The sequence below is a fragment of the Pan troglodytes genome, chromosome 4 (genome assembly GCF_028858775.2).
Source record: "Pan troglodytes isolate AG18354 chromosome 4, NHGRI_mPanTro3-v2.0_pri, whole genome shotgun sequence".
Lineage (NCBI taxonomy): Eukaryota > Metazoa > Chordata > Mammalia > Primates > Hominidae > Pan > Pan troglodytes.
In genome coordinates, this window is record NC_072402.2 from 96,664,938 (window position 1) to 96,737,026 (window position 72,089).

At 39.6% G+C, this 72,089-nt stretch overlaps 1 long non-coding RNA gene across 1 annotated transcript; it reads left to right on the top strand.

The window, feature by feature from the left end:
* The first annotated feature begins 10,180 nt into the window (after nucleotides 1-10,180).
* LOC134810090 (uncharacterized) lies at nucleotides 10,181-60,399 on the top strand. Its single transcript, XR_010157281.1, has 4 exons — nucleotides 10,181-10,292; nucleotides 11,219-11,314; nucleotides 15,422-15,543; nucleotides 58,215-60,399. It is a non-coding gene; the product is annotated as an uncharacterized LOC134810090 (long non-coding RNA).
* The last annotated feature ends 11,690 nt before the right edge of the window (nucleotides 60,400-72,089 follow it).

Below are 72,089 nucleotides of genomic sequence, written 5' to 3' on the forward strand. Positions count from 1 at the left end.
GATTGAACCATCAGAATGCAATGCAAGTCTGATTCTGAGTGAAGAAGAGAGGAGGGAAGAAAAGGAGGAAGGCAGGCAGGCAGGAAGAATGAAAGACAGGTGGAAGCATCTTTGACTGAAGTAAAGTCTAAGGAAAAGAAGGAATTTGTAATTTGGAGTAATTTTTAATTTTTCTTTCTTCATAACCACATCCAATCTATTACTAATTCTTTTAGACTCACCTTCAATAAATATCCCAAATCCAGAAACTTTTCACCATTTTGAAACCATCTTAATCTCCTATCTGGGTTAATAGTCTCTCTCTCTCTCTCTCTCTCTCTTTCTCTCTCTCTCTCTCTCTCTCTCTCTTTTAAGACAGGGTCTCACTCTGTCGCCCAGGCTGGGGTACAGTGGAGCAGTCTTGGCTTACGGCACCCTCCATCTCCTGGACTCAAGAGATCATCCCTTTATTTCACTGTATACAAAAATTAACTCAAGATAGATTAGAGACTTTTAAACGTAAGACCTGAAACAATAAAAGTTCTAGAAGAAAACCTAGGAAAAACTCTTCTGGACATTGGCCTAGGCAAAGAATTCATGACTAAAACCTCAAAGGCTAATGCAACAACAACAAAATAGGCAAATGGGACTTAAATTCAAAAGCTTCTGTACAGCAAAAGAGTCAACATAGTGAACAGAAAACCTGCAGAATAGGAGAAAATATTTTCAAACTTTGCATCCAGCAAAGGACTAATGTCCAGAAACTACAAGAAACTCAAACGATTCAACAAGAAAAAAACTACTCCAGCAGGGTGCGGTGGCTCAAGCCTGTAATCCCAGCACTTTGGGAGGCCGAGGTGGGTGGATCAGGAGGTGAAGAGATCGAGACCATCCTGGCCAACATGGTAAAATCCCACCTCTACTAAAAATACAAAGATTAGCTGGATGTGGTGGCACTCATCTGTAGTCCCAGCTACTCGGGAGGCTGAAGCAGGAGAATCGCTTGAACCTGGGAGGCGGAGGTTGCAGCCAGCTGAGATCGCGCCACTGCACTCCAGCCTGGCGATAGAGCGAGACTTGGTCTAAAAAAAACAAAAAGGAAAAAGAAAAAGAAAAAACTACACCATTAAAAAGTGGGCTGTTTTTCAAAAGAAGACATACAAATGGCCAAGAAGCATATTAAAAAATGCTCCACATCACTAATTATCAGAGAAGTGTAAATTAAAACCACAATGAGATATCATCTAACACCAGTCAGAATGGCTGGGATTGGTTTTATTTTGTTTTTTGTGTGTTCATTTTGTTTATTTGTTTGTTTTTGTTTTTAGGGACAAGGACTTTGTATTAATCTGTTTTCATACTGCTATAAAGAACTGCCTGAGACTGGGTAATTTATAAAGGAAACAGGTTTAACTGACTCACAGTTCAGCATGGCTGGGGAGGACTCAGGAAATTTACAATCATGACAGAAGGCAAAGGGGAAGCAGGAAGCTTCTTCACAAGGTGGCAAGAAGGAGAAGTGCCAAGGGAAGAGGGAAGAGCCCCATATAAAACCACGAGATCTCTTGAGAACTCACTGCCTATCATGAGAACAGCATGGGGGAAACCAGCCCCATGATTCAGTTACTTCCACCTGGTCTCACCCTTGACACATGGGGATTATGGGGATTATAATTCAGGATGAGATTTGGGTGGTAACAGAAGGCCTAATCATATCAATCTTGCTCTGTCACCCAGGATAGAGTGCAGTGACATGATCACAACTCACTACAGCCTCAACCTCCCACACTCAACTGATGTACCCACCTCAGCCTTGCAAGTAGCTGAGACTACAGGCACATGCCACCATGCTGGGCTAACTTACTATTTTTTGTAGAGGCAGAGTTTCACTATGTTACCCAGGCTGGTCTTGAACTCCTGGGCTCAAGCCCAAGAGTCTGTCTGGGGCCCAGGAGTTCAAGACCAGCCTATGCAACATAGTAAGACCCTGTCTATGTTGAGACTGTCTAAATCCTCCTGCCTCAGCCTCCAAAAGTGCTGAGATTACAGGAGTGAAAAATGGCTATTATTAAAAATGAAAAAAAAAAAGATGTTGGTGAGGATGCAGAGAAAAGAGGATGCTTATACACTGTTGGTGGGGATGTAAATTAGTACAACTTCTGTGAAAAACAGTATGGAGATGTCTCCAAGAACTAAAAATAGAACTACCATTCAACCCAGCATCCCACTACTGGGTATCTACCCACAAGAAAAGAAATGATTATGTCAAAATCTACCTACACTCATGTTAATAGCAGCACTATTCACAATAACAAATATGTGGAACCAACCTAAGTGTCCATCAATGGATGGTTGAATAAAGAAGATGGTACATATATACCATGGAATACTACTCATCCATAAAAATACATGCAATCATGTTTTTTGCAACAACATGGATGGAACTGGAGGCTATTATCCTAAATGAAGTAACTCAGAAACAGAAAGCCAAATATCTCATATTCTCACTAGTAAGTGGGAGCTAAATAATATGTACACATGGACATAGAGGAATAACAGATATTGGAGACTTGGAAAGGTAGGAGGGTGGAAGTGGAGGGTGAAGGATGAGAAATTGCCTAATGAGTATGATGTACACTATTAGGATAATGGGACCATTAAAAGCCCAGACTTCATCACTCTGCAGTATATCCCTGTAACAAATCGGCACTTGTGCTGGCCCGGTGGCTCACACCTGTAGTCCCAGCACTTTGGGAGGCCAAGGTGTGAGGATCCCTTGAGCCCAGAGGTTCAAGACCTGCTGGGCAACATAGGGAGACCCAGTCTCTACAATTTTTTTTTTTTTAACAGTTATCTGTGTGTGGTGATGTGCACTTGTGGTCTCACCTACTCAAGAGGCCAAGGTGAGAGGATTGCTTGAGCCTGGGAGCTCGAAGTTACTGTAAGCCGTGCACTCCAGCACTGCACTCCAGCCTGGCAACAGGGCAAGATCCTGTCTCAAAAAAACCAACCAACCAACCAAAGAAACAAGCAAAAATTCACTTGTACTCTCTAAGTCCTATAAAAATTTAAAATAATAATAAGAGGGAAGTTGATCTATGAAAAACCAAGCTTATAAGTATTAAATTAATAAAAGTCATTTGATAGCATTAATGTAAACCTTAATTTTGAATACCAAATTTAATATTGCTCCTCATCTTTTGATTTCTAAGCTGTGTTGAGATATAAGAGACAAATGAATAACTACTATCTTAGCTCCACAAGTTTCCTAGTAGAATTGGAGTCTGCTGAAGTCATCTGCATTGCACATTCATTAGGTATTTTATATATTTGATTTTTTTAAAAATTATTTTTATTTGGAGGCAGGGTCTCTCTATGTTGCCCAGGTTGGACTTGAATTTCTGGGCTCAAACAATTCTACCACCTCAGCATCCCAAGTAGCTGGGACTACTGGTGCACGCCACCTGAGTAGCTGGGATTACAGGCATGCGCCACCATGCCCAGCTAATTTTTGTATTTTCAGTAGAGACAGGATTTCGCCATATTGGCCAGGCTGGTCTCAGACTCCTGGCCTCAAGTGATCTGCCTGGGTGTGGTGATATATTAGTATATTTAATATTAAATAAAAACTGTACAGTTCTTAGCAGAAGAAGCTTTGTACACTTTCCTAATTTCCACTTATCATTCTTTTTTTGTTGTTTTTTTGAGACAGAGTCTTGCTCTGTCACCCAGGCTGAAGTACAGTGGCACGATCTTGGCTCACTGCAACCTCTGCCTCCCGGGTTCAAGAGATTCTCCTGCCTCAGCCTCCCCAGTAGCTGGGATTACAGGCACGCACCACCACGCCTGGCTAATTTTTGTATTCTTAGTAGAGACGGGATTTCACCATGTTGGCCAGGCTGGTCTCAAACTCTTGACCTCGTGATCCACCCACCTCGGCCTCCCAAAGTGCTGGGATTACAGGTGTGAACCACCATGCCCAGCGCTCCACCTGTCATTCTTGACCATTTTTTCATAAACTCAGACACTGGTTTGGGCTCTTGATGACTTATAGATGGTAAAAGGTTGACATTGTGGAAGACAGTGTGGTGTTTCCTCGAAGACAGAAATACCATTCGACCTAGCAATCCCATTATTGGGTGTATACACAAAGGAATATAAATCATTCTGTTATAAAGACACATGCATGTGAATGTTCATTGCAGCACTGTTCACAATAGCAAAGAACTGGACTCAACCTAAGTGCCCATCAATGATAGACTGGATAAAGAAAGTGTGGTACATATATGCCATGGAATACTAGGCAGCCATGCAAAAGAATGAGGTCATGTCCTTTGCAGGGACATAGTTGGAGCTGGAAGCCATTATCCTTAGCAAACTAACTCAGGAACAGAAAATCCATACTGCATGTTCTCACTTATAAGTGGGAGCTAAATGATGAGAACATGTGTACACATAGAGGGGACCAACACACACTGGGGCCTATGAGAGGGTGGAGGGTGGGAGGAGGCACAGGATCAGGAAAAGTAACTAATGGGTACTAGGCTTAATTCCTGAGTGATAAAATAATCTGTTCAACAATTCTCCATGACATGAGTTTAGCTATGTAACAAACCTGCACATGTACCCCCAAACTTAAAAGTTTTAAGAAAAAGAGAACTGGGGGGCAAGGGGAGGGAGAGCATTAGGACAAATACCTAATGCATGTGGGGCTTAAAACCAGATGACGGGTTGATAGGTGCAGTAAACCACCATGGCACATGTATACCTATGTAACAAACCGGCACATGTATACCTATGTAACAAACCTGCACATTCTGCCCATGTATCCCAGAACTTAAATTAAAAAAAAAAAAAACAGAGAGAACTGTCACAAGCAAAAGTATATCACAAGCAAAAATATGTTTTTCTTGAAGACCAACAAGCTCAAATAGATCTCTTTGAATTCTTTCTGTAAGTGAACTTTTAAAAAGGGAAGGTTTAGGAATGGAAGAGAAAAAAGAAAAGAAGACACCACTTTCTCAATTAGGAGGAACCCTAAGGCCATCTACTACTTACCCGTAAAGAAAGTAAGGTTTATAGAAAAAAACCCAGTGAGGAAAAGCCAGGTGCAATACCACATGCATTCAAGGAACTTTAAAGAGTGCTTCTCAAAGAAAAGGGTCAGAGTGTGCCTTTGGGGCAGGTAGGAGGATGAAAGAATTTTATCGCAGTCACTGCAGGCTGTGGCATAAACTGGAAAAGGTTGAGAAAGTACTGCTTTAACCTTTTCACTAGTGACATGAAAAACTCCAGCCCCCAGCATTGTTACCTACTTTTGTTATCAGTAGGTATCCTCTTTTGGAGGCGAAGTGAGGCAAGAAACGCCTTGAGTTCCCTCAAGTGTAAAGCCAATAGCTTTTATTTTGTCCTCCTGTTAACCCACATGAATTTAACACTCCAACCATGGGATGTTGCTGCTCCATTCAAATGAGATCACAGAGTATTAGAAATACCCTAACTGGGCCAGGCACTGTGGCTCATGCCTGTAATCCCCAGCACTTTGAGGGGCCAAGGCAGGCGGATTGCCTGAACTCAGGGGTTCAAGACCAAACTGGGCAAAGTGGGGAAACTCTATCTCTACAAAAAATACAAAAATTAGCCAGATATGGTGGTGTGCCCCTATAATCACAGCTACTTAGGGGGCTGAGGTGTGAGGATCACTTGAGCCCAGGAGGTGGAGGTTGCAGTGATCCATGTTCACACCATTGCAGTCCAGCCTGGGTGACAAAGTGAGACCCTGTCTCAAAGAGAAAAAAAAAAGAAATGCTCTAACTGATTATAATCCTTACCACAGCTGCTTTGCATCATCCTGAGATGGGCCATGTAGCCCGCTCAAGGCGTGGTGTTTCCTCTAGACACATCAGAAATAGGATAGGACAATATTCTAACTGAAATGACATATGACAACTCAAAACTATGTGTGGCCAACTGGGAGCTAGCCTCTTAGAATGATCCAAAAACTGTTTAATTTGGTTAGCACTTTTGATAAATAAATACTGAATTTGAATGCCCTTAGACCATAGACATGCTTACTCTGATTTGCAAAAGCCAACTACCTCTTCTAGATTCTATTATTCGCTACTTTATTTCCCTGTCTCTGAACTCCCCAATACACCTTGTAATGTTTACTTTTAGATGTCAACTTGACTGGATTACTGAATACACAGAAACCTGGTAAAGCATTATTTTGGGGTGTGTCTGTGAGGGTGTTTACAGAAGCGATTAGCATGTGAGTGTGAGTGGACTAGGTGAGGAAGACCCTCCCTCAACGTGGGTGGGCACCATCCAATTTGCCAGGGCTGGAGAACAAAAACAGAGGACAGACAAATATGTCCATCTATTTCCTAGAGCTGGGATGCATTCTTCCTCTCCTATCCTTGGACATCAGAACTCCAGGCTCCGGCCTTTGGACTCCAGGACTTAACACCAGCAGCTCCCAGATTCTCAGGCATTCAGCCTCCAACTGAGAGTTACACCATTGGCTTTCCTGATTTTGAGGCCTTCAGACTTGGTTTAAGCCATGCTACCAGCATCCCAGAGCATCCAGTTTGCAGATGGCCTATTGGGAGACTTCCCACCCTCCATAATTATGTGAGCCAATTCCCCTAATAAATCCCCTGTCATATGTCTATGCACATATCCTATTATATCTGTCTTTCTGATAACTCTAATACACATCGTCTACATATATTTGTGCAACTTACCTGTCCCCTACAAGTATTTGGGCTTGCTACTTCCTTTGTAGCCTGCATTAGGCAAATGCTCCATTTCTATCCTTATTTTATTTTGCTTTTCTTTTTTTAAATTTTTTACTCTTTCTGGCATGTGCCTCTAGATGTGATTCTTTCCTTATTTTAAAGTATGCTCAGGCCAGGCACGGTGGCTCACACCTGTAATCCCAGCACTTTGGGAGGCCGAGGTGGGTGGATCACCTGAGGTCAGGAGTTCGAAACCAGCCTGACCAACATAATGAAACGTCATCTCTACTAAAAATACACAACTAGCTGGGCGTGGTGGCACACGCCTGTAGCCCCAGCTACTTGGGAGGCTGAGGCAGGAGAATCACTTGAACCCAGGAGGCGGAGGTTGCAATGAGCCAAGATCATGCCATTGCAGTCCAGCCTGGGTGACAAGAGTGAAACTCCATCTCAAAAATAAATAAATAAAAATAAAGTATGCTCAGCTATGCATTGCCCAGCAAACTTACCACACTATAATACAGTAATTATAGCTAACATTTATACAGCTATTATGTGCTAAACACAATTCTGTGTTTTCTATATATCAGTTCATGTAATCCTCACAACTAATTTATGGATAGGTATAATTATTTTTTCTACTTTTAAGAGAAGAAAAGAGGTTAAGAGACTTGCCCATAGAGGAAGTAGTATTAAAACCCAGATGGTCTGACTCCAAAATCCACCTCTCAGCCACTATAGAATATAATGAGCCCTTGATGTCTGCACCACATAATGTCAGTTATTTTCTGTATACACCTTATACATTTTAACAATACAAATCTTTTCCCAATATCAAGCCAATTCTCTGTTCCCACAGAGAAATCAAAGCTCTAATATCAGATTCAGTGTCTCAGGCTCTCTTGCATGTCTCCCTCCTGTTTACCTGCAACCATGCACATTTTCTTTTAAATCCATGCATTCCCACTGTTGGGACTAACTCAGGGCCATGTTTCAGCCCAAGTCTTTTCCTCTAAGGTATATTCTAGGTCATCTTCCACTAAATATGAGTTCAATAATATATGAACAGAGGCCACTATGAGCTACTTTAATCCCAGCAGAACCCTAGCTTTCTTTGCTCCAAGTTCTTCCAGCACTGTGCATACAGGGGCTCATTGAGAAGGACATTATCTCTGCAGAGTCTCATTCCCCAAATCTCACCTTTCTTCAGCGTCGAAATCACAAAACCTTGGTTAAAGTTGTTCTTCTCAGGGTGATGCAGGCATTCTTTTCTGCCACCTATTTTCCTGTTCCAGGAGGAATTTGCCTATTTTCTCTAGCATTGAATATTACTCCTTCAGCCCTGGCTGAGGAATAGGATGAAGAAGAAAATTGATCTTGGAGTGGAGAACACAGAGCAATCCAGCAGTACTTGGTATTTTTAAGTCAGAAGTTTACATACTGAGGCTCTGTCTTGAGCCAGACACCCTAGAACTGAATCCCCGTCTTCACCAAGACAATGGTCTACTTACTGGATCCCATACTTGTGCATTAGCCTTGCTCTTCCTGTGGGGATTTATCCATAAATAGGACAACAGCCCTTAAAGTTTAAGATTCTTTAGTGATCTTACCTCCTAAACCTTAGCCGTGTATATATGCTTTGATCAGTTTAACTACACCAGATGTTGGTGATCAGAATTCCAAATTCTGCTTTTTAAAATTTTTTTAAATTTTTTGAGACAGGGTTTTGCTCCGTTGCCCAGGCTGGAGTGCAGTGGCACAATCATGGCTCACCACAGCCTTGACCTCCTGGGCTCAAGTGATCCTCCCATCTCTGCCTCCCAAGTAGCTGGGGCTATAGGCACATATCAGCACACTGGACTAAATTTTTATTTTTTGTAGAGACAGGGTCTCACTATAATGCTTAGGCTGGTCTTGAACTCCTGGGCTTAAGCAGCCCTCTGACTTCAGCCTCCCAGTGTGCTGGGATTCCAGGCATGGGCCACCGCAGCTGGCTAGAATTCCAACTTCTGAGTCATATGCTGCTAGGTTGGGCTTTGGACTCCAATTCTAATGTAGTCTACTCGTGATTCAATCAGGACTTTGTGGGTCCCCAAGGATTTCTCTTGTTTAGGTCACAGGCAGACTGAAAGACTGTTCACCAAGAACTACACCCTAAATTCAGATCCGGAAATCCTATGACTTGAATGGAGTGAGGGGAACGTAAAGATGAATACAAGGAAAAATGAATCATAGGCATGAAAGGCATTTCTCAAAGAGGCCTAAATCTGAACTCATGTAAAACATAATCTCCTAAACTTTCCTAGGGCTGTAGTTGTGTTTTTGGAGTTAGTTTGGGGCATGAAAGCTGTATCAGAAGGATACACAGCATCCAAGCACTATGTTCATCTTACAACATCAGCCATATTGGAGATTGGCACTCCAAAAATGGAGACTTGGCCAGGCGCGGTGGCTCACACCTGTAATCCCAGAACTTTGGGAGGCTGGGGCAGGCGGATCACCGAGGTCAGGAGCTCGAGACCATCCTGACCAACATGGTGAAACCCTGTCTCTATTAAAAATACAAAAATTAGTTGGGCATGGTGTTGTGCGCCTATAGTCTCAGCTAATTGGGAGGCTGAGGCAGAAGAATTGCCTGAACCCGGGAGGCAGAGGTTTCAGTGAGCTGAGATTGCGCCACTGCACTCCAGCCTGGGTGACAGAGCAAGACTCCATCTCAAAAAAAAAAAAAAAAAAAAATGCAGACTTAAGGGATGCTAGGCCACTGCTGGAGCTTTAAAGTTGGTCAGCCGCCCCAAAAGTGTCTCAGTGTCTCCTAGCAAAGAAAAAATTAGGGAGAAGTCCAGGATAACTTCTGAATGCCTTGTAAGATGGGGGTACCAAAACCCCAGACAAACAATGTAAGAGAGAATGTGATGATTTCAGTTTTGGTTTGTAGCTGTCTGTAATATTCAGGAATAGATGTCTAGCAGGTGGTTGGATATACTGGTCTGAAATCAAATTACAGAGAGTTCTGGGATAGGGATAAAGATTTGTGAGGCAGAAGCCTAAAAGGTAGTAACTGAAAGCTTGAGATGATCTTTAGATCTTCTGCAACCCTATTATTCTATAATTATTGCTTTTCATGTTGATGACAAATTTAATTTTTGCCTACCAGTTGAGTGCATAATGTTTTAAATGGGCAGAAATAAGTGCCACTCTTCTTTTGTATCTTCTGTGACATAATGCATCGATTCTGTATTTAACTGCTCTATGTGAGGATACTCTTTTAAAGAATGTTAATTGGTGCAGAAAAGGAAAAGGAGTGGAGTACTGTTATGAAGATTCTGATGTGAAGCTCCTCAGCAGCACCTCTCATTTTCAGGCAGATGTTTTACTTTGACTTTTAATGTCTCTGGTTAGGAATATTTCTCATAATGGAATGGAGAATATATTCATCATAATATTTGAAATTCCTGTTGAAAAATTAAAATTTCTTATTCCCTTTCAGAGCTACTATGTTATGATATCTCAAACTAATATTTGAGACTCCCTGGCTTGATAACTATGATTCCATTGAAGATGACTATTGAGGTAATCAACTCTTTAACAATTCTCAAACTTTAGTATACATGTCAGTCAGCTGGGTACTTACTAAAAATATGGATTCACACCTATTCTCCAACCCTAGTTTTGTTTAGTAAGTCTAGGAAAAGGCCAACATATTTGCATTTTAATAAACACTTGTATCTGTGATTACCTGATTACACATTGAGAAATAATATTTATTTCTTAGTATTACCCTAGAAATTCCAGGAGAAGTGTAGAATAGGATTTCTTAAAACCTGAGATCCAAACATCCCAAAGGAGCCTGTGAATAAAATTTAAAGTGTTCACGAACTTGGGTGGGGTAAAATACATCTTTATTTTCAGTAACTCCTAATTAAACCTAACATTAAAAAAATTGTAAATGTAGACAACAAAGCACAGTATTAACTTTGTCATCAGCAGAAAACACTGAAATTTTTATATTGCATTGGAGTTGCTGCAGATATCTCGAAGTGTTGTTTATAACCATCACTACTTAAAAATTATGGTAGTTACCAGACTGCCATTAGATTTCATTTAATTTAATAAAGAAGCATACGTATTACTCTAAAATTAAATTTGAAAACATTTTGAAAACTGTGTCTTGATAAAATTGGTTTCTTTCATAATCCTACATATTTCTAAAAGCATTTACAAATTATTACAAGAATAGTCCATAGGCTTTGCTAAAATATTTAAAAGCTCAATGGCACTAGAAGGTTAAGAATCTTAGTGTAGGAAAGAATAGTTCCTTATTGAGACGTTAGGGAGGTATATTACTTAATTCCATGGGAAAAATCACAAATACTTATAGATCAGATGAGATTTTTGACTCAGTCTCCATTTCCCCTTTCCTGATGAATTTTTCACTCTTCAATATCTCTTCTCATGGACTACATATCTTCCCCGATTTGTTTACTCCTCCTCAACAGTTGAATGGCTCTGTTTTCCATCAACGGTGACAGCTTTTAATCACAGATCTCAAGCCCATTATGAACATTAATTAATGTCTGACATCGCTTAATGAGGTAGGTAAAAACTATTACTGTTTCATAGATGGGAAAATCAGGTTTAGGCAAGTTTGGTGGCTTGTTCTTAGGCCACCCAAGAAATTGTGGCTCATTTCCAAAATCCAATGCTTATTCTCCTCACAGGCAAATGATGTTTTTTTTTTTTCTTTCACAGTATACCAATCTGTTGCAAAACCTATTTTGCAAAAAATAGATTATTGATATAGGCATGGAAATAATCTTTCTTAAGGCAGAAACATTTGATGGTATCAATATTCATACTGCTTCAACCCAACAATGTATTGGTTGGGTTTTCTCTGAAAAATAATAGATGTCTTGGTTGGAGGGAAAAAGCCCCTGCTCAAATAAACCATTAAAACCACTATCCGTTGTTTTGAATACAATAAAAGTCGATTTTTAAAAAAGAGAAAAAACCCACTACCCATTTTGAAATAAAGCAGTTAGTTTCTTCTTGTATTTAGAAACTCTACCCAGTAAGAGTCGGAGAGGAACAAAGTGAACATTAGTTATCAAAATGCATTGACTTACCTTTTGCTCTTAAGACACCACACACAGTCGGTAAGTACTTTTGTCTTTTTGTGGTAACTTTGTTTTCTATGGACTCATGTTGCTTTGATCAATGGTATTTGTGTGCCTCGTCTTAATCTAACTTTTTTGTTGTTTGACCAGTCCATCTGGCTTGACAGGCTAATGTGAAAAATTTGAAAATTGTTTGTGATTTGTCTTTTTAAATAGCATTTGCTCTTCTCTTGTTGTTTTGCTAAATCCTCACTTGCCTGGCAAATAAGGCAAACAGAAGGAATATGATTTGGAATAGTTGAATAAATAAATATTTGAGAGAGAAAGGAAAGCTTATTTTTTATAGAAAAATCCAATTAATATATGAGAAAAGAATGAGGAAACTTTAAAATTTCCAATAGACAAACACAATTGTTGCAGGTAAAATATGTGGAAGGATTCTAAAATCAGTGGGAAAAAGTTTGAGGAAAAATAAGATATTTGCATAGTCTCAAATTATTACCCCTAACATACTTATTAATAATGGTAAAAGAGGGATAATTACATGGAGAAATTTGGCAGATACCACCATGTCTCCTGGTATTCTCTAAAATTAGTAGGCCTTAAATAAATATATTAACTTTTCTCTCAAGCCATCTCTTCCTGCTCTATATTCGATTTTCATTTAAATTATTAACAATTAGCCAATTTCTTGAGCTAGAATTATCAGAATAACCTTTGACCTCTCTTTCAAGACCTACTGTCCCTTCCTTCCTTCCCATAACTATTTGCTAGATTCTCTATTAGTCACTGAGAGCACTATTGTGAAAGAGCAGACACGGCCAGTTAATACTCATGGAGTTTACAACATAGTGGGGAATATACATAAGAAACATAATACATAAATAAAATAATTACAACATGTAAGAGATGCCATAAAGAAAATATAGAGGGTAATATGGTAGAAATTTACTGAGATAAAAATATTGAAGAAGGCTAATTCAGCTAAGCCTTCTGAAGCTGAGACCTGAAAGATGAGAAAGTTATGTCAAATGCTGCTAAGAAGTCCAACAATTAACAACATTAAAATCTTTTGCTCTGAAAAAGACACTGGTAGAAAATGAAGACAAACCTACAGACTGGAAGAAAACATTTAAAGTCACATTTCTGACCAAAAAAACCACCACCACCACCACCACCAAGAACCTGTGTTCAGAATATACAAAGAATGCTCAAAATTCAACAATTAAAAAAACAAAAATATAAACAAATCAACTCAAAAAGATATGTTGATGGTAAATAAGCATATGAAAAGATATGGTACTCATTATGGAAATGCAAAGTATGATCACAATGAAATGCCCAAAATACCTATGAGAATAGAGAAAAATTCCTGATATTACCAAATGTTGGTGAGGATGTGGATCAACTGGAATCCTCATATTTTGCTGTCATAGCCACTTTGAAAAACAATTTGACAACCTTGTTGATTTAAGCAGATTTAAACAATACTTACCATCATATATTCTATCATGTAAGAACATACTTTTCATAATGCAGGAGTCTGACTCTCAGATTTATGAAAGGTTATGTTCACACTGAAATCTGTACATGAATGTTTATTGCAGTTTTATTTGTAATTGTCAAAACCTGGAAACAATTCAAACTTGAATAAATGAATTAGCAATTTGTGGTATATCTATACATTGGAACTCTTCTTAGCAATAAAATATGGGAAATATGATGGATTCATGTAGCAACATGAATGAATCTCAAATATATTTTGTGAAAGTGAAAGAAGATAGAAGCAAAAAAATTTATATTGTATGATTTTACATATTTAACATTCTAAACAAGGCAAAAATATTAAGATGGGAGACAAATCAGTGGTTGCCACGAGTAGGGTAGAGATGGAGGCTCACCATAAAGAGGAAGCAGGAAGGAATTTGGGGAGTGATTAAACTTTTTTTTTTTTTTTTGAGATGGAGTCTTGCTCTGTTGCCCAGGCTGGAGTGCAGCAGCATGATCTCAGCTCACTGCAACCTCCGCCCTCCTGGATTCAAGCGATTCTCCTGTCTCAGCCTCCTGAGCAGCTGGGATTACAAGTGCAGGCCACCACTCCCAGCTAATTTTTGTAGACATGGGGTTTCACCATGTTGGCTAGGCTGGTCTCGAACTCCGGACCTTAAGTGATCTGCCCATCTCGGCCTCCAAAAGTGCTGGGATTACAGGTCAGAGCCACTGTGCCCAGCCTGATGAAACTGTTTGGTATATGACCGTGATGATGCTCTATGAATTTGTCAAAATTCATAGAAATATGAATTATAATAAGTGAGTTTATATAAATTTTAAATCTGTAAAATTTTTTAAAAGTTAAGCAAAATAAGAATTGAGAAAAGACTTTTCGAGTTTTTCATTATGCATTTCATTGGTGACTGAGCAGTTTTGATGAAGTGGGGCTAATGGAATCCAAATTGCATTATGTTTAAGAGGAAGTGAAGTGAGTAAATGGAAACATGTATGTGGACTTTTCTAGAAGTTTGGCTATAAAGGGGAGAAGGGAGGTAGATGGATGAGAATGTGAGCTTCTAATAAATTTTAATTTTTTGGGATGAGACCAATTAGAAATAAAACTAATAAAAATGTGCAAGACCTCTACTGAGAACATTACAAAATTTAATAGAAGATATAAAATTTCCAAATAAGTAGATGCATCATGTTCACTGATGAGATGACTTAATGCTACAAAAATCTAAGTGTTCCCTTAATTAATTTATAAATCCAAACAATCTCAATGAAAATGCTAATGTTTGTGTGTGTATATGCATGTGTGTACTTTGCCAAATGGATTCCAAAATTCATTAGGACAAGCAAATGTATAAGAATGGCCAAAATAATCTTTGACAATATTAGGAATTACTTCATCAGTTTTGAAGACACATTATAAAGCTATATTAATAGAAACACTGTGGAACTGGTTCAGGAATAGACATCCGATTTTGAGATAGGAGCAAGGTCGTCTCCTTGAGGAACAATTCTACAATTCTACCAATAGAGTATACTGTAAATTTTCCACTTTGCCTTCCTGAAAGTCACTAGAGGCTGTTTGATAGGTTATCTGTGTACTGGAAAGAGGGTAACATCCAGATTTTTCTGGGATTACTGGGACAGACTTGGAGTTGATGCTAATTTGTGGAGAATTCAAATGGTCTTTGGCCAAATAGTCAGAGTGGGGATTTATAGATGTTAGATGTTATATGGAGCTTTGGTCTAATTTCTTCTCACAGTGGGCCCTACGGTAATTCTCTTTATTTCTGAATTTGTAGTTCCCAAGAAAACGCTTGAAAACCAACAGACTCTTCAAACTGGGTCTATTGCCTGTAGAATGTTGGATAATAGGAAAAGGGCCAAGTAGAAACCACTAGAATTACTCTGATCAACCGAAATGTTAAATCAAAAGCAATAGTGCATCAATGAGATCTGTGGAGATTAATGTCACCATGAAAGTCTTGAGGGATGCAAGAGTGTTGATTTAGCTTGTCATGATGGTAGTGGGCTTTTGGAGAGTGATAGAGGATTTTCATAAATTTTTTTTTTTTTTTTTAGATGGAGTCTTGCCCTGTTGCCCAGGCTGGAGTGCCGTGGCTTGATATTGGCTGTCTGCAACCTCCGCCTCCCGGGTTCAAGTGATTCTCCTGCCTCAGCCTCCCAAGTAGCTGGGATTACAGGTGAGCGCCACCACACCTGGCTAATTTTTGTATTTTTAGTAGAGATGGGGTTTCACCATGTTGGCCAGGCTGGTCTTGAACTCCTGACCTCAAGTGACCAGCCTGCCTTGGCCTCCCAAAGTGCTGGGATTACAGGCATGAGCCACCGTGCCTGGCCAACTTTCATAAACTTAATCAGGTGGTGACAGGAAATACTACTGCTTTTATGTATGTAGTCTCTTTACTGGATCAAAACAACAAAATCTCTGATACCTAGTATGCAGCTATTGCTCTGGCAAATGCTTTATTCACTCTATTCCAACCAAGAAGCAATTTGCTGTCACATGATTAAGACAAAAAAAAATTCACTGTTACTTTCAGCTCTGTGGCTCTCTGTCATAATCCAGGCTACATAATCTATGAAATCATACTTATAGATCTACTGGGAAACTTTAGTAAGACACATTTGTGCTGGGGGAGGAGATAAATCCCATGAAAACTTATTGGGTTCCCAAGGTCCCTGGGGTTCGAGATATACTGAGATCTCTCCTCCAAAGTAAAAGTTAACTTGATGTATCTCCCACCCACTAGCATTAAACAAGTGGGTACTTTGTGGATCTGGATCCAACATATGTCTAATTTGTGTGATTTGCTTTGCCCATTTACTGAGTTTCGAATGGAGCTCAGAGCAAAAGAAGACTCTGAAGCTGGTCCAGGTTACAGTACAAGTTATTTTACCATTTAGGCCATATGAATCAGCAGGTCTGTGACTTTTAGGGCTGTTCCATGGAGCTTCTGGCGAATCCCCATAAAGAATGACAATCTATGCTTATAAGATTTTAAGACAAAGTTATGTAGATATATTCATTCACCTTTTTAGAAATGGCATCTTTCTTGCCACTCATTTCTGGTAGAGATTGAATATCTGACCATGGGACATCAAATGACCAGGCAATCTGAGATGAGTATCATGAACTGGATATATCTGATCCCCAAAGCTCTAAAGTTGGACATCAACAGCAAAACCCCATTATAAAGTGATAGTGGTGTGAGATTGAGCTCAAAGAGGTACTGAATATGTGATTTGCATGAATTGAGGTTTAGACTCTCATGACACCTACTGTTATTGCATTGCTGCCTGTCCTTCAACTCACTCTTCTGACCTCATGGGGAGTTCCCCCTGACTGAGGAAGAAAAAAATTCAGGCCTGGTTTACATATGATTCTGAGTGATATGCTGACACAGATAGAAGTGAATTGATGCATAATTATGGCCCAACTCAGAGGTGGTCTGGAATGATAGTAAGGAAATGAAATACTTCTACTGAGCAGGACTTCAAGCAGTATATCCGTCTGCTTGCCCACTCCGCCTGGAAGGAGAGATGGCCAAAAATATGGATCATATTGACAGTGGCTAGTGATTGTCACTGGAAATTCAATGACTTGAAAGATACACAACTGGAGGAATGAAGATAAGGAGATCTGGGCAAAAGGTATTTGTATGTGCCCCCAGAATAAGGACAGAATATGAGTATTTGTCTCATGTGAATTCCTACCAAAGGTCACTGACTGAAGAGTCTTGCAGTTACCAGGTAGACAAGAAGACCCATTGTATGCATAACATTCAGCTTCCAGCTTCATCTACAAGTGCTTCCTCAAGGGCTTATGAACAAAGTGGCCTTGACAGCAGGAATGGAGATTACACATGGGTTCAACAACATGAACTTACTCTCATCAAGGCTGATCTGATTAATGCCACTGCTGAGTGCTTGCCTGGCCAGTAGCCTAGCTGAGCCTCTGAAAGAGCAGGATTCCCCGGGGAGACCAGTTACCAATCTGTTGGCAGGTTGATTTTCTTGAATATACTGTCACTTTGGATAAATTTGGCTTTAAAATTTGTGTTATTTGTCTGAAATGTCTGTCAGCATCACCATCAATTAACCTATGAATATTTCATTCACTATCATGGTATTACACATGATAGTGTTTCTCCAAGTATGATCCATGAAACCATAGGGATCTCCAAGACCCTTTCAGGGGATCTATAAGGCCAGAACAATTTTTAAAACAGAACTAAGACATTACTTGCCATTTTCTTTGTGTTTACATTTATACTGATAATGCAAAAGCAATGCTGGGTCAAACCTCTGTCTCCTTAGCACAAATCAAGGCAGGGGCACCAAACTGTACTGAGTTATAAGATTCTTGGCCACTGGGGACTCAGAAAAAAATGTAGTTTCACATCAAGAATATAGTGATGAGGTAGTAAAAACGATTACTTAGTAATTTTTTTTTTTGAGATGGAATCTTGCTGTGTTGCCCAGGCTGGACCCTAATTCCTGGGCTCAAGGGATCCTCCTGTCTCAGCTTCCCAAGTAGCTGGGACTACAAGTAAATGCTACCATGCCCAACTAATTTGATTAAATATTAACCCTTTAGTACATGGCTTCTAAATATTCTGTGTGGCAAATAAGTCATTCATATAGCACTTTTGCTGCGTACAAAAATACAATATTTGTCTTGTGGAAAAGCATTTGTGTGATGAAGTTGTGGGCCAAACTAGCTGATTTTTTTCATAGGGCACTATTTTTACTTGAAAGAACAATTGACAGACAAATTAGGATTATTCAGACTTGGATATTTGGCAGACATTTTCTCAAAAATGAATGCAGTAAGACTGTCATCTCAAGGAAAACAACTGACAGTATTTTGTTATCAATTAAAAAAAAATGTAAGCTTTCAACTAAGAGTTAGTGTTTTAGAAAACCATCCAGTACTCTGAGCATGAAAACTTCACAATTAAGATGTTAAAAATAATGTTAATGTGATATTAGTGATTGTCATTTTATTTTATTGTACAATGAAATGTGTCACTACTTGGAAGGTCTGAATAACTCAGTAATGCAATATTTTCCAAATGTTCAAAGCATGATGTTACAAAATCATGAAAGTTTCATTTAAAGTGCAAGTTAGGCCAATAGTTTTAATGTAACACAGTATATTGAATAACAAATTTAAATAAAAGGCAAAAGACAAATTGAGAAAACTATTTCAACACATATTAACACTGTCAGAAATAGCACTTTATATTATTTTAATAAGTATAATAGATCATTGAGTTATTTGTACTTGTTCGGGTATAGAAATGAAATAGTTTTTTTTTTTTAGTTATTGTTTGAAAATGTGCTGTGTCGAAATTTCTTTTTCATCCCTTAGCACACTCTTGGGCAGATTCCAAAATCTTCTGGTTATTTTTTATTTTATTTTATTTTTCGAGTTGGAGTTTTGCTCTTGTTGCCCAGGCTGGAGTACAGTGGCATGATCTGGGCTCACTGCAACCTCCACCTTCCGGTTTCCAGCAATTCTCCTGCCTCAGCCTCCTGAGTAGCTAGGATTACAGGTGCCTGCCACCATGCCCAGCTAATTTTTGTATTTTTAGTAGAGACGGGTTTCACCATGTTGGCCAGGCTGGTCTTGAACTCCTGGCCTTGTAATCCGCTCGCCTTGGCCTCCCAAAGTGCTGGGATTACAGGCGTGAGCCACCGCGCCCGGGCTGGTTTTTTTTTTAATTAAATGTGTCCTGCATAGTTTCAAACAACCAGGTCATGTCTTCATTCCTAGTACCACCAAAAGCTGTGTTTCTGGCTACTGGGAGTGACTTCAAGAAATGGGTAGAGGGATTAGAAAAATGCTACAAAAATAGTTCTTGAATAGCCAAAATAACTACTCTCTGAATTGTATTCTTCCTACTTCTTAGCAGTGTGCTTTGTATGGAGTGGAAGATGGGGGTGGGAAGATGCTGTAGGGCTATTTAGTAAACCTTGAGGGTAGGGAAAACTCTCTGTTCACAAATTTGATGGCATTTTTATGCCTTTCTTTAGCATGTAGGATACTTGGCCCTCTGGACTTCAGCTTAAGTCTAAGCCTAGATTGAAGAGAGTAGAAAAGTCTACCTAACACCCTATTCTATAAGAAAAATACTAATACTACAATAGAAAAATGACAAAAGATCCTAAGCAGAAAATCCACAAAAATACAAATCACTAATAAACATTTGCAATCTTAGGAAATCCAAAATATTGTTGGACCAGTTGATATGGTTTGGCTGTGTCCCCACCCATATCTCATCTTGAATTCCCACATGTTGTGGGAAGGAAACAGTGGGAGGTAATTGAATCAAGAGGGCAGGTCTTTCCTGTGCCATTCTTGTGATAGTAAGTCTCATGAGATCTGATGGTTATTATAAGGGGGTGTTTTCCTGCACAAGCTCTCTTTGCCTGCTTCCATCCATGTAAGACGTGACTTGCTCCCCCTTCCACCATGATTTTGAGGCCTCCCCAGCCATGTGGAACTGTGAGTCCAATAAAGTTCTTTCTTTTGTAAATCGCCCAGTATCTGGTATGCCTTTATCAGCAGCACGAAAACAGACAAATACATCAGTATGACAATTTTATATATCATACTGCCATTAAAATTTATAATATCAAGACTGGGTGCGGTGGCTCACGCCTGTAATCCCAGCACTTTGGGAGGCCGAGGCGGCAGATCAGCTGAGGTCAGGAGTTCAAGACCAGACTGGCCAACATGGTGAAACCCCATCTCTACTAAAAATACAAAAATTAGCTGGGTGTGGTGGCATGCCCCTGTAGTCCCAGCTACCTGGGAGGCTGAGGTGGGAGAATTGCTTGAACCCAGGAGGTGGAGGTTGCGGTGAGCTGAGATCATGCCATTGCACTCCAGCCTGGGTGACAGAGCAAGACCTTATCTCAAAAAAAAAAAAAAAAATACATAATGCTAAAATGTTTTAAGCTTATGGGTGATAGGCACTTTTCATACACTGCTGATGGATTTCAAATAAGAATAACCAGTTATGAGGAACAATTTGGGGACCCATGTCAAGAACCTGTGTCAATACAAATATATTCATACTCTTTGACCTACTAATTCCTTTTCCAAAAATTTACTCAAGAAAATAATCTTAGATACTGTATTAGTCAGTTTTGCATTGCTATAAAAAAAAACCTGAGATTGGGTAATTTATAAAGAGAAGGGGTTTAATTGGTTCACAGTTCTTCAGACCATACAAGAAGCATGATACAAGCATCTGCTTTTGGTGAGCCTCAGGTAGCTTACAATCATGACTGAAGTTGAAGGGGTAACCACCATCTCACATGGTGACAGTGGGAGCAAGAAAGTAGGGGAGGTACCACATGCTTTTAAACAACCAAATATAAAATTAACTGAACATGGTGGCACACACCTGTAGTCCCAGCTACTTGGGAGGCTGAAGCACGAGAATTGCTTGAATCGGGGAGGTGGAGGCTGCAATGAGCCAAGATTGTGTCACTGCACTCCAGCCTGTGTGACTCCATCTCAAAAACAAACAAACAAACAAAAAAACAACAATAGCCAAATCTCACGAGAACTCATTCACTATTGTGAGGACAGCACAAAGCTATAAGATTAACAACCATGACCCAAACACCTCCAACCAGGCCTGATCTCCAACACTGGGGATTAAATTTTAACATGAGACTTGGAAGGGAAAACTATGCAAACCATATTATTCCACCCTGGCACCCCAAATCTCATGTACTTCTCACATTTCAAAACACAATTATCCCTTCTCCCAAAATGACATTGGTCCTCCGAAGTCTCAACTCACTTCAGCCCCAACTCAAAAGTCCCAAAGCCCGAAGTCTTATCTGGAGATGAGTTATGTCCACCTATGAGCCTGTGAAATCAAAGACAAATAATTTACTTGCAAGATACAATGGGGGTAGAGGCATTGGATAAACATTGCCTTCCAAAAGGGAGAAACTGGTCAAAAGAAAGGGGCATCAGAGCCCATGCAGATCTGAAACTCAGCAGAATAGTCATTAAATCTTAAAGCTCCAAAATAATCTCCTTTCACTCCATGAACTGCATCCAGAGCACACTGGTGCAAGGAGTGGTCTCCCAAGCCTTTTGGCAGCTCCACCCCTGTGCCTCTGCAGGCTGCAGTCCCCACAACTGCTCTCAAAGGCTGGAGTTGAGAGATTGTGTCTTTTCCAGGTGCCAGGGCACAAGCTACACAAGTGGCTCTACCATTCTAAGGTCTAGAGGATAGTGGCCCCCTTCCCACGGCTCTACTAGGCAGTCCCCAGTGGGGACTCTGTGTGGGCTCTGACCCCACATTTCTCCTTTGCACTGCCCTAGTAAATTTCTCTGTGTGGGGCCCCACATTGTGGCAGGCTTCTGCCAGGCACTCTGGCTTTCCAGTACATTGCTTTCCAATATATCGCTGAAATCGAGGGGGAAGTTGCTAAGCATCTTTCACTTTTACGCTGTTTACCTGCAGGCTTAAAACCACATGGAGGCTGGCAAAACTTATGGCTTGCACCCTCTGGAGTGGTGGACTGAGCTGTATTTGGGGCCCTTTGAGCAGAGATTGGAGCTGAAGTTGCCTAGATGCAGGGAGCTGTGTCCCCAGGCTGCACAGTGTCCTTGTGGCCTGTGATGGGAGGAGCTGCCTTAAAGGTCTCTGAAATGCCTTCAAGGCCTTTTTTCCATTGTCTTGCAGATTAGCACTTGGCTCACTTTCAGTCATGCTAATTTCTTTAGCAAGTGGTTGCTCCACAGCCACTTGGATTCTTCCCCTGAAAATGGGCTTTTTTTTTTCCTACTACATGGTTAGGCTACAAATTTTCCAAACTTTTATGCTCTGCTTCCCATTCATATTAATATAATTTCCAACTTTAAGCCATTTCTTTGCTCCTGTATCTGAACATAGGTTGGTAGAAGCAGTCAGGCCACACTGTGAATGCTTTGTTACTTAGAAATTTTGTCTCATGCGTCCGTGTGAAGAGACCACCAAACAGGCTTTGTGTGAGCAACAAGGCTGTTTATTTCACCTGGGTGCAGGTTGGCTGAGTCTGAAAAGAGAGTCAGCAAAGGGTGGTGGATTATCATTAGTTCTTATAGATTTTGGGATAGGCAGTGGAATTGGGAGCAATGTTTTGAGGGCAGGGGATGGATCTCACAAAGTACATTCTCAAGGGTGGGGAGAATTACAAAGAACCTTCTTAAGGGTGGGGGAGATGACAAAGTACATTGATCAGTTAGGGTGGGGCAGAAACAAATCACAATGGTGGATTGTCATCAGTTAAGGCTATTTTCACTTCTTTTGTGGATCTTCAGTTGCTTTAGGCCATTTGGATGTATTTGTGCAGGTCACAGGGGATATGACAGCTTAGCTGGGCTCAGAGGCCTGACATTCCTGTCTTCTTATATTCATAAGAAAAATAAAATGAAATAGTGGTAAAGTGTTGAGGTGGCGAAAATTTTTGGGGGTGGTATGAAGAGATAATAGGCAATGTTTCTCAGGGCTGCTGCAAGCGGAACTAGGGGTGACGTGGGAACCTAGAGTGGGAAAGATTAAGCTGAAGGAAGATTTTGTGGTAAGGGGTGATATTGTGGGGTTGTTAGAAGAAGCATTTGTCATATAGAATTATTGGTGATGGCCTAGATGTGGTTTTGTATGAATTGAGAAACTAAACAAAAGACACAAGGTCTGAATAAAAGTAGCAGAAAAATAGGTATTAAAGGACTAAGAATTGGGAGTACCCAGGACATCCAATTAGAGAGTGTCCAGGGGAGTTCAACATTATTGTTTGCTTGGTTGGTGAGTTTTTGGGCTCTATCCTTGAGTTTTTTTATGTTGTCATATACCAGGCCAGATTGATTTAGGTAAAAACAACACTCTTCATTTAAAAATATACAGAGTCCTCTTTTTTTTAGCAGTGAGTAAGTCAAGGCCTTGGAGATTTTGGAGGAAAGAGAAATGCAAAGCCAGCAACTGTTTGTTAAAGAAGGATTAGAAATGGGTAGGAGAGAGTGAGATTGATAGTGTGGTGGAGATAGCTGGGGAGAGGTAGAGGATGGCATAAGAAAGGGAACCAGAATAAGAGTGAGTATAAAAGTAAAGAATAGGACTTCATCAGGGTGAAAGTACTGGAGGGTACCTTGCCACTGAAGATCTTCTATCCACTTCAAGAGAGACTTAAGAGTGGCGATTTGAGGTAAAACCAGGAGCCACTAAATACCAAGAGCCTAAGAAACTGCTTGGGTGATTTGACTAATAAAGGCCGGTCCGTTATCAGACTGTATAGAGGTGGGAAGGCCAAACCGAGGAATTATGTCTGACAGAAGGGAAGAAATGACCGTGGTGGCCTTCTCAGACCCTGCGGGAAAGGCCTCTACCCACCCAGTGAAAGTGTCTACCCAGACCGAGAGTATTTTAGTTTCCTGACTTGACGCATGTGAGTAAAGTCAATTAGCCAGTCCTGGGTGGGGGCAAATCCCCGAGCTTGATGTGTAGGGAAGGGAAGCAGCTCGAACAATTCCTGAGGAGTAGTAGAATAGCAGATGGAACAACTGAGAAGTGATTTCCTTGAGGATAGATTTCCATGATGGAAAGGAAATGAGAGGTTCTAAGAGGCAGGCTAGCGGCTTGTAACCTACATGGAAGAGGTTATGAAATGATGACAGAATAGAATAGGCCTGTGAGGCTGGAAGGAGATATTTTCCTTGGTCCAAGAACCATTTGCCTTGTGTGGGAAGAGATTGATAGGTGGAAATTTCAGCGGGGTAGTAGGTGGGAGTGGCCAGATGAGAAGGAGAAAAACTGCCGCGAGGGATAGAAGTTGGAATGCTAGCTGCTTTTTAGCTACCTTATAGCATTGCCCTGAGCAATGGGATCTGATGCCTTTTGATGGGCCTTGCAGTGAATGACTCCAGCTTCCTTTGGAAGTAAAGCGGCCTTGAGAAGAGTTTTTATTAAAGAGGCATTAATGATGGAGGACCCTTGCATAGTGAGGAAATTTCTTTCTGCCCATATAACAGCATGGTGGTGCAGGATATGGAAGGCACATTTAGAGTCAGTATAAATATTGGCACGTAATTCCTTTGCAAGAGTGAGGGCTCGAGTTGAGGCAATGAGTTTGGCTTGCTGAGAGGTATTGGAGGGGGGCAGAGCAGTAGCCTGAATGATAGATGTGGAAGATACTATAGCATAGCCTGCCTTTTCTGGTATGTGGAGATTAGGCCTGGTGGAACTGCCATCAATAAGCCAAGTGTGATCTGGGTGAGGAACATGAAAGAAGGAAATACAGGGAAATGGAGTGAATGTCAGGTGGATCAGAGAGATACAGTCAGGTGGGGGCCAGCCTAAAACAGTAAGGTCAAGTTGTTTGGACAGAAAGACTACAGGGCACGGTCCCGGCTCTTGTGTAAGAATTTTGACTGCGCAGCCCTGTACTTTGGCTGTGTGTAATGAAAAGGGTTGGGATGAGTTAGGGAGAGCCAGCATGGGGGCCGCTTCTAGGGCTGTTTTTAAGTAACGGAAAGAGGAGTGGCAAAAGGATTTAGGATCTGTGGGGTCAGCTAGGTTTGCTTTTGTGAGTTTACATAATGGTTTAGTCAGGACGGTAAAACTAGGTACCCAAAGGTGGAAGTACCTAACCATGCCTAGGAAGGAAAGGAGTTGTTGTTTTGTAAAAGGGATTGGGGTTTGGGAGATTAGCTGGACATGATCAGCAGGGAGAGCACGTGTGTTTTCATGAGAATTATGCCGAGATAGATAACAGATGAGGAAGAAATTTGGGCTTGACTGAAGTAATGGGGGCTGTCTGTGAAGCCTTGGGCAGTATGGCCCAGGTAATTTGCTGAGCCTGATGGGTGTCAGGGTCAGTCCAAGTGAAAGTGGAGAGAGGCTGCGATGAAAGGTGCAAAGGAATAGTAAAGAAAGCATGTTTGAGATCCAGAACAGAATAATGGGTTGTGGAGGGAGGTATTGAGGATAGGAGAGTATATGGGTTTGGCACCATGGGGTGGATAGGCAAAACAATTTAGTTGATAAGGCACAGATCCTGAACTAACCTGTAAGACTTGTCCGGTTTTTCGACAGGTACAATGGGGGAATTGTAAGGAGAGTTTATAGGCTTTAAAAGGCCACGCTGTAACATACAAGTGATAACAGGCTTTAATCCTTTTAAAGTGTGCTGTGGGATGGGATGTTGGCACTGAGCGGGGTAAGGGTTATTAGGTTTTAATGGGATGGTAAGGGGTGCATGATTTGTCACCAAGGAAGGAGTAGAGGTATCCCATACTTGTGGGGGTTAAGGTGGAGAGATATGAGAGGAGGATGCGAAGGAGGCTTTGAACTGGGGCAAAAGGTGGCAATGAGGTGTGGCTGTAGCCTGGGAATATTTAGTTAAAATGTCTTGACCTAATAAGGGAGCTAAGCAGGTGGGGATAACTAAAAAAGAGTGCATAAAAGAATGTTGTCCAAGTTGGCACCAGAGTGAGGGAGTTTTTAAGGGGTTTAGAAGCCTGGCTGTCAATACCCACAAGAGTTATGGGGGCAAGGGAAACAGGCCCTTGAAAAGAAAGTAATGTGGAGTGGGTAGCCTCTGTATTGATTAAGAAGGGGACAGACTTACCCTCCACTGTAAGAGTTACCCAAAGCTTGGTGTCCGTGATGGTCTGGGGGCTTCTGAGGGGATCAGTCAGCATCAGTCTTCAGCAGCTAAGCCAAGTAGATCTGGGAAGGAGTCAGTCAGAGAGCCTTGGGCCAAAGTTCCAGGGGCTCTGGAAGTGACTGCCAGGTGAGTTGAACAGTCCGATTTTCAGTGGGGTCCCACACAGATGGGACACAGCTTGGGAGGAATCCTGGGCTGCGGGCATTCCTTGGCCCAGTGGCCAGATTTCTGGCACTTGAAAGGAACTCCTTGGGGAGGAGCTTCTGGAGGAATCCCTGGCAGCTGCGGTTCAGGCATTTGGAGTTCTTGTGTGCTGGAGATGTGCTTGGGGTTTTTCTCACAGTGGAGGCAAGGAATTGCAACTCAGAAATACATTGCTACTTGGCTGCCTCTACTCTATTACTGTACACCTTGAAGGCGAGGTTGATTAAGTCCTGTTGTGGGGTTTGAGGGCCGGAATCTAATTTTTTGGAGCTTTTTCTAATGTCGGGAGTGGATTGGGTAATAAAGTGCATACTGAGAATAAGACGGCCTTCCTCTGGGGTCTAGGACCATAAAGCATCTAAGGGTTGTTGCCAAACAGGCCATGAACTGGGCTGGGTTTTTATATTTGATGAAAAAGAGCCTAAATGCTAACTGATTTGGGAGACGTCAGATAAAGAAAAAAGGAGCATTAACCTTGACTATGCCTTTAGCTCCAGCCACCTCTTTAAGGGGAAATTGTTGGGCAGGTGGGGGAGGGCTAGTCGAGGAAAGAAACTGTAAGCCAGACCAGGTGTGGGGAGGGGAGGTAATAGAAGGATTATAGGGTAGGGGAGCAGAGGCTGAAGAAGAGCTGGAGCCTGATTCAGCCTGGCGGGGAGAAACCTGAGGTGGAGCAGTCTGGGGAGGAGGTAAGAGGTCAGATAGGTCAGTAGAAAAGGAAGATTCACAGGATTCAGAGCTTGGGGTGGAGACTGAAGGAACAGACAGGAGAGAAAGAAGAAAGATTTGGGACAAGTCGCATTGGGAGCAGAGACTAGGGAGGGACCAATGTGTAAAAGAATGCCTGGACGTCAGGCACCTCAGACAATTTGCCCATTTTTTTGACAAAAATTATCTAGATCTTGTAGGATGGAGAAATCAAAAGTGCTATTTTCTGGCCATTTAGAACCATTATTCAGTTTGTATTGGGGCCAAGTGGTATTGCAGAAGAAAATAAGGCATGTAAGTTTTAGGTCAGGTGAGAATTGAAGAGGTTTTAAGCTCTTGAGAACACAGGCTTAGGGAGAAGAAAGGGGAGTGGAGGGCAGAAGTTTGCCCATAGTAAAGGAGGTAAGTTTAAAAAGAAAGGTACAGACATGGAGAGAATGGGTGGAGACATGGGGAGAAGGGGTGGGGGGTGCTTGCCTCCCAGGAAAGGGGAGAAGGGGTGGGGACACGGAGAGAAGGGGTGGGGGGTGCTTGCCCCCCAGGAAAGTGGAGAAGGGGTAGAGACACGGACAGAAGGGGTCGGGTGGTGCTTGCCCCCCAGAAAAGTGGTGCTTGCTGCTAAAGGTGAAAGACCAAGGCAGGCATCCCCACATGGTCAGACACCTCTGAAACATGGGTGAATAATCAGGCAGGCATCCCTGCAATGATTAAATAGCAAGGGAAGGCTGCCTTCCCGGGTCGCACTGGAGTTTTGGGTCCACAGATAAAATGTGTCTCCTTTGTCTCTACCAGAAAATGAAAGGAATTGAAATTAAGAGAAGGGAGAGACTGAAGGGTGGTGCCAAGACTGAAAGGAGAAAGAGGTTGAGGGATAGTGAGAGAGGTTGCAGAAGAGAGTAAAAAGAGGCCGCTTACCTGATTTAAAATCGATGAGATGTTCCTTGGGCTGGTTGGTCTGAGGACCCAAGGTCATAGGTGGATTTCCTCACGGAGTGAGGGTGAGGACAGGGGACTGGTCTCCCGAAGGAGTCTCACTGACCTGGGTCTTCGGCACCAAGTGTCTCACGTGTCCATGTGAAGAGACCACCAAACAGGCTTTGTGTGAGCAACAAGGCTGTTTATTTCACCTGGGTGCAGGTGGGCTAAGTCTGAAAAGAGAGTCAGCAAAGGGTGGTGGATTATCATTAGTTCCTATAGGTTTTGGGATAGGCAGCGGAGTTAGGAGCAATGTTTTGCTGGCAGGGGGTGGATCTCACAAAGTACATTCTCAAGGGTGGGGAGAATTACAAAGAACCTTCTTAAGGGTGGGGGAGATGACAAAATACATTGATCAGTTAGGGTGGGGCAGAAACAAATCACAATGGTGGAATGTCATCAGTTAAGGCTATTTTCACTTCTTTTGTGGATCTTCAGTTGCTTCAGGCCATCTGGATGTATACGTGCAGGTCACAAGGGATATGATGACTTAGCTTGGGTTCAGAGGCCTGACAAATTTCTTCTGCCAGATACCCTAAGTCATCACTCTTAAGTTCAAACTTCCACAGATCCCTAGGGCATGAACACAATGCAGCAAAGTTCTTTGTTAAGGAGTAACATGGGTTACCTTTATTCCAGTTCCAAATAAATTCCTTATTTTCATCTGAGATCTTGTTAGCTTGGCCTTCACTGTTTATATTTCTATCAGCATTTTGGTTATAACTACTCTATAAGTCTCTAAGAAGTTCCAAACTTTCCCTTGTCTTCTTGTCTTCTGAGATCTTCAACCTCTCCTGTTACCCAGTTTCAAAGCCACTTTCACATTTTCAGGTATCTTTAAAGCAACACCATATTTTTTATTTTTATTTTTATTTTTAGACAGAGTCTCACTCTGTCACCCAGGCTGGAGTGCAGTGGCATGATCTCAGCTCACTGCAACCTCTGCCTCCCGGTCTCAAGCAATCATCCTGCCTTAACTCCCCTGTAATAGCTGGGATTACAGGCACCTACCACCACACCTGGCTAATTTTTGTATTTTTGGTAGAGATGGGGTTTCACCATGTTGGCCAGGCTGGTCTTGAACCCCTGACCTCAAGTGATCCACTCATCTTGGCCTCCCAAAATGTTGGGATTACAGGTGTGAGCCACTGCACCCAGCCAACACTCTAGTTTTGGTACCAATTTTCTTTATTAGTTTTGTATTGCTATAAAAATTTACCTGAGACTGAGTAATTTATAAAGAAAAGAAGTTTAATTGATTCACTGTACACTACAGACCATACAAGAAGCATGGTGCTAGTATCTGCTTCTGGTGAGGTCCTCAGGAAGCTTACAATCATTGTGAAAGGCAAAGGGGTACTGGCATCTCATGGTGAGAGTGGGAGCAAGAAAGAGGTTGGGGAGGTGCCACATACTTTTAAACAACCATATTTTCATTATAACTCACTTACTATCATGAGTACAGTACATGGCATGACGGGTCCACCCCCATGACCCAAACACATCTCACCAGGCCCCACCTCTAACATTGGGCATTGTATTTCAACATGACATTTGGAGGGACAAATATCCAAACCATATCAGATACTATCAAGGATATATGAGCAAAGATAATCTTCATGAAATTATAAGAGTAAAGATTACAACCGTTTAAATAACCATAGAGAACCGTTAAATAAATTATGGTGTACCTATATGAATAAAATGTTATATAACCAATAAAATGCTTTTGAATAATTGGTTAATATATAACTTTCTCAGAGTACAATATATTTTAAATGAATAAAGTGGAACAAAATATTGAATGCATACTATGATTTCAATATTATTTATTAAACAAAGCATAAACATACAAAAGTAGAGAAAATGTTTCTATGATGATATATTAAATCGATAAAGTGGAATATAAGAATGAATGAATAGATTGTTTGCTTTTTAAACCTCATAACATATAATGATGATTGGGAGAAAAATGCTGCACCATCATATATATTATTTATATAATTAAGATTCATTAAAATTAGATCATCTTTCTAATAATGAAAGTCATTGGTGTTTTTTATGTTTTACTAAATTATTCAAGTGTATTTACCAATTAGGAGATAATAGCATAATGTCACTAAAAATATTTATTGAGTACTTACACTTATGTCATTGCTAACCTATTAAATATCAACAGATAAGACATATTCTCTGTTTAAAGCCTAGACTGAGGAAGAGAATATATACATACAAGGGTATGTATTGCTTTTTAAACCTCATAACCCACAGAATATAACAAATCATTAGTACTAAGAATACAAGAAATGATATAGGAGTTCAAATTTCAAGGAATAATTATTTTTACTTTTTATTCTTTTTTAAGATGTAGTCTCACTCTGTTGCCTAGGCTGGAGTGTAGTGGCTAGATCTCTGCTCACTGCTGCAACCTCTGCCTCCTGGGTTCAAGCGATTCTCCTGCCTCAGCCTCCTGAGTAGCTGGAATTACAGGCACCCACGACCACTCCCAGCTAATTTTTTTTTTTTTTTTTTTTTGTATTTTTTAGTAGAGACAAGGTTTCACCATGTTGGCCAGGCTGTTCTAGAATTCCTGACCTCAAGTGATCTGCCCATCTCGGCCTCCCAAAGTGCTGGGATTACAGGTGTGAGCCACTGTGCCTGGCCCAGTTTTTAAAAGAGACAGTGGCAACAGAGGAAAGTAAGATGTGACTGGGCTTCTAAAAATGAATAGAACTTTTTTAAAGAGCAAAAAGGGGAGAAATAGAAGCAGAAGAAGTAATATCAACAGAAGCTTAAAATGTGGCAGTTGTATTAGTTTCCTAAGTTTGCTGTAACAACAAAAAATACTGGAGAGCTAGGTGGCTTAAAACAGTAGAAAAGTATTATCTCACAGTTTAGAAATCAGAAATCAAGGTGTTGGCCGGGCCATGCTTCCTCCGAAAGCTTCAGAAGAATCCTTCCTTGCCTCTTCCTAGCTTCTGGGTTTGCTGGCAATCTGTGGCATTCCTTTGCTTGCAGATGTGTCACTTCAATCCTCCTTCTTCACATGATGTTCTCCCTGCCTTTACATCATCTTCCTTCTGTTCGTGTCTGTCTCTGTGTCCAAATTTCCACCTTAATGACCTCATTTTAACTTGGTTACCTCTGTGAAAACTCTATTTCCAAACATGGGAAGATTCTGAGGTATTAGGGGTTAGGACTTCAACGTATGTTTATTGCAGGATACAATTGAACCCATAATATTTTATTTTTACTTTTTTTTTTTTTTTAGAGATGGGATTTTATTATCTTGGCCAGGCTGGTCTCAAAACTCCTGGCCTGAAGTGAACAGCGTGCCTTGGCTTCCCAAAGTGCTGGGATTATAGGCATGAACCACTGCACCTGGCCAGAAACTTCTTATATAGCAATGATTTGAGAGTAATAGGAGTAAGTTTAGAGTGAGCTACTAGGGTGGGGCATAAAGAACTTTGAATACTAGGCTGAGGAAATTAATTTTAAAAAATACAGGTAGGTGATGAAGAGCCACTGAAAATGTTCAAGAGGTAGGACTGAACTCGTGCAACTCCCTTACTCTCTTGGCAAGCTCTCACTGAAGTAACTGGAAAGCTTTATCTTTTGGTTTTGTTTGTTTTTGGTAATGAAAACGTTAACTTCACTTTTAAACAGGTAAGATATGAGGAATACATGGGAGGTAGAAAGCAAATGGTGTCAAAAAGACAGAGAAAGAACAGAGGAAGCAGCAGCATGGAATGGTGGAGGGAAGCCCTGCTCTCTCTAGAAGTTCTGGGCTGAATCCATACAAAACAAAACAACACAACAACAAAAAACTGGGTCATGGAGAAATCTGCAACGTTTTATGTATAAAAGGTGCCAAAAATTTCCATGAACTGGAAAGTCTATTCAAAATTTTCACTGAAGACATTGTCCAGTGACTGTAACTGTGGTGACTCATCACATAAAACCTATAATGAGCTTCCTTTTCACAGACCACATGTTGGGCACTTGTCCTTGATATATGGCTTTAGTATGACATCATTCTCATTTAAGAACAACTTTATTTCTGGAAAACTGTACTCTGTACAAATTATCTGTTGCCATTTTGCATGAAATCAGTGCAAAAGCCTCTCGTCATAATACTAAATGCCTTCTTAAAGTTTCTGTCAGGGGCCAGGCATGGTGGCACCTGCCTGTAGTCACAGCTACTCGGGAGGCTGAGGTGAGAGGATCACTTGAGCCCAGGAGTTCCAGGCAGCAGTGAGCTATGATCATGCCACTCCACTCCAGTCTGCATGACAGAACGAGACCCTGTTTCTATAAAGAAAAACAAAGACAAAACAAAAACTCTTATCAGTGCAAATCCAACCTAATTACTTAATTATATTTCCAAAGTTTGAATTCTGGAGGCAAGCACACACTTGACAGGGCAAGGTACAGAGCTTTTATAGAGGCTTGACCCTTCTCCCACATGAAATAATCAAGATTCCTGCTCTCTGCATTCATCTCTGATGCAGTCACAGTAAGGGGACTTTGGAAAGTCAGCTAGTTTTATAACTAAATCTCATTTAGATGTAGTACTTTATATATTTTTAGTGACTGGAAATACCTTATTTTTGTCTAAAAAATTTCAGAGTATTATTATTAAGTGTTTAGAAACAGGGTCTTGCTATGTTGTCAAAACTGTATTCGAACTCCTGGTCTCAAGCAATCCTTCCTCCTCAGCCCCCCAGATAGGTGGGATTACAGGTGCATGGCACGACACTCTGCTAAACATTTCAGATTTATTAGACAAGTTACAAAATATTGAGAGAAAAATACAATAAGCAAATTTTCTGATTGTGATTAATTGCTGAGATCTTATATAAGCAGGAAAACTGCTTCATATATCTCTATTCTTTGCAATGGTAATTATTTCCCTGTAGCTAAGTTTATTACAAGAAAGGAAGACGTATTCAGATACATATTTATTTGGCTGTCTGTCAGTAGGGGAAGAAGGTAAATCTGTATGAATGATGATTTAGTCTAACTTTCATATCTGCTTTCAAATTTTAATTGAACCTGAATCTAACTGTCCTCCCTCACCTCCTCCATCCTTCCCTTCAACTGAAAGCTTGAGGATAATAAATATAACTCTCTTTGTACTCCAAAGAGATCATTTCAAATTCATGGAGAAAATGGGTTAAATGGCAGGTCAGCATGGAAGAGATTAGTACATGGCTAATACCCTATGATGGTGGGACTCAGATCCAGACCAGATGTATTTCTATAAGTAATTGTGTAGAAAAAGGTCTCAGAGACGTTTTAATAGTTGGGTTCATTTATGGCAATTTAATTATTCTCTAGGTTGGCCTGGTTAATCTAGGAGCAAATCTCTTATATGGTTCAATCTAGAGTAGATCTAATCACCCTTTATTTAAAAACTGTTTGTTTTATTTTTTAGTAGAGATGAGTGAGGTCTTGCTATGTTGCCCAGGCTGCTCACTCCTAGCCCAAATGATCCTCCCTCCTCAGCCTCCCAAAGTGCTGGGATTACAGGCATGAGGCACCATACCTGGCTTTCTAATCTACTCTTAAATAGCAGGATTTGCAGAACTTTCCCTCTTAAGTAGCAGACTAAATGTTTTTAAGAAAATAAAATCTAAAGTGGTGTTTTTTTCCCCACTGTGAATTGAAAAGGGAAGAGTAAAGCATCTCCTTTCCCCAAACAAGAGAGGAGAGGCCAGCAATTTGTTTTTAAAGGCCTGAGTTAGAACTTCTCTTTCCGCGTCTGGTTAGACAGGAGAAAAGTAAACTGGATTATCTCAGAGGAAGAAAGCACCAAAACTGGATTTTGGAGTTGAACAGATAAATGTGGCTTATCTCCACCAGGTAGCTTCCCAGTGGTGTGGTGACAGGGTGCACATTACCCCTTGTGGAGCCAAGGGTGTAGGAGGAAGGACTCTTCCAGAAAGTGCATGGATGCTGTAGCTTTGAGAATCATGGTGAAAGCTTCCAGTGCTCATAATTGCCATGAAGGAAATGGGCTGCTGGTCATCTATGAACATCCCAGGTTTAGAAGATGATAGAGCACAGACTAGAGTCCTTCTCCAAGTTATCAGGGCAGCATTCACCCACCCCAGGGAGACCCTTCTCTCTTGCCTCCCCATGATAACTAATATCTGCTGTTTTTAATTCCATAGCGAGTGTGGGCATAACTCCAAATTTAATTTGATATAAGGAAATAAAGGAATGTGATGCTTTCTGTACCTGAATATATAGAAGGTATTTGCCTTCTAGAAGGTCAGGGCCAAGGTTATTGCTAAAATTAGATTCACAACCAGAGTCATCCTCAAGATTCTCAAAATGTTACTCTGGCATGTTTGTGCCAGAGACATAAAGTTATTCAATGTTGTATTAAGTTTGTGGATATAACCTGATAAATTCCAGGAGGATGGGAGACCAGAAGAGCCTTAAATTTGTTACTCATGAACTATGTTAACATATCTTTCTTTCATATTCACTCAATATTCTGTCTATCTATTCTACTTCTTGTTTCATTTGTTTTCTCTTTTATTATTAATTTATCTTCAGCCTGGCTGAAAATTCAAATATCTGAAGCCAGTAAGGTAATATAGATTAGTAAATGGGGCTGCATTGGAAAATGATGAATAGCAACTGGCTCTTGGCTTCAGTGTCAGGGATGAATATGAGATTGTGTGTGTGTGGAGGAAGGACAATATTGACTGCATATACCTTGCCTAAGGAAAGTAGTCACTATTCAGCTGTGGAAAGTGGATCCAGAGTTGATACATTTCAGATTTTTCAAGAGAAGTTGGAAATCCTTTTCTTTAAAAAATGAAATACTCTGTATTTAAAATATTGTCAATTCAAATAAAAACTGTAGAAACACTGTATTCCACCTACAGACTGGATAAATTCAAATGGTGTTGTGTGGGGAAATAGAAACTCTCATATACTGCTGGTGGGAATGTGAGTTGGGAATACCTCTATGGAGAGCATTTTGGCAACGCATGTCAAAATTAAATGTATGCATATTACATATTCTTCAACTCAGCAATTCTATGTCTCTACATTTACCCTATAAATAGGCTTGGACTTGCAAAATCATATGTGCATAAGGATAGTCATTGCAACACGTATCTAATGCTAAAATATTGTAAACGACCTAAATATCCATGAAAAAGGAACTGGTTAAATAACCTATGGTACTGATACATGTTGGTACATACTGATGTATGGTAATGATGATGGAATGTTATGTAGCCATTGGGATGAATGGAGATAGCGCTATATTTACTAACATAACAAATATTAATAAGAAAAGCAAGATGTAGAATAAATAGTTTGTATTGTACACTACCATTTCTCTTTTTTTTTTTTTATATATTTAGAGATGGGTTCTTGCTATGTTGCCCAGGCTGGAGTATGATAGCTATTCACAGGCATGATCACAGTATGCAACAACCTCAGCCTCAAACTTCTGGCCTCAAATGATCCTTTTTCCTCAGCCTCCCTAATAGCAGGGTCTACAGGCTAATGCCACTGTGTTCAGCTTGTTGTCTATATTTTTTAAAGAGCATCTATGTATTTTACCTTAAATAACAAATATATATTAATATATATTTTTATATACACACAAAGATGTGTGCATTTATATATGTATATACACAAAGATGTGTATATTAATATATAAATGCACACATATTTGTGCCAGGATTTAGCACAGTGTCTTCTTTTAAGTAGTTGCTCAATAAATGTTCTTAACTGAGTAGATGTACTTTTCCTCATGTTTTGCTACTCTCATTCCATTTTAATTAATTAATTGATTAATTTATTTTAGAGACAGGATCTCACTCTGTCACCCATGTTGGAGTACAGTGATCCCGATCATAGCTCACTGAAGCCTTGAACTCCTGGGCTCAAGCAATCCTCCTATCTCAGCCTCCTGTGTGGCTGGGATTACAGGTATGCTACCATGCCCAACTAAGTTTTTAAATTTTTTGTAGAGACAGAGCCTCACTATGTTGCCCAGGCTGGCCTCACACTTTTGGCTTCAAGTGATCCTCCCATCTGGGCCTCGCTGAGCACTGGGATCATAGGCATGGCCACTGTGCCTGGCCACAATTTTCTTTTATTCTTGTGTTTCCTATACCACAGCCCCAGTCTTCTCCTGGGTCTCTGGTTCTCACCCATCTACTCTCTTCCTGCTACCATCTAAAATAAGAACCTGCATATGTCATTTTGAGTCTAGGCAAAATTGTGACCCCTGCTTTGGCATCTGATAGACACAAATGAGTTCAGTTTCTGGCTGTCACTTACAGGTGGTGTAAACCTTTCCCAACTTCTGAACCTCAGTTTTCCCTTTCGTAAGATAGAGAGAATGCCTACTTGGGTCGGGCGCGGTGGCTTACACTGTAATCCCAGCACTTAGGGAAGCCGAGGCGGGCAGATCACCTGAGGTCAGGAGTTCAAGACCAGCCTGGCCAACATGGTGAAACCCTCTCTATGAAAAATACAAAAATTAGCTAGGTGTGGTGGCACGCACCTGTAATCCCAGCTACTCGGGAGGCTGAGGTAGGAGAATCACTTGAACCTGGGAGAAGGAGGTTGCAGTGAGCAGAGATGGTGACACTGCACTCCAGCCTGGGAGACAGAGCCAGACTCCATTTCAGAAAAAGAATGCCTACTTGGTAGAATTATTGTGAGACTTAAAAATACATACATACATATATGTGTATATATTTATATATGTATATATAAAGTCTCACAATAATTAAGTGCCTTAAAATATTAAGTGTCTTAAAAAACGTATCCAGTCCAGAGCTTATACATGCAAATGAGCAATGAGCAATAATAGTTAATTTATTCTCAAAGAGATCAATATAGTTAATTCACTCTCAGAGGCTTAAGCAGTCACCTATCAAAATTGTTTGGATTCTTCCATCACAGTAGAGCATAAATAATTAATAATAGTACAAAGAGCATTTTTATTTTAGCAGAAGTTAAAGCATTAGGGTCAAAGGAATAAAGCTCAAATGAACAGAGTTTAAATATTAACTAAAAGAATTTGTTTGTTTTGGGGGGTGGAGCAGTTCAAGAGCGGCTTGGCCAGGGACTTGGAAACAGGAAGTAGCTCAGGAATTCCCTTGGTTGTAGCACTATGTGTCTGTTTAAGTTAAATATTGTTAATTAAGGCCTTGCACCCCAAGGGAGAAAAGACAATATGGATTACAAGTGGATGTGTGTTAGCAAAACTACCTCTTGAGAATTTCCAAATTCTCTGAGGATTTCAGAATCTATCCTGAGGATAGAATCTTGAGAATTTCGTTATTTTGGGAAATCTCCCTTGCCGCCTCTGCTGACTACCAGCTGCTATCATTTTATATTTATTTATTACTGACTGATTGACTGAGACAGGATCTCACTCTGTTGCCCAGGCTAGAGTGAGTGGTGCAAACACAGCAGCCTCTACCCCATGGGCTCAGGTGATCCTTCCACCTCAGCCTCCCGAGTAGCTGGGACCACAGGCTTATGCCACCACTCTTGGCTAATTTTTAAAATTGTTACAGAGATGGGGTCTTATCATGTTGTCCAGGCTGGTCTTAAACTCCTGAACTCAGGTAATCCTCTCCCCTTGGCCTCCCAAGGTGCTGGAATTATAAGTGTGAGCCACTGCACCCATCCTGCTATCTTATTTATTTATTTATTTATTTTGAGACAGAGTCTTCCTTTGTTACCCAGGCTGCAGGGCAGTGGCGCAATCTCAGCTCTCTGAAACCTCCTCCTCCCAGGTTCAAGCGATTCTTGTGCCACAGCCTCCCAAGTAGCTGTGATTACAAGTGCCTGCCACCACACTTGACTAATTTTTGTATTTTTATGAGAGATGGGATTTCACCATGTTGGCCAGGTTGTTTTCATACTCCTGACCTCAAGCGATCTGCCTGCTGTGGCCACCCAAAGTGTTGGGATTACAGGTGTGAGCCACAGTGCCCAGCCCCATCCTATCTTTTAAATTATAGGCAAAATACATTTAAAGTGCATATCAAATGCAGCCCTGAGAGGGACAGAATATTCCAGAAGAGCCAGAGATGGCCTAAACTAACTGAAGGAGATACTACTCAGTATACATTGCATTGGTGAAAAGAGCTGAAGAGATGGAAGAATTTGTCACTGTGTATAATAAAAGACTTATTTTAGCGTAAACTGGTAGCCATAGGCTACAGAGCTAAAACTGTTCTAACAAGTTGCATTTTGTTGACCTTTCAAAATAAAATGCCCAGAGTACCCATCTTAATTCACTGTATCATACAAATGATTCTTGATTCATATATTGCAGTGTTGGAACAGGTTACTTTTAACAATGCCTCCCAAGTCTGTGATTTGTAGAGTGCATAATTTTCTTCTAAGGTGATTAGAGCACTTTTTAGACATTGCCTAAGATAAGTCTTTGTACCAGTTTAAAAAGTCAGCAGTACTATAATTATAGTTTTCCAGGTGTGAAATATGAAGATTAAGCTATTGGGCCTGGGTCAGTGGCTCACACCTGTAATCCCAGCACGTTGGGAGGCTGACGGGGGCAGATCACTTGAGTGCAGGAGTTTGAGACCAGCCTGGCCAACATGGTGAAAACCCGTCTCCACTAAAAATACAAAAATTAGCTGGGCATGGTGGCACATGCCTGTAGTCCCAGCTACTTGGGACTTGAGAGGCTGAGACAGGAAAATTGCTTCACCCAGGAGGTGGAGGTTGAAGTGAGCCAAGATCCTGCCACTGCACTCCAGCCTGGGTGACACAGCGAGACTCTGTCTCAAAAACAAAAAAACAAAAAAACAAAATGAAACAAAAAACAAAAACAAAAAAACAGTTTAGGCTATTAAAGCCTGAGTATGGATTATTTTAGCTTCCAGATTCCAATAAGCATCGTGTAAAGATGAAGATCTCCAAATACAGAGAATGCAAGCAGTGTGCCTGACTTTGCTTAGAAAGTGCTGACAGGAGCGAGGAGTTTCACTAGCATTTCCTGTCTCAGAAACAAGTTCTCCATTTGATATTCAATGACAGTAAAACAGGGATCAGAAACTGTTACTGTTTGTTCAAAAGCAGAAGCTAGAATCATTTCAAAGAAAGACAGTGCAAAATTAAAACTGAAACTCCACTTCTACCTCTCTGTAGAAGCAGTGGAGTGTATCTCCTAGGGGCTTCTACTCCCTTGCTGCAAGTGAAATTTATTAACCACAGAAGTGTCTTTCACTTATGTCCTAAATGAAGGTAGATCTTACTGTTTTTGATACTAACCAAGTCATCTTCTGGGTACCAAAAATAGTTTTTGTGGCTTTATGAAAAGTCTGGCCTTTCCACAGCATGTGTATCCATTGACCTCACTTCTGAGAGCTTTAGACTAATTTGGTAATTAGACTAATTTACACCATTAATTAAAATGCTCTATGAAATAACCCAAATCCCAATGCAAAGAAGAGAACAGCATGGTATACAGATGTTTGTTTTTTTTAATTTAAAAACATTTTATAATCTTCTTGGGTTCCAGAATCAGATTTTAAAAAATTAACCATCCCTAAAAAAACTCACAAAAACCACTTTTATCAGGAGGTTCTATTCATTCTTCATGACTGTGGTGGACCATCCATTATTTTAGTACACTATCAAATTTCAAAGTTGGTGACAAAACAAGAAATAAAAATGGAGGGAATTCTTATGGCTTCATGGGTATTTAGTTAGGGAGTGTAATGTGGGGAAGCTGTCACACAGGAGGCAAAAAATTGCAAAGAGACTAAATATGTAAGGTATTTTTATAGCTTCCTCAGCCATTCTCTTTACCTAAAATGCCCTTTTCTTATTTCTTTTTTTAGACAGAGTCTCACTCTGTCACCCAGGCTAGAGTGCAGTGGCACGATCTTGGCTCATTGCAACCTCTGCCACCGGGGTTCAAGATTCTTGTGCCTCAGTCTTCCGAGTAGCTGGGACCACAGGTGCACGCCACCATGCATGGCTAATGTTTTTGTATTGTTAGTAGCGATAGGATTTTGCCATGTTGACCAGGCTAGTCTCGAACTCCTGACCTCAGGTGATCTGCCTGCTTCAACCTCCCAAAGTGCTGGGATTACAGGCATGAGCCACTGCACCTGGTCCTCCTTTTCTTATTTCTAAGTGATATTCTCATTCATCAAGGCTCAATTCAAATATTACTTCCTGTCAGAAATTCTTCTGTCTCTATCCTCAAACCTCACATTTGCTGCTTTCTTACTTTTGTTTCTGTAGTCATTTCTTAACAGATCATATGATTGATTTTTAGTTTTGTAGTTTTATCCTCTAATAGACTCTAAATTCCTTGAGAATATGAATCATTCATCCTTGCAATTCTTACAATATACATATTGTCTAGTATACAGTAGATAATTAAAGTTTGTTACAGGGTACCAATTTGGAATAAGGAGTTAGTAGCTGAAAATGACCTAAAATGCTCTCTACTTTCAAGTTATAAACCCACACATTCCTCTGTTTCTCTGTATATGTCTGTCACTGCTTAGCTGATACATGATCTAACACCCTATCTATTAAGCCGTCTTCAAATGTCAGACTCCCATTTCTAACAATACTACACAATTGTATGTTATTTTAAACCTTTCAAACGTCTTTTACATAAATCACTTTATTTAGTTCTTACAGTAATTCTATAAAGTTTCTGGATGAGAAAACAGAAACAACAAGCATCAATGACTTTGGACTAAAGCTCAGGTCTTTTGAACCCTTGCTATAATTCCCTTTGGTCCAGAGCTTACAGTTTTTAAACATTTTACTTTCAAATATTTTCAAACTTATAGAAAAGATGCAAGAAGAGTGCAAAGATCACCCATATACTTCACACAGATTCACTAATGTTAACATTTTACCACATTTGATTTCTCTCTCCCACCCTGCCCCCATATATACAGGACCATTTGAAAGTGACTTGCAGATGTCATGCTCCTTTACTCCTAAATACGTCAGTGTGTATTTCTTAAGAACAAGCATATTCATCTATGTACTGTAGTAAAATGATCAAACCTAGGAAATTTGACATTGATATAATATTTGAATCAATACACCTAATACAAGTTTGCAAATTTTTCTAATCATGTCTTTTATGAATTATGACTTTTTTCTGGTTCAGAATTGAACAGGATCACACATAGCATTTACTTCTTAGATCTTTTTAGTCTTCTTTAATGTGGAAGTGTCCATTATTCAACCTACACTTGCGTTTTCTCTTCTTTTCTTTTCTTTTTTCTTTTTTTTTTTTTTTTTTTTTGAGGTGGAGTCTTGCTGTGCCGCCCATGCTAGAGTGCACTCAGCCTCATGGGTTCAAGTGATTCTCCCCCCTTAGCCTCCCAAGTAGCTGGGATTATAGGTGCCTGCCACCATGCCCAGCTAATTTTTTATTTGTAGTAGAGACGGGGGTTTCACCATGTTGGCCAGGCTGGTGTCAAGCTCCTGACCTCAAGTGATCAGCCTGCTTCGGCCTCCCAAAGTGCTGGGATTATAGGTGTGAGCCACTGTGCCAGGCCACACTTGGCTTTTCTTAATTTCTACCCCATTGCTAACTCTACAGGGCAACTGGGGTGTCTGTGGTAGGTAACAGATCTGCCTCACACATTGTATACGAGAGGTTAATGTCATTAAGGCAAATCGTGACCTATCAGGGACAGACCCAGTGGATAAATGCCACCTTCTTCTGTCCCTTGTTTGCAGAATTCTGAGGCTCATTCTGTATGGCTCTTTAGAGGATTCTCAATGAATCATGATCTGTGGTCATGTTCAACTTGAGACCTTCTTCCCCTGATACTGCTTTCCTTTCTTCCCTATTTTACTCTCTCCAGTCCCTTCACTTCTTAAAACTTGGGATCATTTCCCAAAATAATCCCTTGCACATAAGCCCTTGTTTCATCTTTTTAAAAAGAGATCTATACTAATACAATTATACCTACTGTTAATAGAGTTAGTGGGTCCACAGTTAGTGGGTCAGGTAGGTGACAGATTAGAAGTGAGCATTACAAATAGAGGAATGCATCTTTCTTAGGTACTGACCTAAGTAGACCTTCTTTCTTAACTCCCAAACAAAGACACAGTACTGGTCACATTAATGCCAGTGTAGGCTCTGATAATGACATTGACACTTCTCTCCAGTCCATGTTTCTTCCCTTCCCCTTCCTTCTCCTCTTCTCTTTTTCTCTTCTCTTCTCTCTTTTCTTTCTTTTTTTGAGACAGGTCTCACTCTGTTGTCCAGGCTGAAGTGTAGTGGTGCAATCATGGCTCAGTGCAGCCTCATCTTCCTGGGCTCAAGTGATCTTGCCACTTCAGCCTTCTGAGAAGCTGGGACTACGGGCATGTGCCACCGCGCCTGGCTAACTTTTAAATTTTTTGTAGAGCTAGGGTCTTGCTATGTTGCCAGGGTCAGTCTCGGACTCCTGGGTTCCAGTGATCCTCCCACCCTGGCCTCCCAAAGTGCTGGGATTATAGGAATGAGCCACTGTGTCCAACCCATGTTTCTTCTCAGGCTACTTCCACACCAGTGCAGTGCCTTCCAATCTGTAATTCCTGAGAGTATTGCAAGAGAATGAAAAGGGCTTAGTGAAAGTGATTGCTCTGCTTAAACTGCATACATCTCTTCTTCCTGTTTCTCATCATACTGCCCTTTAATGCTACTTTTTCTTTCCACTAATGATTTTCCCTTTGTTCTTGCCCATTTCTCTCTGTCAGACAACTCATTTCCCTTTTGTCCTCTCTGATAGTAGAAAATTTGACTCTGTGTATGTATGTTTCCTAGAAGAAAGCAGAACCATGATTAAACACCCAGTGAATAATTTGGGATGCTGATGAAATCAAGGAAGACTGGAAAAGCAACTTGTTGGGTGTGCTGTGGAGAGATTTCCTATAGTGGGCAGAAGGTTAGATAAAAGATTCTCTGAGGTGTCTTCTATCTCTGGGAATTTATGCTAGAAATGTCAACTTAATTAAATTGCAGTGCCTGTCAACAATCCAAGGGCAAAAGTTTGCTCCAGATCTATAATCTAGCCTCATCATCTTAGGGGGAATGTGACCGAATATAGTATAACACTATCAGTATGAAAAGAATGAAATCCACACAGCCTGCATAATTATAGGTGCAGAGAAGAAGAAATTGATGACACAATATTAAGGTTTATTTTTGCCACCTAAAAACATGTCAACATCGTATTATCTTATTATCTCAGATTTTTATTCAATTCTATGACAGCTAAAAGTAACCATTATATCTGTCCATTAAAAGAATAGAAACTGCTTATTGAAATTTTATAATTTGATCTATGACATGGAGTTGAACTGGAAGCACCTGCCAGTCTTCCTGATGTTCCAGATAGTATTTTGCTGCAAATTAATTAATCTAACTACATCTTCTTGATTTTCTCACACTGCATTAGAAAGTATGTGCTCTTGGTCATAAACCGTGATGAAACTATAAGAACCATGTAATGAAACCTTATGGTTTGAGTTGTCTGGCTTGTCATAGAGATGAATATAGTGTAATTAAGCCACACTCTCTCCTTGCAGTAATGAAGGCACTGTTTGGGGGACTATGCCAGGGATAGGAGAATAAGTTGTCTATGGCACTCGAACAGTCTACACTATCCAAGTAAGGTAACCAGCTAAGGCACTTTCAAAGTAAAACCAAACAGAAAGTCACGGCAGATAATGCCACTTTCATCACTGGTAATTACTGTCCTTAGAGTTGTAATGAATGGCTGCTACAGAATAAAAGGTAGGTGGCAATTTATGCAACAGATCATTGTTCATCATCAGCAGTATGGGTGGCACTAAGCAACAGGCAGAATTTTTTTTAAACCCGCGAGGTAAAGTAGATTAAAGGTATTATTAATAGGCTAGGCCTAAAGGAACAGTGTCTTAATTATGGACTCTTTTTCCTATCCTTTCTTAAAGATATTATATTTCTACAACTGATGAAGGACTAGATTAGGCTTAGGCTAGCAGTAGAGGGAACACTCATTGCTGCATTAAGATCAAAGAACCTTCCGAAATTTTGGTTGCTCCAAGTACCAGAATCAGCTGTCATTCTGTTGGAAGCAATAGGGAAAGGGTAGCTCACAAAAATTTTTTTAAAAAGTATTTCTCAATCAGTCCACCATTTACTGGACTAGGCTAAAGTGAACTGCATAATTTTATGGAATCTCGTTTTTCAGGGTATCTTGTTAACCAATGGGCTGACATTCTCTTTGCAGGAGCTCCACCAAGTGGTCATCCAGCTTGTGGGCGAAAGTCAGAAAAACAAATTAGGAATCCTAAGAAAGACTGACTGATAGCCGAGTAGAGCAGTCTGAAGGTAGATAAACATGAACCCTCCATCCATAGGGAGATTTAGATACAGGCTTCATGTTTAGACAAGACATCTGCTTTTCCTCACCATTTGTTTTTGGTAACTTTCTGGTCCTTATATGAACTATGCCTGCCCTTTGACCTCATGACCCCATATGCTTTGAGCCCTCCATTTTCTCCTAATCAATTAGTCTCCTTCTGTCTTCCCATTTTCCCTGTTCAGCTCCACACACTGGTGTCCACTACTTAAATTATGCTTTCAATATTACTTTCAACTCTTAATCCAGCCATCCTGTTTCTCTGACTCTGGAACTGAGCAGCTGAGAGTTCTTGGAGAAAAATCACACAGCCATACCAATTGATGTCACTGTATGTTGTTGCTTTCTGACCAAGGCTGAGTCCTCAGTTATGGTGAAGGTGCTTCTGATCAACTGACAGTGGGTATTCCAAACATTTATTTCCCTTACTGTCAAAACCACCAACTCTTCTTACACTCAGCAAATGATGATTCTGTCCATTTCATTGTGAAAAGGCAAGGGCAGAAAGTGAAAACGGCACCTTCCTCTCCCTCTTACTTATACACTTATTTATTGGCATTTGTACTTCTCCTTCCTGTTGGAAAAGGTGCCCATCTAACTCGAGGCTCATTTCTCAACCTGTAGATTGGATTCCATCCTCTTCTGTGTACTCAATGACTTTATTATATCAATCATCGCCCTCTTTCCTGTTTTACTTCAGAAAATAAACAGAACAGTGGTTTGTCTTATTGAAAATGAAAGCAAAAGTAAAATTACCTTGGCAGTTTTGGGTCTCTAATTATAAGCCAAAGAAACAAATTGAGAACAACTTATGGAAAAAAATGATATTCATTGGAAATATGCTGGTATAATGCAGAACAGAAGAAAATGCTAAACAGTCAAGCTTCCTGAGGGCAGAAAGTACAGGACCACTGAAATGAAACTGTGGACATTCATAATCATGTATGTTTACTAAGGTTCAACTACCTTTCCTCCTTGTGTCACCACTTAAGATTCAGCTTCTAGGAAGGAAACATTTGATTGGCCAAGCCCACCAGAAACATGCGCAGAGGAGATGCTCCTGATACCTGCACCATTGAATTCCATAAGGCACAGTTCAGGGAACTTTGCTTTGTCCTTATTTTGTTTGATTTATCGGTAGCAGTTCTCCTTCTGGAGTCCTTCTCCTTTGTTTTCTGTGGCATTATTCTTTCCTTAAAAAGAAAAAAGATAATTCTTTTTAGTCTCCATTGTAGGTTCCCTTTTTTTCTGCTTAAACATTAAGTGTTATCTTCCTCATGGGTTCAACTTTGATCACTGTTATATTACAAACTTCCTCCTGCCAAATCTTCGTTTTGAGTTTGCGATGGAACCTACGATTGAATTTCCAATAAAATTCAGTATATCTAAAAGTGAACTTATGTATTTCAAACCTGCGCTTTACTTGAATGCCACATTTTCATAAATGGCATATCTCTTATCCAGTCACCCGAATGCCACATTTTCATAAATGGCATATCTCTTATCCAGTCACCCAATCCACTTCCCTGGGAGTCTTCCTAGGTCACTCTCACTTATACTCAATCAATCCCTAATCCCTGTGGCTTTTAATTCCTTGGTATCTCTTGTTCTCCTCTTTCCTAAACTCATAACCACTTTTTAAATTAAGGTCTTAATGACTTCTCACCTAAATTGCTACATTAGCCTCCTCAAAAGGTTTCCTTACACATCATACTCCGTTTCTTACAGAGTGATCCTTCTAAAATGCTAATCTGCTCTGCAAACTCAGATTCAGTCCTTTATCTTTCAGGATAAACTTCAAGGCTTAACCCACACATTCTGTCTTTGGCCACTTTCCAAGCTTCAGGGATGGCTACTTCCTTACTGCTATATTGTAAAACAAGCAGGTTTCCAGTTGGAAGGACTAGAATTGTTTTTTAACCTTGACTGAATGTAAGAATTTCTGGGGACATATTAAACCTGCAGATTCTTGGCCTGACCCTAAACATATTAAATTGGAATCTCCAGGAGTGGGGCTTATGTCTCTACTGATTTTTTTTTTTTTTTTTGAGACAGAGTTTTGCTCTTGTTGCCCAGGCTGGAGCGCAGTGGCGTGATCTCAGCTCACTGCAACCTCCACCTCCTGGGTTCAAGTGATTCTCCTGTCTCAGCCTCCTGAGTAGCTGGGATTACAAGTGCCCGCCAACACGCCCGGCTAATTTTTTGTATTTTTAGTAGAGACAGAGTTTCATCATGTTGGCCAGGCTGGTATCAAACTCCTGACCTCAGGTGATCCACCCGCCTCGGCCTCCCAAAGTGCAAGGATTACAGGCGTCAGCCACTGTGCCTGGCAGTCTCTACTGATTTTTATGATCAAGCCAATTTGTGAATTAATGATTGACTGTTTCTAGGCAGTCCTTTTACTTACGCTGTTTGTTCTGCAATTCCCATTCCCCTTGTCTTTCAATAGTTTAGTTAGTGTCACTTTACAGGTGACTCTCATTCTTACTTAGAGGCCTCTTCTCTGTGTTCCTGTACCGCATAGGACTATCTCTGTCTTAGTACCCATCACATAATATTTGACTAACTTACCTATCTTGTAACTGCTCTAAAAATTTATCTTTGTTTTCCCAGTACATAAAAGACAAACAGTAGGCATTTGGCAAAAATTACTTTGATATGTAAAAACAAATAAAAAGCTCACTACACTTTTTGCTGTTATGGATTCTTTCTGTTGCTTTATCTCTAAGGAGGTACTCATAAGATGAATATTGTTCAATTACTTAAAAACACCATTATTACTATGATTCCTTTAAAATCATATTATAGAATAATATTTTTTGATATGTGAAAATATTATAATGTACTACTAAGGGAAAAATAGGCTAAAATTTATATAATATGACTTTTTTGGTAAAAATTTTAAAACAAATTAAGTTAAAAATGCATATATAAAAACATATTGAGAAGACATACATTGTAATTTTATTACTCTTTGATTATGAAATAATGGGTGATTTTGTATCTACTTTCTATCAGAAGTATGTACATCTAAAACTTTTTTTATTTGTATAAATTTAAGGGCACAAGTGCAGTTTTGTTACATGGATATTTTGGATAATGGTGAAGTCTGGGGCTTTTAGTGTGACCATCTTCTGAATAATGTACATCGCACCTATTAAGCCACTTTTCATCCCTCACTCCCCTCCCACCTTCCCATCCTTCTGAGTCTCCAGTGTCTCTTACTCCACACTCTATGTCCATGTGTACATGTTACCTTGCTACCATTTGTAAGTGAGAAAATGTAGTATTTGACTTTCTGTTTCTGAGTTATTTCACTTAATATAATGGCCTGCAGTTCTATCCATGCTACTGAAAAAGACAATTTCATTCTTTTTTATGGTTGACTAGTTATTCATTATATGTACATATACCACAGTTTCTCTACTTATCCATTGACAGATACTTAGGTTGATTCTAAGTCTTTGTTACTGTGAACCATGCTGCAATAAACGTGAGTACAGATATCTTTTCGAGATAAAGATTTCTTTTCCTTTGGGTAGATACCCGGTAGTGGGATTGCTGGATCAAATGGTAATTCAACTTTTAGTTCTTCGAGAAATTTCCATGCTATTTTCCAGAGAGGCTGTTCTTATTTACACTCTCATCAACAGTGTATAAGCATTCCCTTTTCTCCACATCCTCACCCACATCTGTTGTTTTTTGACTTTTTATAATAGCCATCCTGGCTTGTGTAAGATGATATCTCATTGTAGTTTTAATTTGCATTTTTTTGATGGTAAGTAATATTAAGCATTTTAACAATAAGCTTGTTGGCCATGTGTATATCTTTTGAGAAATGTCTGTTCATGTCCTTTGCCCACTTTTTAATGGGTTGTTCTGTTATTGTTGTTGAGCTGTTTGAGTTCCTTGTAAATTCTGGATATTAGCCCTCTTTCAGACATATACTTTGCAAATATTTTCTCCTATCCTACAGGTTGTCTGTTCACTCTATTGATTGTTTCTTTTGCTGTGCAGAAGCCTTTGAGTTTAATTAAGTCCCATTTGTTTATTTTTGTTTTTGTTGCTTGCACTTTTAAGGTCTTAATCATGAATTCTTTGAGTAGACCAATGTCCAGAAGAGTTTTCCTTAGGTTTTCTTCCAGGATTTTTATAGTTCCAGGTGGAAGTATATAAATTTTATAATTAAAATATTATGATAAAAAGCATATACATACTCTCTTCCTTAATCTACTTTGAAGTAGTGTGCACATACACATACATGCACACACACTTTGCACACACATGACAAAATAAAAAGAAATATTTGAGTCCTTGAAAACTTAACTTTTCTATGGAAAGCCAAAAACTATTTGGTGAAAATGAAGTACTGAACTGATAAAGAATGGAATGAATATGTGAATAAAATGTGAATATGTGATAAGGAATAGAGTGAATAGAGTGAATAAGATAATTATCTACTAATTAGAAAAAAAAGACAGGTATATTTGTAAACCTATCATGTAGGTATACAATTCTTTACAATTTGTGAGTGAAGAGGACTCAGGAAAGAATCTCTTGGGTTATCAGCCTCCTGGGCAAGAGGGCCAAACAGTAACAGCTCTGGTCTGCAGCTCCCAGCAAGATCGACACAGAAGGTGGGTGATTTCTGCATTTTGGACTGAGGTACCTGGTTCATCTCATTGGGACTGGTTGGACAGTGGGTGTAGCCCACAGCGGGTGAGCTGAAGCAAGGTGGGGCATTGCTTCACCCAGGAAGCGCAAGGGGTCTGGGAATTCTCTCCCCTACCCACGGGAATCCATAAAGGACTGTGCCTGAGGAACAGTGTACCCCGGCCCAGATACTGCACTTTTCTCATGGTCTTTGCAAACCACAGACCAGGAGATTCCCTCCAGTGTCTATGCCATCAGGGCCCTGGGTTTCAAGCACAAAACTGCACGGCCATTTGGGAGATACCAAGCTAGCTGCAGGAGTTTTTTATTCCATACCCCAGTGGCACCTAGAACACCAGCGAGACAGAACCATTCACTCTCCTGGAAAGGGAGCCGAAGCCAGGGAGCCAAGTGGTCTGGCTCGGTGGGTCCCACCCCAACACAGCCCAGCAAGCTAACATGGACTGAAATTCTCGCTGCCAACCTAGCAGTCTGAGGTGGACCTGGGACACTCGAGCTTGGTGGGGAGAGGGGCATCTGCCATTGCTGAGGCTTGAGTAGGCGGTTTTACCCTCACAGTGTAAACAAAGCATCCAGGAAGTTGGAACTGGGTGGAGCCCACCACAACTCAGCAAGGCAGCTGTGGCCAGACTGCCTCTCTAGATTCCTCCTCTCTGGGCAAGGCATCTCTGAAAAATAGGGCAGCAGCCCCAGTCAGGGGCTTATAGATAAAACCCTCATCTCCCTGGGACAGAGCACCTGGGGGAAGGGGCGGCTGTGGGTGCAGCTTCAGCATTCTTAAATGTTCCTGCCTGCTGGCTCTGAAGAGAGCAGTGGATCTCCCAGCACAGTGCTCAAGCTCTGCTAAGGGTCAGACTGCCTCCTCAAGTGGGTCCCTGACCCCCATGTATCCTGGCTGGGAGACACCTCCCAGTAGGGTCTGAAGGACACCTCATACAGGAGAGCTCTGGCTGGCATCTGGCAGGTGCCCCTCTGGGACGAATCTTCCAGAGGAAAGAATAGGCAGCAATCTTTGCTGTTCTGCAGCCTTCACTGGTAATACCCAGGCAAACAGGGTCTGGAGTGGACCTCCCACAAACTCCAGCAGACCTGCAGCAGAGGGGCCTGACTGTTAGAAGGTAGAAGGAAAACTAACAAAAAGAAGGGAATAGCACATCCACTCAGAGACATAATCCAAAGGTCGCCAACATCAAAGACCAACGGTAGATAAATTCACGAAGATAGGGAGAAACCAATGAAGGCTGAAAATTCCAAAAACCAGAATGACTCTTCTCCTCCAAAGGATTACGACTCCTCACCAGCAAGGGAAGAAAACTGAATGGAGAAAGATTTTGACAAATTGACAGAAGCAGGCTTCAGAAGGTGGGTAATAACAAACTGCTCTGAGCTAAAGGAGCATGTTTAACACAATGCAAGAAAGAACCTTGCATAGGAAGAACCTAAGAACCTTCAAAAACAAATGAGATGAATTGCTACCTAGAATAACCAGTTTAGAGAAGAACATAAATAACCTGATGGAGCTGAAAAACACAGCACGAGAACTTTGTGAAGCATACATAAGTATCAATAGCTGAATTGATCAAGTGGAAGAAAGGATATCAGAGATTGAAGATCAACTTAATAAGGTAAAGTGAGAAGACAAGTTTAGAGAAAAAAGAATGAAATGGAATGAACAAAGTCTCCAAGAAATATGCGACTATGTGAAAAGACCAAATCTACATTTGATTGGTGTACTTGAAAGTGAAAGGGAGAATGGAACCAAGTTGGAAAACACTCTTCAGGATATTATCCAGGAGAACTTCCCCAACCTAGCAAGGCAGGCCAACATTCAAATTCAGGAAATACAGAGAACACCACAAAGATGCTCCTCGAGAATAGTAACTCCAAGACACATAATTGTCAGATTCACCAAGGTTGAAATGAAAGAAAAAATGTTAAGGGCTGCCAGAGAGAAAGGTTGGGTTACCCACAAAGGAAAGCCCATCAGACTAACAGCAGATCTCTCTGCAGAAACCCTACAAGCCAGAAGACAGTGGGGGCCAATATTCAACATTCTTAAAAGAATTTTCAACCCAGAATTTCATATCCAGCCAAACTAAGTTTCATAAAAGAAGGAGAAATCAAATCATTTACAGAAAAGCAAATGCTGAGAGATTTTGTCACCATCAGGCCTGCCTTACAAGAGCTCCTGAAGGAAGCACTAAACATGGAAAGGAACAACCGGTACCAGCCACTGCAAAAACACACCAAATTGTAAAGACCATCGACGTTATGAAGAAACTGGAACAACTAATGGGCAAAATAACCAGCTAGCATCATAATGACAGGATCAAATTCACACATAACAATATTAACCTTAAATGTAAACAGGCTAAATGCCCCAATTAAAAGACACAGACTAGCAAATTGGATAAAGAGTTAAGACCCATTGCTGTGCTGTATTTAGGAGACACATCTCACATGCAAAGACACACATAGGCTCAAAATAAAGGGATGGAGGAATTTTTACCAAGTAAATGGAAAGAAAAACAAACAAACAAACAAAAATCAACAGTTGCAATCCTAATCTCTGATAAAACAGACTTTAAACCAACAAAGATCAAAAAAGACAAAGAAGGGGATTACATAATGGTCAAGGGATCAATGCAACAAGAAGAGCTAACTATCCTAAATATGTATGCACCCAATACAGGAGCACCCAGACTCATAAAACAAGTTCTTAGAGACCTACAAAGAGACTTAGACTCCCACACAATAATAGTGGGGGACTTCAGCAACCCACTGTCAATATTAGATAGATCAATGTGACAGAAAATTAACAAGGATGTTCAGGACTTGAACTCAGCTTTGTACCAAGCTGACCTAATTGACATCTACAGAACTGTCCACCCCAAATCAACAGAATATACATTCTTCTCAGCACCTCATCACACTTATTCTAAATTTGACCACATAATTGGAAGTAAAACACTCCTCAACAAATGCAAAAGAATGGAAATCATAACAATCAGTCTCTCAGATGACAGTACAATCAAATTAGAACTCAGGATTAAGAAACTCACCCCAAACCGCACAATTACATGGAAACTGAAAAACCTGCTCCTGAACGACTGCTGGGTAAATAACGAAATGAAGGCAGAAATAAAGATGTTTTTCAAAACCAATGAGAACAAAGACACAGTGTACCAGAATCTCTGGGACACATTCAAAGCAGTGTGTAGAGGGAAATTAATAGCATTAAATGCCCACAAGAGAAAGCAGGAAAGATCTAAAATTGACACCCTAACATCAAAATTAAAAGAACTAGAGAAGCAAGAACAAACAAATTCAAAAGCTAGCAGAAGACAAGAAATAACTAAGATCAGAGCAGAACTGAAGGAGATAGAGACACAAAAAACCCTTCAAAAAAATCAATGAATCCAGGAGCTGTTTTTTTTTTTGAAAAGATGAACAAAATAGATAGACTGCTAACCAGACTAATAAAGAAGAAAAGAGAGAAGAATCAAATAGAAATAATAAAAAATGATAGAGGGGATATCGCCACTGATCCCATAGAAATACAAACTACCATCAGAGAATACTATAAATACCTCTACGCAAATAAACGAGAAGAAATGGATAAATTCCTGGACACTACACCCTCTCAAGTCTAAACCAGGAAGAAGTTGAATCCCTGAATAGACCAATAACAAGTTCTGAAATTGAGGCAGTAATTAATAGCTTACCAACCAAAAAAAGTCCAGGACCAGACAGATTCACAGCCGAATTCTACCAGAAGTACAAAGAGGAGCTGGTACCATTCCTTCTGAAACTATTCCAAACAATAGAAAAAGAGGGAATCCTCCCTAACTCATTTTATGAGGCCAGCTCATCCTGATACCAAAACCTGGCAGAGACACAACAAAAAAAGAAAATTTCAGACCAATATCCTTGATGAACATCAATGCGAAAATCCTCAGTAAAATACTGGCAAACCGAACCTGGCAGCACATCAAAAAACTTATCCACCAAGATCAAGTTGGCTTCATCCCAGGGATGGAAGGCTGTTTCGACATACACAAATCAATAAACATAATCCATCACATAAACAGAACAAATGACAAAAACCAGATGATTATCTCAATAGTTACAGGAAAGGCCTTTGAGAAAATTCAACAGCCCTTCATGCTAACCACTCTCAATAAACTAGGTATTGATGGAATGTATCTCAAAATAATAAGAGCTATTTATGACAAATCCACAGCCAATATCATACTGAATGGGCAAAAGCTTGAAGCATTCCCATTGTAGACTGGCACAAGACAAGGATGCCCTCTCTCACCACTCCTATTCAACATAGTATTGGAAGTTCTGGCTAGGGCAGTCACACAAGAGAAAGAAATAAAGGGTATTCAAGTAGGAAAAGGAAAAGAGGAAGTCAAATTGTCCCTGTTTCAGATGACATGATTGTATATTTAGAAAACCCCACCATCTCAGCCCGAAATCTACCTAAGCTGATAAGCAACTTCAGCAAAATCTCAGGATACAAAATAAATATGCAAAAATCACAAGCATTCCTATACACCAATGACAAGCAAACAGAGAGCCAAATCATGAGTGAACTCCCATTCACAATTGCTACAAAGAGAGTAAAATACCTAGGAATAAAACTTACAAGAGATGCAAAGGACCTCTTCAAGGAGAACTACAAACCACTGCTCAAGGAAATAAGAGAGAATGCAAATAAATGGAAAAACATTCCATGCTCATGGATAGGAAGAATCAATATCGTGAAAATAGCCATACTGCCCAAAATAATTTATAGATTCAGTGCTATCCCCATCATGCTACTATTGACTTTCTTCATAGAATTGGAAAAAACTACTTTAAAACTTCATATAGAACCAAAAAAGAGCCTGCATAGCCAAGACAATCCTAAGCAAAAAGAACAAAGCTGGAGGCATCACGCTACCTGACTTCAAACTATACTACAAGGCTACAGTAACCAAAACAGCATGGTACTGGTACCAAAACCAATATATAGACCAATGGAACAAAACAGACACCTCAGAAATAACACCACCACACATCGACAACCATCTGATCTTTGATAAACCTGACAAAAACAAGCAGTGGGGAAAGGATTCCCTATTTAATAAATGATGTTGGGAAAACTGGCTAGCCACATGCAGAAAACTGAAACTGGACCCCTTCCTTACACCTTCTACAGAAATCAACTCAGGATGGATTAAAGACTTACATGTAAGACCTAAAACCATAAAAATCCTAGCAGAAAACCTAGGCAATACCGTTCCGGACATAGGCATGGGCAAAGACTTCATGTCTAAAACACCAAAACAATGGCAACAAAAGCCAAAATTGACAACTGGGATCTAATTAAACTCAAGAGCTTCTGCACAGCAAAAGAAGCTATCATCAGAGTGAACAGGCAACCTACAGAATGGGAGAAAATTTTTGCAATTTAGCCACCTGACAAAGGGCTAATATCCAGTATCTACAAAGAACTTAAATTTACAAGAAAAAAATGAACAACCCCATCAAAAAGTGGGCAAAGGATATTAACAGACACTTCTCAAAAGAAGACATTTATGCAGCCAACAAACATGAAAAAAAGCTTATCATCACTGGTCGTTAGAGAAATGCAAATCAAAACCACAATGAGATACCATCTCATGCCAGTTAGAATGGCAATCATTAAAATGTCAGGAAACAATAGATGCTGGAGAGGATGTGGAGAAATAGGAATGCTTTTACACTGTTGGTGATAGTGTAAATTAGTTCAACCATTGTGGAAGACAGTGTGGCGATTCCTCAAGGATCTAGAACTAGAAATACCATTTGACCTAGCAATCCCATTACTGTGTATATACCCAAAGGATTATAAATCATTCTACTATAAAGACACATGCACACGTATGTTTATTGTGGCACTATTCCCAGTAGCAAAGACTTGGAACTAACCTAAATGTCCATCAATGATAGACTGGATAAAGAAAACATGGCACATATACACCATGGAATACTATGCAGCCGTAAAAAAGAACGAGTTCATGTCCTTTGCAGGGACATGGATGAAGCTGGAAACCATCATTCCCAGCAAACTAACGCAAGAACAGAAAACCAAACACTGCGTGTTCTCACTCATAAGTGGGAGTTGAACAATGAAAACACATGGACACAGGGAGGGGAACATCACACACCAGGGCCTGTCAGCGGGTGCGGGGCTAGGGGAGGGATAGAATTAGGGGATATAGCTAATGTAGGTGATGGGTTGATGGGTGCAGCAAACCACCATGGCACGCATATACCTATGTAACAAAACTGCATGTTCTGCACATGTACCCCAGAACTTAAAGTATAATAATAATAATAATAATAATAAAGAATCTCTCTCCAGGGAGAATTGTTTTCTCAAGGCAAACACTGGGTGGGGGCTTGAGGTTCCTAAGGATTATAAGCCAGTTAAATACAAGATGTTAGTGCTTAAAGCAATTTAGGCAAGAGTGCAGTTAACACCGTCAGCTGCCAAAAGGAAGAAGTCTTGTTGAAATAGATTAAAACAGGAGGAAGGAAGGGCCTAAAAAATATTTAAATTGATCACAAAGTCTGTTATCTACCTTGAAGCTGGTGATGTTGAAAGACTTTGTCTACTGTTACAGACTAAATATTCGTGTCCCCTAAAGTTCCTGTGTTGAAATCCTAACCCCCAAAGTGATGGTATTAAGAGTTGGGGTCTTTTAGAAGATGATTAAGTCTTGATCACCGAGCCCTCATGAAGGGAAGCAGGCCCTCACCAGATACCAAATCTGCTAGCACCTTAATCTTGAACCTTCCAGCCTCCAGAACTGTGAGAAGTGTTTGTTGTTTATAAGTTATCCTATTTGTTTATTTTGAAATGGAGTCTTGCTCTGTCACCCAAGCTGGAGTGCAGCAGTGCCATCTCAGCTCACTGCAACCTCCGCCGCCTGGGTTCAAGCGATTCTCCTGCCTCAGCCCCCCAAGTAGCTGGGACTATAGGTATGCACCACCATGCCTAGCTAATTTTTGTATTTTTAATAGAGACAGGGTATCGCCATGTTGGGCAGGCTGGTCTCGAACTCCTGACCTCAGGTGATCGGCCTGCCTCAGCCTCCCAAAGTGCTGGGATTACAGGTTCAAGCCACTGCGCCTGGCCTAAAGTTATCCAGTTTATAATATTTTGTTATAGCAGCTCAGACAGACTGAGATACCCTCTTTTCTGTGTTGCTTGAAAGAGTGCTTCATATTTAATTTTTCCTACATGTTTCTGCAAATGTTAGTAAATAGAATGTACTCTATAGGGAAACAATTTTTTAATAGAATAGGAATAATTGGGTGGTGTGTGAGCCACTTCTGCTTTTTCTTAGCTCTGGAGGAAAGCTCAGCGACATTGTAATGTCTCAAAGCACCACCCTTCACTGGTGGAAGCACACAAATGAGTGATACTGTCTTAGAGGAAATATATCAACTTTTCTTCAGTTGGCCTTAATCCTAACTTTGCAAATGTCCTAAGAAGAAATAAAACAATAGTTCATTTATGAATGTGAGTCAAGCCTTTATATACAAAATGTCAATACATTTAAATTTCCACTTGTTTAGCTGGAATAATGAGCCTTAAAATCTATGTGTCACCTTATTTAGACACATAGATTTAGGAGCACATGAAAGAAATTCAAATATAAAGTTGCTGTCCAAAAGCACCAACAACTTAGCATAAATTATTTTTGCTGTTACATAAAGAATGTTTTCCATTGTATATTGTAGATGCTATTATTTTAAGTAAGGACTCCTGGTGAAGTTAAAATATATACTCCACAAATATTTAATGTTTGGATAATTTGTCAGGAGTAGCCTTATTCCATAAAGTGGGGGCAAATTTGTATTTAAATATCATGTAATTAGTTCCAAATTAAAATAACATCAAATATATATTGTTTATTTGTGTGAATTACTTCATGCATAAAGGGTTAGTCGTAGGAAATATTGAAAGCCAGATGCTCTAACAAATTGTGACTAGGGAATCTTAAAACAGGTCATCACTTGGCCAGGAAGATTTGACATCTGACCTTTGATTTTTTTGGAAATATGTTGCTTATTCAGCAAGAATGTCAAGCCCTGAATAATCTAATATTAAGGAGCTTCTTTCTCCTTTTGTGCTTCTACAAAGCTGGTAGTTACTGTGACAAGATTCAGTACCAGGAATGCTTTTTTGAACAAAGAACCTGAGATTTTTTTTTCTTGCCCTTATTCAGAATTAGCAAGTAAAGGGAAAGCAATGATTTATGATCAATTAATAAGATGGAACCCGAAGTCCTGTGAAACAACCTTTGTTTTTTCACTTTGTAGGAATTGTAGGTCTAAAATGTTTTATGATTAGCTTCAAAGAACTAACATAAATATACTTTTGATGTTAAAAAGATAGTAAAGATCTATTTTAAGGAGTGTGATACTGTTGTAGAGAAAAAAAAAGGCAAGGAATTGGGAATTAAACTGGTTAAAGTTAAATTAAGCACTAAATTTTGGTTTGAAAATAGATATCCAGATGTTACTTTTATTTTACATAATGTAAACTCTTTGAGAACAATTTCCTGTTTAGCTAACACAGAGAGTTTTTGCTTTCAACACAGTGTTTACACGAGTGCCCGAAGTTACCGCTCTTGCAGTTTGTTAGACTCTAACTCAAACTGACATTAACTACATTGCTTGTTCACAATTAGGTTCCTTTGGTAGTTACGTAGTTAACTACTTCCAATAGTTAAATGTAGGTAGACTCTATATATCTCTTTTCCTACAACCTAGGTATGAGTGGCATATTTATTTATTTATTTTAAAAATAATTTTCACTTTTATTTTAGATGCAGGGGGTACATAATGCAGGCTTGGTGACTGGAAATAGAGATAATTGAAGCTACTCTTGAAGGGCTTTTGAATAGTCTTCCAAATGCTAATTATCCTTAGTATAAGTATTCTGCTTATAGTTTGTAGATTAAAGCTCATGCATATGTATATATTGCATTGCCTATGATGACCTATTTTGTGTAAAATAAACATTTTGCCCCAATATATCAATATGCTTCCTTGAAAACACCTTACATAGCCAAAATGACATGATATCACCTAACAAAATTATTAGTTTATTAGTATCATGTAATACTCACTCCATATTTAAATTTCTCCTATTTTTCCCTTTTCAGGTGGTTTAATCTGAACCAAGATCCAGTCTGAGTACATTTTGTTAAATCCCGTGAGTCTCTTCTATTCTTTGAAAGTACCTTTTATCATGACACCCTGACTTGCTGAAGTCCTCCCAGTTGTCCTTTAGAAGATCTTATGCTGTTTGATCCCTTTCTTGTGGTGATGTTTTATTTGTTTCTTCATCTCCAGTAATCTCTGTAATCTGGCAGTCAAATCTGAAGGTTATATTAAATTCAAGTTAAACATTTTTGTCAAAGTTAAAATCATAGGTGATGTCGTACACTTAACATTGCATCACATTGATGGTCATAAATGTCTGATTGTCCCACCAGTGGTGATATTAAATTTGGCCACAGGATCAAGGGAATAAAAGTCTGATTCTTCTATTGCAAAATTATGTTTCTCAGTTTGTGATCAAATTTTTTTGGCTAGAACTGTGAATTTTCAGGTCACCAACAGCCATTTATGTTATTTTATTTTAACACCAATTGATAAGAGTTGGCTGCATCGATAATCTAATCAGGGCAAATAGTTATATCTATGATTCTTATCATTTATTTCACACTTATTAGTTAGCTTTCTTCATCATGTAGACTGCTTTTTCCTTCAACTGGGTCTATTTAATTTTCTAAATCACAATTCCTTCTAAAAAGGTGGAATACATGTTAATTCTTTCTTTTGTTTCTATAATTTGGAGGCAATTCACTGAGCAGATATCTGTCTTCAGAACTCGAATTGACCCTGTCCAATGTGGCTGCTTTATAATACATATTCTATTAATTTTAAAAAATAATTCCCATTGTTCTTGTGCCAAAATGGCTATCCAGGAACAATTGTTATAGTGTATTTCATTTCTTATTTGTTTCTTGTTGTTATGTAAAATATCCTAAGCATTTGTAAATATACTAATCATTGTTCTTTTTTTATTCATTATATTTCCGTGTAAGGGTGTATTTGATTCACTCACTGTAATCTTTTCCTTCCAGGGTTTTCCCATGATATTCCATAATTTCCATTTCATCTTGATGATTTCATCTATAATATTTATTTGGTGCTGAGAAGGTTCCCACAAATTAGTCAGATTCCAATGCTGATATCCTGTTACTTTCCACCTGCTACCATAACCCTCTCCTTGGGTATCCAGACAGATTATGGCACTGTCTTGTAGCTGGTCCCAGAAACAATTTATATGGCCAATATTTGTTACAGGGTAAATACCAAGGATCCAGGACATCTGGCATGACATAATCTTTAGAAAATTTTGATTAGTTGTAAGACTGTCTTAGATTTGACAATACCCGGATTTGTCATTATGGGGTCCCCCTAGTTTGTCTTCTGGTGGTGTGCTGGAAGCTGAAATAACCTGATGCATTAATTAGGCCAGTATAACACATGAAATAGAGTGTGGTTTGGCAGACTAGGGCCTCTGTGAAAGAAAATTACCTTGCCATCCATGTTGAAGAATTTTATAATAAATTACAGACAATATATAACAAAACATTTATGAAAGTAGGGACCAGTGCTGAATCTCCAGAGTGAAGCCTCACATGTAACAGACTCAGAACAAATGCTGGTTGAATGAATTAATTTCAACTCACTCATCTGTGGGAATTAGAGATCCTTCAAAGAAATACACAGATGAGAGTTGAAAAAATTGTCTTGTTGAAGCCTCCTCCTTTTTTTTTTTTTTTTTTTTTTTGAGACAGAGTCTCACTCTGTCACTCAGGCTGGAGTGCAGTGGTGTGATCTCTGCTCACTGCAACCTCCACCTCCTTGGTTCAAGCGATTCTCCTGCCTCAGCCTCCCGAGTAGCTGGGATTACAGGCGCCTGCCACCACACTCGGCTAATTTTTGTTTTTAGTAGAGACAGGATTTCATCATGTTGGCCAAGCTGGTCTCCAACTCCTGACCTCAAGTGATCCTCCCACCTTGGCCTCCCAAAGCGCTGGGATTGCAGGCATGAGCCACGTGCCTGGCTGAAACCTCTCTTAACTAAGAGTCTATATTGTCTTTTATTGGAAAGTGTGTCAAAGTTCTTTTGCCTTTCCTGAAGATGTTTATACCATAAAATTCTATCTGTTTCTTATCCTCTGACATTAGTTTGTTGCTGATATTATTACTAGATTTCAAGGTCACTTCAGAAATATTTGGTAGTAAAATAAAGGCTCTAATTAAAAAAAACTATTCTGTTATTGATCATGTCTTTGTTCTGTTGCCGATGTTTGCTTGTCTAAAAACTCAGAAACACATTTTTCCTAATTGACTAGACATATTTAACCATGTATACTCACTAAAACTGGAGAAAATTGATGTATCAATCATAATGTCAATAAAACTTCGTCTGCCAAGTAGAGCATATTGAGTACTCAACATAGTTCTCCTCCCTTACCCCTACCCAAATCTAGTGAGTTGTCTTCATGAGCAGAGACTCAGGATAATTTAATAACTTGTGTCACTACAGTTGGCACTTGGCATACTCATTTTCTTTTTTTAAAATTTTTTTGAGACTCACTCTGTCGCATAGGCTGAAGTGCAGTGGCTCAATCTCGGCTTACTGCAACCTCCGCTTCCTGGGTTCAAGCGATTCTTGTGCCTCAGCCTCTGGAGTAGCTGGGACTACAGGTGCCTGCCACCACGGCCAGCTAATTTTTGTGTTTTTAGTACAGACATGGGTTCACCATGTTGGCCAAGCTGGCCTTGAACTCCTGACCCCAAGTGATCCGTCCTCCTCAGCCTCTCAAAGTGCTGGATTATAGGCATGAGCCACCATGCCTGCCCTGGCATACTCAGTTTCATAATGGTGGTTTAACTGTCAAATTAATAAAAAGTCCTATGCCCTGTCCTCCAGAAAGTGCTAGAAACCCAGCACCACTCAAATAAGGCTCTCCGAATTCTTCTTTCATAGATAACAAGAAGACCACTCCATGTTTGTCTCTATATATATTTTTTAAATAGAAATAGCTAACATCAATAAATTGATTGAATGTAAGCTTTCCAATTATGACATATGAATTTCCATATCTTTTATTTAGTTACCAGTTATTAATAGTTTGCCAAACTAGCTTTATCTCCTCTCTCTCATTTTTCTTTCTTTCCTTGTTAACACTTTGAATAATGAAGAAATTTTAATGCATTATAATTCACTATTACTATTATTATTTTGATGTCAAATTATCCCAAATTTGGCCAGAAGGAGCCTCTTCAGACCTGCTCTTTTATGTTTTTGGCATGATCATATTCATCCATTACATTTAATTCCTCTTGACTTCATGTCTTGGAAGATTTAAACTTTAGATTTGTTACTATTTTGATATTTCCTACATGCATCTCCTACAGATATAAATGACTTAGTTATTTGAAACAATTAGTTGGTCTCCTCTATATCTTCAGGACAAAATTTTTTAAAAAGACAAAATTTAATGTTTTTATATACCACAGCAAAGTATGTAATTATTATTATATTTTTAGGTAGGGTCTTGCTCTCTCACCCAGTCTGAAGTATAGTGGTGTAATCACAGCTCACTGTAGCCTCAATCTTGATCCTCCCACCTCAGCCTCCCAAGTAGCTGGGACTGCAGGAGTGCCATCCCACCACCATTTTTTTTTCTTTTTTTGTATTTTTAGTAGAGTTGTGTTTTGCGATGTTGCCCAGGCCGTAACATGGCCTGAGCTCAAGCAATCTGCCTGCCTTAGCCCCCAAAGTGCTGAGATTACAGGTGAGAGCCACCATGCCTGGCCAATTTATGTCTTTTTAAGAAAAAATATTTCTATTAAGTTCAAAGACTAGCATTAGAGATGATAACAATAGAGTTTAGTTGGCTTTTGCTTCTTGGTATAACTTCACCTGCAATTTTTTGCTCAATACCGCTTTGTTCGTGTTCACTGTTTTATGAGATTTCTTGTGAATTTTAAAATTAGATAAAATTTCATATACCTTCAGAATTCTGAATCCAGTTGAATGTTTAAAAACAAATTAAAATGCCATAGGAACTTTCAGATGAACAATACAGCATTGTTCAGAAATGCTAAATACAGGACCTTTTCAAATAATTTTGCTGGTGAAAAAGTACTTCAATGTGCACACAATGCCCAATGTGTGCCTTTCTCATAGAATGGCTTGAAGTGTGTTACTTCTTAAGGAAGCTATTACTTCTTTATAGTCCTTTCAGAATATTTTCTATATTTGTTACTAATGTTTTCACTTTGAAATGCAGAAACATATATATTTACAGAACTCGGTTATTCTCATGTCATATTTGAAATTTTAAAATTTTTCATCCCGTGGGATGTTTATGTCATAAAGCAAGATTTAGCTAAAATATGCACAGTTATCCTTGAAGGCTTAATTATAATTTCCCAATATATCTAGGTAGTCTTTTGCTCCAAAATGATCCTGAGGGGTAAGAAAGTTTTATTTTTAGTCCCAGATCTTTCATTAACCAGCTCTATTATTACCTTAGGTAAATTACTTGACTAATAATTCAGTCAATTTTTTTTGATGAAAAAGAATCTGAAAATGTGCAATATATGGGAGAGTCAGTTCTTTGGGATTACTTTTTCTACGTGCAAATCAGGAAAGTTTGACTAGGTAATTTCAAAATCATTCCCAATTTTAAATTTCTTTGACTCTCTGATAACAGATATAAAATTGTATTATCTGAAGAGAGTATTCAGAGAAGAAGCACTTTCTTTTATCTGCAAATTCATCTTTTGCTAGAGGTGGAGATAAGAAGCAGTAGCTGGAATTACAGGGTGGATATAATATACTTCTGCTAGCTCTTTCCTTGTACATATTTTACAAATATAAAGTATTGCATATGAAGGACATTGCTGTGCTGAATGGTGCATCGTCTGCTTTACATGTAGAGAGGTGGATGGATGGAGATCAGGCAATAGTTCTTTTTTTCCCCTTCCGAAATTGTAAAATATGTTAATGCTGGCTCACACTATTTTTTCACATGAGAAGATATTAGGACAAACATGTTCATCTGAGAGACATTGCTGCTTCTGTATCTCTAAATATCATCTTTCCAGTCCTATCTCTCTACCCTTGGGTTTAACCACATCCAATTATTTTCTAAGACATCATAAAGGATTCACTGCATTCATAACAATAGGCTGTCTCCTTGGGGCACTGGTTCATCTGCCTTCAAATATGTTATTGAAGAAAATTCATTCAGTTCAAAGATCAGTATTTCTTACAAACTTTCTGGAAAATATTCCCCAAAATGTTCTAACTTAGACATCCTCTTACTGCTGGCTTAATGATCAAAAGGATTTAGAGAGCACGAAGCATTTTGAAGTTGAGGTGATTTAAATGCCTGTTCTGCCATATCCCTTGTTCTTGAATGTGTTCACTCACTGGCTGAATTTATAGAACCAATTTAGGAGAAGAACAATGTTTCTGCGTCCCCTAAGAAATTCCTCAAATTCCTTACAGTGACAATCAAAAGAAAATCTGATTTGCTCTTTGTGAGAGCATTTCTTATATACTCTCAGTAGCAGTAAAAGTTTTGATTGCTCTGGTTTCAAAAAGAAAATTAGAAATTTTTTTTATTTCTTCTCCCTTTAAAAGCATAGCTTCGTGCTCTGCAGTATGTAAAAAAACAATTAACTGCAGACAGAGTACCTAAGGTGTGAACTTTGTAATCAGACAGACCTGGGTTCAAACGTTAGCTCAAACATTTGCTAGCTCTATGATTGTAGGTATTGCTTTTAAGAAATCTGACCCTCAGTTTTTCATCTGTAAAATGAGACCCAATGTTTAATGTTGTAAGTTTTAAATGAGATAATACATGCAATATACTTACAACAGTCCTTGGAGCATATGACATGCTCAGTAAACAATAGCTGGCTGCTAACCTTTTAATTTTACCTATTATTAACTGGCTGTTAACCTTTTAATTTTATCTCTAAAATTTTATGGCTATTTAAAAAACGTGACTAAAATATTAATATTGCTCTTCAAAGAAATGACCCATGATTTCTTGCTATCATTAAATGTTCAATGTTCCTATTCCCTCAGCAGGTTTATTCAAAGTAGGATCTAAACAAGGGCCACGTTTGTCTTAACAGTTTTTCATCAGTAGGTTTCTGTCTTTCTTTTTTCTTTTTTAAAAACTGGTTTCTGTTTGTTTAAGAAAATACATAACTAATTCTGTAGCATTTCTCACATTCTTGTTTGTCTGGTTGTATCTGCCACAGTGTTATGGAAAATGTTAAATTAAAAAAATAAAAATTTAAAATTTAAATGAGGTAGTAATTTAGCAAGACCCAACCAGACTTTAAATTCTATGAGATCATGCTTTTTTCTTCTTTGCATCCTATGGGGCCTGAGGATACAGTGCTAGGCAAATAAGAAATACTTATTGCTTGATCAATTAGTCCTATAGTTTGAATATTTGTCCCCTCCAAAACTCCTGTTGAAATGTAATCTCCGTTGTGCAGTATTGGAGAGGTGGGGCCTTTAAGAGGTGACTGGGTGATAAGGGCCCTGCTCTCGTGAATGGACTAACTCATTCATGGATTAATGGGTTAATGGATTAATGGGTTGTCATGGCAGTGGGACTGGTGGCTTTCTAAGAGGAGGAAGAGGGAATGAGCACCTCAGCACACTCAGCCCCTGTCCATGTGATGCCCCTCACCGCCTCATGTCTCTTCGGAGAGTCCCCATCAGCAGGAAGGCTCTCTCCAGATGTGGCCTCTCAACCTGGGACTTCTCATCCTCCTTAAGAAATGCATTTATTTTCTTTATAAATTACCCAATTTCAGGTACTCTGTTATAAGCAACAGAAAACAGACTAATACAATTACTGAGAGAAATACCCCTGCATTTAACTAATATATATTAACATTTATATTAGAGATAAAGTAAGAATTAAGAGTTTTAAGGCCAGGCACGGTGGCTCATGCCTGTAATCCCAGCACTTTGGGAGGCCAAGGATTAGCCTGGCGTGGTGGCTGGCGCCTGTAGTCCCAGCTACTTGGGAGGATGAGTCAGAATTGCTTGAACCTGGGGGGCAGAGGTTGCCATGAACCGAGATCATGCCACTGCACTCCAGTCTGGATGACAGAGCAAGACTCCATCTAAAAAAAAAAAAAAAAAAAAAGAGAGATTCAAAATTTGGTCTTGCTTTTGCCATCATTTTGCTATTCACACTGAAAAAAAATCATTAAATATTTCTAAGCTCCAGCTTGCCTGTCTTTTTTTTTTTTGGTCTCATAGATTTGCCATGAGAATGAGAAAATATATGAATGGTAATATAAATGCTAGTTAAATAATAACTGTTATTCTTGTTGAATAAAAATGCATAAATACTGATATTTATTTTTAACATCAGCAGTTAGATAAAGGACTAGATGGCCTTGCTGGTTGAAAAGACACCCTTATATTTTACAAATGGAAAATGATTTTTCCTACCTAGCTTCCATGTCTATCTTGGCCATTATTGTGCAGTTTTATATGCCACATTATAATTGGAGAATGAATATTTTCCTGATTTTTCTCACCAAGTGAGGATTCAGTTGCAATAATGATGATTGGCTTGTATGGCAAAATGAGACCAGAGACTTTGCCTTACATACCCAGAACTCTTGATCAGGCCAGCTTCAGGGATCTTCTGAAAGAAGGGAGGACTCATCTCCACCCAAATAAGGCAATTGAGGAAGTATCAACTAATTTTTAACAAAGACTGAATTAATGGAATATCTATAGAAATAAATATACATGCATTTAAATACAAATGTCATTCCAAAAAATGCTGTTCCAATGAATACTAAATAAATTTGTAATAAGGGTCATTTGAAGTAAAAACAATGCCCTAATTTCAGTTTTAGCAAAGGCTCAATGAATGCATAGTGTCTAGGCACCTAATATGTTTAATGGTTTAAAAAACAGCTTTTAAATTCCATTTAGGACTCATTTAGATTCACAATTAAGATATGTGTTATAATACTCGGAAAACTACAGTGAATGACCAGGAACAGTGTAGTTGCAGAATCACAGGAATGTTGAACACACAAGGCAGACTCTGCACGTAGGTATAGCTGGAGGTTTGCATCTGCCTACTCTTTAGGTTTGGACATAAGGTCTTATTAGTAAAGGAATAACAAGGCATACCTGTATACACAAATGAACCAGAGCAGTGGTTCTCATCCTAGGGAAACTATTTAAAAAATACTAGCCAGGCCTGGTGGCTCACGCCTGTAATCCCAGCACTTTGGGAGGCCGAGGCGGGCGGATCACCTGAGGTCAGGAGTTCGAGACCAGCCTCAATATGGAGAAACCCCGTCTCTACTAAAAATACAAAATTAGCTGGGCGTTGGTGATGCATGCCTGTAATCCGGGGGGCAGAGTTTGCAGTGAGCCGAGGTCATGCCACTGCACTCCAGTCTGGATGACAGAGCAAGACTCTGTCCAGCTACCCGGGAGGCTGAGGCAAGAGAATCGCTTGAACCTGGGAGGCGGAGGTTGCCGTGAGCCGAGATCACGCCATTGCACTCCAGTCTGGGCAAAAAGAGCAAAACTCCGTCTCAAAAAAAAAAAAAAAAAGTACTAATATTCAGTTTTAACCCAAGATGCATTACAACTCAGAATTTCTGGAGGTATGGCCTAACATTTATTGCTGTTAGTCAAAAAGTTGGAATTCTTTCCCTTTAATTTTATCCTCAGTTAAAAATGGAGATGGTGATAAAATTAATTTTTAAAAAGTATATTACACTTGAAAATTACAATAGGTCAGGAAGGAAGCAAAATGAGGTAACGGTTATTTTTGTGCCCTCTGTGAGCACAATTACAAACCCCAGATTGAACCATTGTTTAGGGTTTCAGCTCCTTGAAATGGTTTCTCTTCTCATCTAGAGATTACCTCCTTTCCAAGATTAGTGAACTTTAAAGACTGTGTAGACAACTTAGGTTTTCTAACAAGGGTTTTTTTTTTTTTTTTCTTCAGACCTCTTTTATATGTAAAATATCTTAGGGAAGTCATTTAGGCAATCATCTGGTACAAAATATCAATGTTTTTGACATTTTTTTCCTCAGTAACTCTTGAGAGAGTTTTAGATGTGTAACCTGCTAGAAAAACAGATGTCTTTAGAGAATCTGTTTTTTTTCAAGAATGATTTATATCTGGGGATAGAAGAAAAATAAAGGTTATTTGTCTAACTTACTTCAAACTCTAAGTTGCGGTTTGTGGAAGTTAGACTATTTTACCATGTATCCTACAGCTTTGACTGTTTTGAGTCATTTATTGTACTGCCAGTATTAAAGTAAAAAGATGAATCAATTAATAAGAAAAATTTTTAAAGTTGTAAATTTTCAGAGTTGTGAGTTTTTGAAAAAACATGCAAATAAATCTTATTAGTTTTTTCTTTTGTTATTAAGTCATGATTCAATTACTCTTTGAAAACAATAATCATTTTTCCTTTATATTTCATTTACATTGTGTGCCCAATTATTTTTCATTATTGGTTAGACTTAACATAGTCTTTTGAAAGGAGAATAGATATTTCTCACTGTCCTTCCAGACTTATATTTTAATAAATTTATGACTAAAATTAATCTTGTCCACACATTGGTGAGTTAATTCTCTTGATCTGCATGGCAGAAGGATAAGCACAACTTTGTCTGTTTCAAACTACTAAAAGCAGCTATAAAAAGCTACTAAAAGCAGCGTTTATTGAATGATCTGGATTCCGTAGTATACAATCAGAAAATAGCTTTATTTTTCCACCACTATATATCACACCTGAGTTTTGGACTTCCCCTTTCCCACTATTTGACAGCGTTTTTTAAACAGATCTCTTAGTTTGTCAGTCATTAACAGTGTTTATTTATTTACTTTTTTTTTTTTTTTTGAGATGGAGTCTTGCTCTATTGCCCAGGCTGGAGTCCAATGGTGGGATCTCGACACACTGCAACGTCTGCCTCCCGGGTTCAAAGTGATTCTCCTGCCTCAGCCTCCTGAGTAGCTGGGACTACAGGCATGCGCCACCATGCCCAGCTAATTTTTTGTATTTTTAGTAGAGACGCAGTTTCACCATGTTGGCCAGGCTGGTCTCAAACTCCCGACGTCAGGTGATCCACCCCCTTTAGCCTCCCCAAGTGCTGGGATTACAGGCGTAAGCCACTGCGCCCAGCCAACAAGTGTTTAAAAGTCCATTCTAAGCCAGCATTCTAATCTTGCCTTCAGTTTAAAATTTTTTCACTTTAGGCTCGGCATGGACTCTGTTGTTTTTGTTGTTGTTGTTGTTGAGATGGAGTCTCGCTCTATCGCCCAGGCTGGAGTGCAGTGGTGTGATCTCACTCACTGCAACCTCCACCTCCCGGGTTCACACCGTTCGCCTGCCTCAGCCTCCAGTTGGACCCTGTTTTAGGAATTAGTGATGTAGGTGGGGACGGGGGAGGTGTTAACTCTTCTTTCTATCTCCTTAGTTCCAGCTCACTATGCTGTTCCTGGCTCTTCCAGCGTCCAGGTCGGGGGCAGGGGTGTGATGAGAGGTAAAGGGGTTAAAAAGGAGGCAGTTAAACGGGGTTAAGATCATGAACTCTGGAGTGAGAGACTTGGGGTTGGAGGCCCTACCACCCACTAGCTTGGTCACCTTGGTTATGTGTCTCCACAGTGTCCCTTCCTCACAATACCAATAATGACTTTCAAAATAATGACTTATGGTTCTGACGATCATATAATTGATTTATATAAAGCATTTACTCAGTAATTGTTAGGTGTTACTGGATATTTTTATGGGGGTAGTTATTACTGGGTATTATTCTTTTTTTTCTGGGGCTGTCTTTCTTTTCTTTCTTTCTTTCTTTCTTTCTTTCTTTCTTTCTTTCTTTCTTTCCTTTCTTTCTTTCTCTCTCTCTCTCTCATCTCTCTCTCTCTCTCCCTCCCTCCCTGCCTCCCTTCCTTCCTTCTTTTTTTTTTTTTTTTGAGACGAACTCTTGCACTGTCGCCTAGGCTGGAGTGCAGTGGCACAATCTCGGCTCACTGCAACCTCTGCCTCTTGGGTTCAAGCGATTCTTCTGCCTCAACCTCCTGAGTAGCTGGTATTATGGGCATGTGCCACCATGCCTGGCTAATTTTTTGTATTTTTAGTAGAGATGGGGCTTCACCATGTTGGCCAGGCTGGTCTCGAACTCCTGACCTCAAGTGACCCACCTGCCTCGGCCTCCCAAAGTGCTGGGATTACCGGCATGAGCCACTGTGTCTAGCCTGGGGCTGTTTTACCAATGCCGATTACTCTTTACCTTGGCAGGTGTCCATCACTAGTTCTCTTGTGGGATGATTTTGTGTGTTCTCTGCCTTCCTCTCCACCCACAAGGATCTTTGCACTGTAGTTTCCTGGTGTTTGTAATGCTCTTACTGGCTGATGCTTTCCAATCTCCCTACCTCAGTTCTTACCCTGCTAGACTCATGCAGTTTTCTTCCCAGAGCAGGCAGAATGATGGAAAATGGGAAAATTCATGCATCTAGGGCCAGTTAAATGCTGGAAGTGTAGGCCATTTTGCCTGTCAGTCTCTGTCCTTGCCCTACCATTATGGGCTGTTCCAGCGGTCTCCTGCTTACAGATTCCTTTAGAGTCCCAGTCTGTCTCTTCATGCGTGGAGAAATGCCTGAGACATGTCAGAGCTTCCCCAAATACTCTCATCAATTTGCCTACATAGTTTTGCCACTCAGCAAACTTCCACCTAAGGAGTGAACTATCTATTTCTTGGAGAAAACTTTCATCTCTGAGTGGTCCTCTTAGGGTCCCCTTTCCTTGGCTTGCTTTTAGGGAAACACACCCCTGTCCTCTCGTGTAGGCGAAGGGAGACACCATGGTATTCTCTTCCTTGATTCATTTCAAAGACTCCCCCTCTTCAATGAATCTCTGACCTTCTTCTAAGTAGTCACTGTTTACATTTGCAAGGTTATATTTTATTAGACAAGATGTATACCAAAGGAATAATTTACAAGTAATTTGTGGATTGTAATTGTGTGGCAATATGGATTTCTGATTCCCCTCCCCTCATCTCCCCACCACATGTCTCATGTGAAGACTGACTCCTATTGAGAGCAAGTAAACAGAGCTGTGGCGAATTTGACTCAAAAAGGAGACAGATACTCTTCAGTACAATAAAGTGCAAACGATATACTAATATGTGTTGATTTTGGTAGTATGAAGAAGCTAATGGCCCTATACGAAAAGGTAAAAGACTGACCTAAATGAAGATTTTTTTCTCTTCTCTCTTCTGCCTTCAGCAACTGAAAATCTCTGCAACAACTTGGCAATGGAATGTGAAGGAGCTGAACAAGGAAGGACCAGATGACTGACTCATGGGGTTTGGCTGAAGGAGATGAGGGCAAGGAGAAAAGGGATATGAAGGGGGTTGTAGAGGTTGTGGGAGGAAGGAGATAGAAAAGGCATTTGGCAAAGATATTTTTCTGCCTACATTTATGTTGGCCATATGGGGATGCCATAAATATCTTGAACAGTGGAGGAGCTAGGTGTGGCACCAGACATCAAGATGGCCCTCAAGAATTCTAGCCTCCTGGTATTCATGTTCTTATATAGTCTCCTCCGACACTGAAAAGGGCTGACCTGTGTAACTAATAGGATATTGTGGAAATGATGGAGTTTGTCTTCTGAGGCTAGATCATGAAAGACATGTGGTCCTTGGACCACTTAATCATGAAGAAGACAGCTGCCATGTTGTGAGGACTCTCAAGCAGCTCTGTGGAGAGGTCCATAGGTAAGGAACTGAGAACCCCCTCCAAGTGAGCAATCTTGGAGGTATATCCTTTCCTCTCAGTCAAGCCTTCAGATGACTACAGCCTGGGCTGGTATCTTGACTGCAACCTTATGAGAAACCCTGAGCCAACACCAGCTAAGATTCTCCTGAATTCCTCACCCTAAGAAACTGAGATAATAAATCTGTGTTGGTTTAAGCCACGTGTATTGAGATAACTAATTATGTGGCAATAGAAAACTAATACACTAAGAGATGAATTAAGTAGAGAATCCACTCCAAGATTCCACTGTTCTGTGGATTATATAGAGGTTGAACATGTTGCTCCAATCTAAGCTATTTGTTTATTCTTTTAAATTCTGTGTGTCTGCTTGACTGGCCCACAAGACTCTAGGATTATCAAGTATACTACCCTATCCTTCCATAATAAAAGGTGTAGGCTGGGTGAGGTGGCTTATGCTGGTAATCCCAGTGCTTTGGAAGGCTGAGGTGGGAGGATCACTTGAGGCCATGAGTTCAAGATCAGCCTGGGCAACATAGTGAGGCCAGGAGATCAAGACCAGCCTGGGTGACGGAGTCAGACTCTGTCTCTAGAAGTAAGCAAATAGATAGTTAAATAAATAAATAAAATAAAGGGTGTGGTGTTTGGGTTACAATTTTAAATGCTGAAAGGAGAAATATAAGATACAATGAAACGATATAACTCATTAACAATTATTATTTGCATATAAAAGTAAATACAGTTGTGAGAGACTGAATAATATGAATAAAATTACATGGTGTGCACCTGTCACACAGTCATCAGTTTCACATGTTCCTGCTGAAAATAGTTGGAACTCTTAGTTCCTCAATATCATTGACCTTTTCTTTTTTGAAAAAAAAAAATTAAATCTATTTCTACTGTAATTTGCTATCACATATTGTGTCCTTCCCGTTTTAAAAACAATTTTATTTCTGTCTCTTTTTATAATAGAATATTCTAAAATCTTCTGTTTGTATTCTACATTGCAGCTTCATTTCAAATCCAAATCCTTACAATTGGCATTGCTTAGCAAATTAACAATGATATACTTCGGTAGATATCTTGTTATGCTTTCTATTGTTTTATGCAACAATTTGGCAATTACATAAATAGACATGTATC